The sequence below is a fragment of the Nicotiana sylvestris genome, chromosome 6 (genome assembly GCF_000393655.2).
Source record: "Nicotiana sylvestris chromosome 6, ASM39365v2, whole genome shotgun sequence".
Taxonomy (NCBI): Eukaryota; Viridiplantae; Streptophyta; class Magnoliopsida; order Solanales; family Solanaceae; genus Nicotiana; species Nicotiana sylvestris.
The window spans coordinates 20,856,866-20,928,954 of NC_091062.1; the positions used below are offsets into that span (position 1 = coordinate 20,856,866).

General features: G+C 37.1%; 5 protein-coding genes across 5 annotated transcripts; 3 read left to right on the plus strand and 2 right to left on the minus strand.

The window, feature by feature from the left end:
• Nucleotides 1–11,252: 11,252 nt before the first annotated feature.
• LOC138870350 (uncharacterized) lies at nt 11,253–11,696 on the plus strand. The gene has a single exon (XM_070148147.1). The coding sequence runs from the start codon at nt 11,253–11,255 to the stop codon at nt 11,694–11,696; it is 444 nt and encodes a 147-aa protein (XP_070004248.1).
• Nucleotides 11,697–31,613: 19,917 nt separating this feature from the next.
• On the minus strand, nt 31,614–33,167 carry LOC104243230 (peroxidase 27-like). Its single transcript, XM_009798388.2, has 4 exons — nt 32,890–33,167; nt 32,606–32,794; nt 32,350–32,515; nt 31,614–32,231 (listed from the first exon to the last, which is right to left on the minus strand). The coding sequence occupies exons 1-4, from the start codon at nt 33,100–33,102 to the stop codon at nt 31,825–31,827; spliced, it is 975 nt and encodes a 324-aa protein (XP_009796690.1). The 5' UTR covers nt 33,103–33,167; the 3' UTR covers nt 31,614–31,824.
• Nucleotides 33,168–37,638: 4,471 nt separating this feature from the next.
• LOC104243231 (peroxidase 3-like) lies at nt 37,639–39,258 on the minus strand. The gene is made up of 4 exons (XM_009798389.2): nt 38,997–39,258; nt 38,674–38,871; nt 38,428–38,590; nt 37,639–38,247 (listed from the first exon to the last, which is right to left on the minus strand). The coding sequence occupies exons 1-4, from the start codon at nt 39,204–39,206 to the stop codon at nt 37,832–37,834; spliced, it is 987 nt and encodes a 328-aa protein (XP_009796691.1). The 5' UTR covers nt 39,207–39,258; the 3' UTR covers nt 37,639–37,831.
• Nucleotides 39,259–49,022: 9,764 nt separating this feature from the next.
• Nucleotides 49,023–50,553, plus strand: LOC138872043 (peroxidase 27-like). The gene is made up of 4 exons (XM_070149994.1): nt 49,023–49,277; nt 49,373–49,561; nt 49,652–49,817; nt 49,936–50,553. Exons 1-4 carry the CDS (start codon nt 49,065–49,067, stop codon nt 50,340–50,342), a joined length of 975 nt encoding a protein of 324 aa, XP_070006095.1. The 5' UTR covers nt 49,023–49,064; the 3' UTR covers nt 50,343–50,553.
• Nucleotides 50,554–63,405: 12,852 nt separating this feature from the next.
• Nucleotides 63,406–64,963, plus strand: LOC104232975 (peroxidase 27-like). The gene is made up of 4 exons (XM_009786255.2): nt 63,406–63,685; nt 63,781–63,969; nt 64,060–64,225; nt 64,344–64,963. Exons 1-4 carry the CDS (start codon nt 63,473–63,475, stop codon nt 64,748–64,750), a joined length of 975 nt encoding a protein of 324 aa, XP_009784557.2. The 5' UTR covers nt 63,406–63,472; the 3' UTR covers nt 64,751–64,963.
• The last annotated feature ends 7,126 nt before the right edge of the window (nt 64,964–72,089 follow it).

The window sequence follows — 72,089 nt, forward strand, 5'->3', positions numbered from 1 at the left end:
CAAATAAAACAAACTATTTTTGAAAACAAGACTCTTTTTTTTTATTATTTCATTGGCAAATAAAACTATTTTTTTGAAAACTTGTTTTTTTTCCCCTCAAAAATTCGGCAGAGTTTCGACACTATTTGGACATTGGTTTTTTTTTCTTTTCAGAACAGGCGATTAACTCTCATACTGCTATTTCTCTTACCTCAACTTTTCTCAATATTCATAAGCCGGTCAGCATGCAAGTCCGAAGCAAATAAATGCACAAGTAGCAAGTAAGATGCATCAGGATGGTCTTTTTATTTCGGGTGCACCTGTCCTAGACAGACCCAACCCCTGTATCGAGTCTCCAAAGTCAAAATGCACATGATGCAAACAAACGTTCCTATTAGGGATCCGGCATGAGGTCTTGTTATACTAGGTTTAAATCCTGGGGTTTATTGTTCTAGACCTGGCTTACCCGAGCGGACAGCTCGAGCCGAGGGGGGGGGGGGGCAGCGTACCGAGAATACAGAAGCTTCACCGGCTTTGCAACTTGTACGAACCTCGTTCTAAATTTGGAATATGACTCTAACAGAAAAGAAGTCACACGGAGTGCACACTTATTCATGATTTAGAAGACTTAGAGAGAGGAGGGATTTCGCAACAATTTATATACAGTTCACGGAATATCAAAATGGTAAAAACAGTCAATTAGCATATTAGGCCCAAGTCATGTAACAAAATCAGATAATGGATAAAGCCAACTATAATAATTATTCTAAGCTCGAATTCTTGAACCCTGAACCAGATATTCTGGGTTCGATTCCCAGCAGAGTCGCCAGAGCTGTCACACCTCCTTTTTCTACCTACACCCCCGAGAAGAAAGTATAGAGGAGTTCTTCCACTTTAAGTGACAATTGAAACAGGATTTATTTATTTAAAGATTCAGAGTCACCACTTGGGAGATTTATGGTGTCCCAAGTCACCGATTCAAATCCCGAATCGAGGAAAAGGTTGACTCTGTTCAACAGTCCGCGAACCAGAAATCCGGGTAAGGAATTTTGTTAACCCGGGAGAAGGTGTTAGGCATTTCTGAGTTTTGTGGTTCTAGAACGGTCACTTAACTGTTATATATTTGGCTTAATTACCTGATTAATCACATGTTTGAGCCTATGGTGCATTGTTAATGTATTAACCGCTTTTAATTGTTTTAAGGAAGATTGAACATCATTTAAAACACGTCTTTGGATTGCGCCACATGAAATGCACGCAATCCTAAACCTATTTTATTCAACGTTTTAAGATTTGATTTGGGTCACATGAAATGCACACCCGAGTTTAGGAAGGTAAGTTATTAAAATAGCGCTCCTAAAGCAACTACGCGCTAGCAACTTTGTGAGGGCCATGGAAATTTGCTAAATGGCGTGCCTCGATTTCTAGGGATTTAAAAGAAATAGTTAAATGATGACAACGTATTTGAAAATTTTATTTGGCGCGGCTCACCTCAATTATTTTTAAAAGGGAAATCGCACAAAACTCCGGAGATCCGTGAACCATCCATGTTACATAATACGGCTTGCCTTGATTATTAAAGGGCTTGGCTAATTGGCTAGAAGGCGTAAGAAATTAATTATCGTGTCAAATTCGCAAAACCAGCTTAAACTAATTTGACGATGAGGAATTGGGCCAGCTATCAGAACAAGTTGGCCCAGCCTACCATTTCTTATCTTTTTAATGCTTTACAGATTCTGGGCCCTAATCAGGCGAGATAAGGACAGCCCAGAACGCATAACACACAAACCAAATATGATCTTTTAACTCCATAACTGGGCTAGTTTTTTTAGGCCCAATCCTCAGACTTTAAAATTTATGCAAAATCAATTAAGCAACAATTAACCAAAACCATATGAAAATATGAAGTTACACAAAGCATTTAATTCAATCAAACTCCCAGGCTTAAGGGACAAGCCCAAATAGCCATGGCGTTCTACCTTACTTTATCAAGGACCTCAAAGTTGGGACTTGGGAGCCCAAATATCACTGAGGCTCGATCAAAGGATCAGACTCGAGTTCGAGTCCATACCAACTGCAAAATGCTAATTACATTCAACTTGCTAATTTTTCCATTCCCAGCAATTGGCACGTACAGAAATTTCAAATGCCTACTCAACCTTAACAATACTATGTAATTACTGAAATGCCTGTGTACTCTGGACTTACAAGCACATCCTAGAACTTAACATTAATCGCTCTCCTAGCAATGGTAAACTCTGGGGAATCAAAACAAATGGGAATCATCACATATTGGATAACAGTCCTATTGCAATTCAACGTATATTTCAACACGTGCAGCATAGCTTTACTTTAGATATGTTAATACAAGAAAATTGAACCAACAAGTTAAGTGAGAAAATAAATAAGAAGGAAACATCTGATTAAAAAACAATGTCAGTCTTCCTTTTCCTCAAAACACCACATGAGCTAGTCCTTATGTGTTCAAAGTCAGGGATATGTACCTGGTAACAAATGGCAAGACAATAAAAAGGAAAGCTGAATTGAGATAAAAAAAGCAACAACAACAGCAGCAGACTCAAAATAGAGGAATAAAATCCAGCAACATCAGATTCAATGGCACAACAGACCCAAAACTAGACGGCCTTCAAAATAAGCTTGGAATCTCAGAAAACTCAGACCGTTTTTACTCGGATACAGGAGCTTTGGTTTTCAAAGGCTCTAGCTAAGGGGCAGACCAGAAACCCAGCTAAACAAACCCAACTTTTAACAATTTTTAACCAAAAGTGCAGGGCATTCAGTATTATTTTTTGGAATTAATCTTTTCAAATTTCCACAAAATTTCTTCAATCTTTTTTCTCTGCCTTGAAAGGCAAGAAATGATTCCTTTATAGGCAAGAAAGTAGGGCAACCTTCAGATATTAGTCTCTGCACATTTGCCCCTTTTTTAATTTCTGTTTTTGCTAGTTAGTCCCTTATTTTCTGATTTGGTATCCAAGCAAGGCTATTTTCAGCTTTCTAGGAAGCTTCTTGGGTGGTTACTTGAGAGATTCTCTCAGTGTATTGCCCCAATTACCCCTAAGTGCCCTGAAATTTACCTTGGACCAAATAAGGTCAAATGAACAAAGACCTAGACCCAAACTTGTCCAACGGGCAGGCTTCCAAATTTGGGCCTTCACTCAGTGAGCTGAAACTGACCAAACCCCAAACCCAATCCGAAACAAACTTAAAGAGAAGGAAGCCCAAATCGAAACTGAGATGGACCAATTAGCAATTATCTGACTACCAAATAACACAGAACAATTAAACTTCAGACTAAATGGTTTACTAACTAAACTTAACCAAACTAACAATTTGACAACTAACCTAACAAGACTCCGACTACTCATGCATGAATGAATAGATTCCGAAACAAATGAAAAATAATTCGAGAAGAGGAGAAGAAACTGAAAATTTGAAAACAAACGAGGGACAGACTAAACCAAAAGAAAAAAAGAAAAAAAAATACCTGAGAAAAGTTCGAAAAATAAAGGGAAGCCTGGGTCTTCAGATCCTCTGATTTTTCGGCCAAATCTGAGGTTAATCGTGTGCTCTTACGAAGAACACACGAATAAACTCAGATTCGGCACGAAATTTTGCCAAAACATGACTTGGGCTTTCTGGGGTTTATTTCTGATCTGAGATTCGAGGAGCTGGGGCAACATTCGAGGGAGACGGAGTGGGGATTCGGAACGAGGGGGTCAGGGTGGTTCGGTGGTGTGATTTTGGTGGAGTTTGGAGGTGGCGACGCCACCGGAGGCCTGGGATTTGGGGGCGGCTCAGCTAGGGTTCCGGGTGTTTCTGGTGGGGTGTTGAGCAGAAGGGGTTCTGAGGGGAGGGACAGATTTTGGACACTTGAATACTCCCAAGGTTTTAGTTCTGAGCTATTCGATCAAGGGAAGATCAACGGCTCAGATCAATACTGATCGAAACGACGTCGTTTCATTTGGGGGGGATCCGGACCGGGTCAGGCATGGGTTGGGCCGGGTATTGGGTGGTTTCCGTTTGGGCTGGGACGGTTGGATTGGGTTTGAGCCCAGATTTAGGTCTTCTTTATTTCTTTCTTTTTCTTTTCCAATTCCACAATTCTTTTCCTATTTCCAAAATTAAAATAAACCCTAAATTAATTAATAATAATTTTTAAACTAAATTATCCTACCCAATTAGATTAATCACTCATCATGGTATTTACAATAACTAACTAAATCCTAAATTTAAAGAAATATTATACAATTCAAAATTAAAAAGTAAAATGCAAAATGAATTATTTTTGTGATTTTCATTTTTTATAAAACAAATTAATTTGCTAATTAATCTAAAAATATAAAATTAAATCCTAAATGCAGATTCAACATATATTTTTGTATTTTTCATGAATTAAATAACATAAACGTGCACAGACAAATGCAAATAATTAACAGAAAATGCTACGAAATCCAACAAAATTGCAAACACTGAAAGAAATTATTTTGTTTTGAATTTGTTGGAGTAATACATATAGGGAAAAAATCACGTGCTCACAATACTTCTCTCTTGAAGCTTCTGAAGTTTCACCATGGGAGCTCAAGGTTATCTGTGCCTTCTTCCTCTTTACACTATTCATGCAATTTATCTGTTCTAGTGGCTATATCATCTGGTACTGATTTGAACATTGGTTAATTGTGTTTTAGTTCTGCATTTTAAACCAACATATGGTAGTAGGTTTTAGTTGTCATTGTAGTCCAGAGATCTATTATTAACAAGTTCAAATTCTTTGAGTTTTCAAATGCCGAGGTTGCAAAATGAGTTTTTGAGTTTTTTGTTGTATTGGGAAAAATCAAGTTAATGTAACGAATTTTGTGGTGACATGTCATGACACGTAGACTAGTAAAAGAATGACAGTTGGCGAAGAATAGTTGAAGAGGCAGGAGCTTTAGCAGGAACGTGTAAAGATCCAAGAAAGCTAGAAGGGACAGGTGCTCGAACCTCTTCATATTCTAAAGAGGCATCGGAAGAATGAACCTAAATAGCAAAAGGGGTATAGATACGTATTATTGGTAATTAATAGGCCTTAATTACGGAAAACGTTATAGAATCTGTGTTAAAACACTTACGATTGCCAATTATAACGTTATAAAATGCCATTAATTGTACATAATGACACCATTATGAAAGGAGAAAAACGTATTACTTAGAAATAGCTATAAAAGTGAGGAATGAACATTTGTAAGGGCACAAAATACTATTGGAATATATTGATTTACTTTTCTTTCTATTCAGCTATTATTTACACCAATTATTTCTATTTCTACTTTTTTTTGGCAATCCGCGAGGCAAGCACCTAGGGCTAGTTTTTATTAATAAAAGAAAAGAAAAATACAACAATTGGGAAAGTACAAATAAGGGGGACAATAGCACCGGTCTTGTTACCCATATACCTTGGCTATATAATCACTCCTCTGAGCCTCACATTGCCTTATGATGGCAGCCTCATGTAGAAGATTCATGGTGTAGCTGCCGACAAAGTCTCATGAGGGCATATAATCTCATAGCCGAGTGGATATTTTTCCAGAGGCATCGAACCAAGGCAACACAAACCGGGCAACACAGCCTCGTGTGGATATTTCTACTTGATTATCAGTAACACAAGTTCTTCTAGAAACAAGCTTTGACCGAAATTCTAATTCTTGGTTAAACAAATTGATTCCGTTACCGCGAATCTGATAATCGTATGCTTTCCAAATCAATTCTTTTATCAAAATCAATCATGTCGAATGTCAACGATAATAACTAACACAATTTACCACTCCAAGATCATAGTATCAAATGAACGAACAAGATGATATAACCCCATCTCCTTCACCACAACATTCTCAGCGGAAATCACGAGAGGGGACTCCAAACAAATTTGAATCGTATGAAAATGACAAAGTTGCAAACGAACAAGCTATCGATGAAGCTCTCAAAAAATTAATTGCTCAACAGGTCAATCACGCTCTCCAGAATTTTACCAGCCAGTTGCTGGTTGTGCCGCCAATACCAACTCCAAATAACAACACATTGGAAAACCCTCATTCTGGACTCGTTAATTCAGGAAATGGTGGAACTCCCAGCGAGTCTCGTGATGGAGAACCAAGTAAGACAGTTAATTCTGATTTACAAAATTTAGTATTAACTTTGCAAAAACAGATCAAGGAGCAAAGTGACCGCATAGAGCAAATACCTGGAGTACCACCTGTGATCAAGGGAATAGATATGGACAAATATTCACAACAACCTTAGAAGCTAAGTGCTGCTCCTCTACCAATTCCGAAGAAGTTCAAGATGCCCGATATTCCAAAATACGATGGAACAACTTATCCTCGAGACCACGTAACTACATTCACAACCGGTTTAAAGGGCAACGACTTGACTAAACAAGAAATTGAATCAGTATTGGTCAAAAATTTTGGTGAAACACTTACTAAGGGAGAATTAACATGGTATTCTCTTTTACCCGAAAATTCTATAAATTCTTTTGTTGAGCTTGCAGATTCATTTATTAAAGCACTCTCGGGAGCTCAAAAAATCGAAAAAAGAATGGAGGATATTTTCAAAATAAAGCAAGGAGATTCAGAGTTACTCAAAGAATTCGTAGACAGATTCCAGCGTGAAAGGATGGCGTTGCCACGCTTACCTGATAACTGGGCGGCTATGGCGTTTTGCCAGTAATCTAAATGAGAAAAGTTCAGAAGCCACGAGATGACTCAAGGAAACTCTACGTGAATTTCCAGCAACAACTTGGAATGATGTTTACAACAGATACAACACGAAGTTGCGGATAGAAGAAGATACCATCACTCGGTCTCAAAAAGAGGAGAGGGTAAGTTCAAGATGTACTGAAACTGAAAAAAGGTCTGGTAAAAATAGGCACGAGCCATACATGGGACCAACAGGAAGAGACTCGCGTTCAAAGCAGGATAACTCAAGGTACGATCATAGATCGAGAGATAGATAATCAGGTTCATCGTCAAGGTTTGGAAAAGAGTGAAATACGTGACAGACACGAGATGATGATAGAGGCTCGAAGGCGAAGTTTGGCGGGTACAATTTCAATGGTAGCACTTCAGAGTTAGTAGCAATATTAAGAAGCATGAGAGATAAGGTGCGACGGCCAAAGGAAATGAGATCAAATCCGAACAGGCAAAATCCTGATTTTTGGTGCGAGTTTCATAATGATCATGGTCACAAAATGGCGGATTGTAGACTGCTACAAGGTGAAGCTGCCCATTTGTTAAAGCAAGGATATCTAACCAAATTGTTTAGTGAAAAAGGTAAGCAATCGTATATGAAAAATAGGCAGGATCCCCCTATATCTCCTTCACCAAAAAGGACTGTTAATGTTATAAGCAGAGGAGAAGAAATTAATGGCGTGACATATACGGTAGCCAAGAAAGTTTCAAAAATTACAGTCACACACGGGAAGCGAGTTCGACATGTTTTGGAAGAATAAGGTATTACATTTGATGATGCAGATGCAAATGGCGTACTAATCCCACACAATGACGCACTGGTAATATCTTTACTTGTACATGACACTAATGTGAAATGAGTTTTGATTGATCCAGGTAGCTCCGTGAACATCATTTTGCCAAAAGTGGTAAACGAAATGCAAGCTGAAGATAAGCTAATACCCAAGGCGCATACCTTATTTTGTTTTGACAACTCGAGCAACGTAACAAAATGGGAGATAATACTCACCACTTTCATAGAAGGAGTTGTCAAAGACACGAAATTTCAAGTGGTAGAGATGGACATGGCTTACAATATGATTCTCGGTAGACCATGGATTCACGAAATGGATGTTGTGCCATCTACCCTACATCAAGTTATTAAATTCCCTTCATAATGGGAGATACGACAAATCCTTGGTGATCAACAAATGTCTAGGAGCATCAACTCCGTAGCAGGTTCAAGCGCAAAAACGAAGAAAATAACAATTACAGAATCCAGTTGAGGATGCTGCAACACAAGCCTCAACTGAACACGGGAGAACAGATGTAGACTCGAGGCCCGATTCCATCTAAGAACCATAGGAAAATGAAAACATCAAAATGACGATTGATGAATTGGAAGCTGTAGAACTATTCGCACCTTGGCCTAAAAGGAAAGTCTACATTGGGGCCAACCTAAGCCACGAAATGAAAGGTAAGTTGACTGAATTTTTGAAAACTAACGTGGATTATTTTGCTTAGTCCCATTTTGATATGACAGGAATACCTCCGGAAGTAATGACTCACAAGTTAAATGAAGATCCATTATATCCGAAAGTCAAACAAAAGAGAAAAAAATAGCGAGGATCTTTAAAAAATCAGGCGATTCAAGATGAGGTACAAAAACTTTTAAAATTGGGTCTATCTGCGAGGTAAAATATCCAAATTGGTTAGCTAATACTATAATAGTACCTAAAAAGAATGGTAAGTGGCGAGTTTGTGTAGATTATACTAACCTAAACAAATCTTGTCCTAAAGATTCTTTTCCATTATCGCATATAGATCAACTAATTGATGCTACTGTAGGACATGAATTGTTAAGTTTTTTAGATGCATATTCAGGGTATAACCAAATCAAAATGAATCCTATAGATGAGGAAAAAACTTCATTTATAACAGACAATGGGACTTACTGTTACAAAGTAATGCCATTTGGTCTCAAAAACGTTGGAGCCACTTATCAAAGGTTGGTGACCAAAATGTTTCAAGAACATTTAGGGAAAACCATGGAAATTTATATAGATGATATACTGGTCAAGTCACAACAAGCAGGGGATCATATCCAACACTTGTCTGATACATTTCAGATTCTTCGTAAATTTAACAGGAAGCAAAACCCCGAGAAATGTGCATTTGGCGTTTCGTCAGGTAAGTTTTTGGGATTTCTTATTTCTAATCGTGGCATTGAAGTAAATCCCGTGCATATTAAAGCTATTGAGGAAATTCTTGTTACACTTACAAGTAAAAAAGAGGTACAGAGACTGACGGGAAGAATAACATCCTTGGGAAGATTTATTTCCAAATCATCAGAAAAATGATTTAGGTTCTTTTCAACTCTAAAAAAGCAGGATCAGTTCGAATGGTCTGAGGAATGTCAACAAGCGCTTAAAAATTTGAAAGAATACTTGTCAAATCCACCGATGCTTGCGAAACCAAAAGATGGGGAGAAACTACTCATCTACCTTGTTGTTTTAGAAGTAGCGGTGAGTGCTATTTTAGTTCGTGAAGACCAAGGTAAACAATCTCCAATTTATTATGTTAGCAAGTCATTATTAGATGCTGAGACTCGGTATCAACAATAACAACAACAAAGACCCAGTATAATCCCACAAGTGGGGTCTTGGGAGGGTAATATGTACGCAGACCTTACCCCTACCCCGAAGGGTAGAGAGGCTGTTTCCAGGAGACCTTCGGCTAAAAAAAAGCAACAGGAGCCGATATATTAGTACCATAAAAATTCATAATACAATAACAGCAATATAAGAGATATGAAATACCGAATACGAAATACGAAATAAATGGTTGGTATAGTAAAACTAGCAGGTAAATCCCTGCATCAATAGACGACCAATTATATTCTTAGTCTAACTCCTAACTAGCTAGTCTCACTCTATTGTGCTATAGAAATATTCACAACTTTCCCTTAACCTACAACCTTAATGCTCGACCTCCATAATTCCCTGTCAAGGGCCATGTCCTCAGTAATCCTAAGTCGCGCCATGTCCTGTCTGATCACCTCTCCCCAATACTTCTTAGGTCGCCCTCTACCTCTACGCTGAGACTCGGTATCCTCATCTAGAAAAACTTGCACTTGCATTAATTATGGCATCTAGGAAATTAAGACCTTATTTTCAATGTCATCCCATCTATATAGTAACTGTCTATCCCCTACGTAATATATTACATAAACACGAGTCATCAGGCAGGTTAGCCAAGTGGGCCATAGAGCTGAGTGAATATGACATTACGTATCAACCTAGAACTGCAATAAAGTCACAGGTGTTGGCAGATTTTGTGGCAGATTTTAGCCAATGGATGCAACTAGAAGCAGAAAAAGAATTACAGGTATTTAATGGGTCTAATCCAGGAACTTGGACTTTATTTACTGATGGTTCATCGAATGTGAAAGGGGCAGGTCTAGGAATTATTTTGGTACCACCTACGGGAGAAACCATACGACAAGCCATAAAATGTTACCCTATTACTAACAATAAGGCAAAGTATGAAGTTGTGATTGCAGGTTTAGAACTGGCATGCGAGTTTGGCATAGAACAGGTCGTAATCAAAAGCGATTCACAGCTCGTAGTTAACCAAATGCTGGAGATTTATACTACCAGAGAGGGAAAAATGCAGCAATACCTGGAAAAGGTACGTGATCTGGTTAGGCAATTCCAAACCTGGAAAGTCGTGCAGATACCAAGAGAAGAAAATGCTGAGGCAGATGCCCTAGCTAATCTTGCATCTGCGGCAGAAGTGACAAATGATAAAAATGCTTCTGTAATTCATTTATTTCATTCAATACTTGATCAAGACAAAAACGAGGTAAATTTCAATAATTTAACTTGGGATTGGAGGAACGAGATTGTCACTTTTTTGTAATATTGAATTGTCCCTAAATATAAGAAAAGGGCTCAAGCACTTTGCCAAAAAGCTGTGCGGTACTCTTTAAAGCAAGGAAATATTTATCGTAAAATGTTCGGTGGTCCCCTATCAAGATGCCTCGGACCTTCTCAAAAAGAGTATGTAATGAGATAAATACACGATGGGCATTGTGGAAATCACGCGGGAGGAATATCCTTAGTGAAAACCATGATTAGAGCCGGTTATTATTGGCACAAAATGGAAGAAGACATGGAAAATTTTGTGGCTAAATGTGATAAGTACCAAAGATACGGTAACGACATTCATAGACCTGTTGAATTATTACATCCGGTCATTGCACCGTGGCCTTTTATGAAGTGGAGGATGGATATCGTGGGACTACTACTACAAGCCAAAGTCAAGGTAAGATTTTTGCTAGTACTCACTGATTACTTTACTAAGTGGGTAGAAGCAGGAGCTTTTAAACATGTATGAGAAAAAGAGCTCAAAGATTTCATTTGGCAAAACATCATATGCTGATTCGGTGTACCAAAGAAAATTGTATGTGATAATGGCCCGCAATTTATAGGCACGCAAATCACAGAATTTTTTCAGAGTTGGCAAATTAAAAGGAATACTTAAATGCCTTACCATCCGGTGGGTAATGGACAAGCTGAATCAATGAATAAAGTCATTATCAAGAATCTGAAGAAAAGGTTGGAGGAATCCAAAGGCAATTGGCCAAAGGTGTTACCTGGAGTCTTGTGGGCTTATCGAATAACCACTAAAATAAGTACGGGGGAAATACCATTCTCACTTATATATGGAGCTGAAGCCGTAATCACAGTCGAGATAGGGGAGCCAAGCATGAGATATACACAAACAACCGAGGAGTCAAATGAAGAAGAAATGCGAATAAACCTAGATTTACTTGAAGAGAGGAGGGAAGCTGCATTAATAAGGATGGCAGCGCAAAAACAAGTTATGGATCGATACTATAACCGGAAAGCTCGTCTCAGATACTTCAAGATTAGGGACTTCGTACTCAAGAAAGTTTTCCAATCAATGAGGGCAGCTAATGCATGAAAGTTAAGACCAACTTGGGAAGGACCTTATAAGATTCACGGTATCGCAGGAAAATGAGCATACGAACTAGAAACAATGGATGGCAAGATTCTACCTTCACATTAGAATGTTGTTCATCTAAAGAGATACTATTTCTAAGAAAAGGAAATACCCACGGGCAAGTACCCTCATTTTAAACTTTTTGAATTGTTAAAATTTTACTAACAATTTTAGATGATAGGCAAAAAGCTAGCCCGCACTAAATGATGAATTACGACCTGCAAGACACATGAAAAAAATATTATTCCCGGTCTAGGGTTACAACTATTCTGATATAAATTTAAATGGGTTAAGCAGTCATCATCTAAAATCGTACCTCCGAGTCCCGTATTTTTTCTTTTTAGGAAAAGGACCACATGGAAGGAATAATCAAGTGCTCGAGATTTCATACTTCAAAGCTCAAACACTTGGGGGACTATATAATATACATTTGATATATGTATAAAGAAGGCAAAGAATACTGAATTCAAGTTAAATTCAAGTCAAGCCCAAAAGTTTACTCATCAAATGTATCAAGTTCAGAGCAAAGTCATGAGCTAATAACACAAGCCAGTCAAAAAACCTTCGTATAGATTTCAAAATCTTATGATGTCTATGTTAAAGGCAATGTTTGGCCATGGGTTATAAAACCCTTAGATTTTATTTCCTTTTTTGGCAAATTTGTCGTAAACAAAACAATCACGAAAAAGTTATAGAAGATATTTAAATACCTGTAAGATGTTATTTAAACTTGACAAAATTCAAATGAAAACTTTATCAAAGTTATTTTGAGAAACATATGTGTTCCTATTTCTTTTTTCGTATATTTACACCGTTATGAAGTTGAGACGTCTTCTTTATTAAGTGTCGATTATAAAAGGGCCCTCTTTTATAAATTCATGTTTGATTTAGATATCCATGAAGATTAACAAAGCATTTTTTTAAAAAGAAAAGAAAAAGAAAAATGCAAAAAGGGTAAGACAAAAACCTTCAAATTAACAAATAAGACCTTGAGTATAAAGGCAAAGGAGAGCAAAACAGAAGCTCAAGACAATTAAGTTAAACAAAAAACTTCATAATATTAAGTTTAGACTTAGTATGAACTTAGTTATAAAATGATTGTCATTTTTATAAAATTCCCCGAAAAGATTTGGGGACTTGTCATTTCCAAAAAAACTAAACCCCCAAATGGGACCAGGGGTAAAACTACCAAGAAAGGAAAAAAAAGAGTTACACTTCATAAATTTTCACTAAGGGGCAGAAGAAGAATCTAAAGTGGTATCATTAACAGCAGAAGGTTCGAGTTGACTTAAAGGAGCTGGGGCATTCACCATACCTATATCATCTTCGACATGATCGGGAGTATCAGCCATGAGAGAATGAAAATCTTGGCATTGCAGAGTTTTTTCAATGGTCTACTTTATTTTGGCTAACTCAGTATCCAAGTTAAAACCATCTTGGTTAGCCTCAACAAGGGTATCATGACGTGTGTTTAAAATAGCCCAACTCACTTCAATAGCAGTCTTGTCCTCAAGAATCTCATAATCTCTCTCTCATTGGTCAATCTTGTTTTTAAGCTTTTCTTTCTCAGCCAAAGCAGCATCATAGGAAGATTGTTGTGATGACCCGACCAGTCGTCTCGTGAGTTACCACTTCATTTTTCCCTATTTTAGCTTCTTTACGCTTCATTATCCGTTTTTTATGTGATCTGGTTGATTAGTTCGAGTTCGGAGAGGATTTGGTAAGAAATGAGACACTTAGTCTCTTTTAAGAAGGCTTAAGTTGGAAAAGTCAACCGGACATTGACTTATGTGTTAGAAGGATCGGATGTGAGTTCTAATGGTTCGGTTAGCTTCGGGAAGTGATTTGTGACTTAGGAGCACGACCGGAATGGGTTATGGAGTTGTAGAGAAGATTTAGGCTCGAATTGGCGAAGTTGATAGTTTGGCGATTTCCGATTGATAGGAGAGATTTTGATATAGGGGTCGGAAAGGAATTCCGAGAGTTGCAGTAGCTTCGTGGTGTCATTTGGGATGTGTGTACAAAATTTCAGGTCATTCGGGTGAGATTTGATAGATTTTTGATCGAAAGCCTAATTTAAGAGTTCTTGGAGTTCTTAGGCTTGAATCCCCTGTTAAATTGGTGATTTGATGTTGTTGTGAGCATCCCGAGGTTTTGAACAAGTTTAAATGATGTGATGGGATGTGTTGGTGCAATTGGTTTGGAATTCTAGGAGTTCCGGGTAGGTTCCGGGATGTTTTAGGCCAAAATCATAGCTGTAGCAGGTCCAGAAGGGTTGCAGGCCTCGAAACCCACCCGCGCGGACCGCACAAAAGGAAGTGCGGCTGCAGTATGTGCTGTGAGGACCGCACAAAATGAAGTGCGGCCGCGGTGGTTTTGTGCGGACCGTGGTGCTTTTGTGCGGACCGCGGTGGTTCTGTGCGGACCGCGGAGGCTGAAATCTGAGGGGTACTCTATAAATACGAGATTTTGGGTTTTATTTAATATTTTGACCTAGAGAGCTCGGATTTTGGCGATTTTTCGAAGGTTTTTTATGAAATTCATCGGGGTAAGTGATTCTAACTCAGATTTGGCTAGAGTACATGAATCTATTATTGAATTCATCATTTAATTCATGATTTGGGATGGAATTTGGGAAGAAAATTGTGAAACCTTTCAAAAATATAAAATGATGATTTGAAGGACCAAATGGTATCGGAACTGAATAATTTTGGTATGGTTAAACTCGTGAGGGTATGAGGATTCTGAAAATGTAAATTTTACCCGATTCTAAGACGTGGGCCCAGGGCTCAGGTTTTGCTAATTTTGGGATTTTTGATATTTTTTGAATGTTTTCGCTTGGGATTTGTTCCCTTAGCTTATTGTGATGTATTCGTTTTGATTTTGGATAGATTTGACGCGCGTGGAGGCCAATTCGAGGGGCAAAGGCGTCGCGAGCTAGAGAATTAGTCGGTTCGAGGTGAGTAATGATTGTAAGTGATGTCCTGAGGGTTTGAGACCCTGGATTGCACATCGTAGTTCTATATTGAGGTGAGACACGCGCTGGATGATGAGCGTGGGGTCTTTTACTACTGGGTATTGTGCCTTGGTCCATCTCGGTTGATGATTTTTACCGTGTATTTGACTGAAATATTATTTGTTATCATCATGATTTGGGTTGATTGCCATATTTGGTCTTTGTGCCAACTATCTGAACCCTTCGGGGATTTTGACTGATATTCCTCGCTATACTTGTTAAAATAATATCTTTAGTCATGTTTCTATCTGTTTTAAATGATTCGAGCTGGTTTTATCATACTATTCCTAAATGAGAGGAATTTGTGGGTTGAGATCCCTATCTCCTGTTATTGTTCCCGAGAGGCTGTAAGGTTAATGACTGAGACGGGTTGAGAACCCAATGGTGAGGATATTATATATGTTATGGATAGGGCTGCACGCCGCAACAATACTTATATGGATCAGGCTGCACGTCGCAGCAATATAGCGCTTGGGCTGTAGGAGCCCCTCCGGAGTTTGCACACCCCCAATGAGCGCAGTCGACTATCTATATAGATCGGCCTGCACGCCGCAGCGATGTATGGATCGGGCTGCATGCCGCAGCAGTTATTCTGATTGTTGTTATTATGAGAGATACATGGGTCGAGAGCTGAGAATGAGCACTAGTGATGAGAGTGAGCCCGAGGAGATGATACTGTTCTGAGTGATTGATACTGTGACCGAGGGGGATTTCTACTCGTTATTTACCTACCAAATTACCTGTTTTACCTGATTTAAAGAGATTTCACTTGACTTCCTCACTGATTTATTGCTTTACGTGATTTTTACTGTTTTGATATAGAGTTGCTTTGTGTCGTACGTGTTTTCATGCTTTCAGCCATTATTTATAATTATTACTAACTGAGTCAGAGTACTTACATTACTCTCTACACCCTGTGTGCAGATTCAGGAATCGCAGAGTTCGCTCCTGAGTGCTGATCCTCCTAGTCCAGGCAGTGATTCGGAGACTACGAGGTAGCTGTTGGCTTCCGCAGCCCCGTGCCTCCCTTATCTTATCATTTTCATGTTCTTAGAACTATTGTATCGGATTTAGTGTTCAGTAGACTTGTATCCAGATTTCTTAGTTGATCGTGACTTGTGACACCCTGGTTTGGGCTGTGTCGGGATGGGTTTCACTGTTGTTATCGTTACTTCCGCAAATTATGGTCATTATATCATGTTTTTAGAACTATTTATGGTATTTAACTGTTTAAATAAGGTGTTCTACTTTGTCCTGGTTGGCCTTGTCTTCACGAAAGGCGCCATCACGACCGAGTTCGGGGTTAGGGTCATGACAATTGCAGAGGAGCAAGTGAACTTTCTAAAAACCTGACCTTATCAGAAGGCTCACAAATATATTCTTGGGTTTGGGTAAGTGTTTGCACAAGTTCATCGATGTAAACCTTTTTCTCGTTTAGAAATGCCTTCAACCCTCTAATCTCTTCACTGGCTTTGGAGAGTTGCTCAGAAAATGATATCTCGAGGAGATTTTTGTCCTTGTCAGCTTGATTCGAGGAAGCCTTCTCAACTGCTAACTCTGAAGTCAAAACCTTCAACTGTTGCTCTAAGGTGCACTTGTTTTCTTCTAACACTTCCATATCAAGTTGAAGGCTTTCATATTATTCTTTCCAGTTGTCTGCTTTAATCTGATAATCATACATTAACTGCTCCTTATGAGAAACGCTCTTCATCATCTCTATGCCAGTTGATTGATCTAAAAAAGAAGAAAGGGGTAAGAACCTTAATAAAAGAATGATGGAATAAAGTGCAAAAAGAAGCAAATACCTTTAATGATGATTACACTATGTCATTCATCCAAGTCAAAGAGCTATGAATCTCGAGCATGGATTTCTCAACTGGACCGATCAGAGGTTTCAACCATACGTCAGCCCGAGCTGACTTTTTCAAAAGATTACCATCGCATGGACCGCAATGGTAATATGTTTCATCGTTCCACTTCCACTCAAAGAACCAACCTCATTACGAGGAACGATAGTAGGGGAACTATAGAGGAAGACATAACAATTTGGGGCGGAGCAACAAAAGTAGCAGTCACAACTGGTAAAGAACGTGCCACAGGGACAGGCATGGTAAAAGAGGTAAGGGGTACTTCATCGAAAACAAAATCCAAATTTTCGCTATCAAACCCACGAGAAAAAAACCGATCATCAGAGTCACGAGCTGCCGCAGGAGTATCATCATCAGAGCTCCACAAGGTGACTTCAACAGCCTCGGTTATGGGAACAGAACGGGGAGGAGTCGCTTCATTATCTGAGAAAATGCATCTTCTGACCCATGGCCTTTTAATCAAGGAACCTCCATCATGTTCCTCCTCTTCTTCAGAATCCTGGTTTGTATCAGCCTTCATTTTCGATGAATAACTCAAGATTATCTCTTCAGCTCTTTCCAAAGAGACCCTGGAAGCCATGACTACATCAACACTTACACCACGAATGGGAAATACTGATAAAAAGAAGGGTCAAAACAAATTCTAAGGGAAAGGGTGAATGAAAATATGAAAAGGAGATGAGTAAAACATTTACCATGAGTTTTAACTTTCCAACCAAACCTATGTGAAAGATTTTTCCAAGATCTACCTTCCATTGGAGCAACTTTCAATAACTTTTCTACCCAACCACAGAAATTGGGAATCTCATCAACAGTTCCCATGGTTGCTGGAAAAAAAAAGAGAAAAAGTTAAACAGTAGCCGGAAAAATAAAGGGAAAAGATAGAGAAAATTATAAAAGGAACTTAGGTGTAAAATTCCACTTTTCAGGAAATGGAACATTTTCTTCGCCCACTAATGTCATGATCCTGGTTCACCCTCCGTGAACCATTGTGACGGCACCTAGTCCTGTACAACTAGGTAAGCCTAAATTGCGGAAGATAAACAAAATGCGGAATATAAAAAATTAAAACAGAATGAGGAGTGATAAAAACAGTGTTAAAAAGTGTCGCTCGGCATACACAACACAACATTTCTCAGAACCAAGTGTACTATCCCAAAACCCGGAAACTCACGGAAATACAAGCCTTTAGAATATCTAACAGTCTAACTCCAGAATATCTAACAAGAAAGAAAATACAGAAGGGCAAGGTTTAACAGCTGGAATAGAAAAGGGACTTCTCGGTCTACAGACGCTGCAGATGTAGCTCGAAGTCTCTAGAGCAGTCGCCTCCCTCAAGGATGGTAGACCGAGTAGCGGTACCTGGATTTGCACATAAAAAACATGCGCAGGAGAGGCATGAGTACACTACAGCGGTACTCAGTAAGTGCCAAGCCTAACCTCGGTTGGGTAGTGACGAGAAAGGTCAGGGCCCTACTGAGGTTGAATAAAATATAAAGATCAACAGCATAGAATAGAACAGTAATAATAAGTACGGCAGTAAAATAACACAGGATGTACAAAACAACAACAACTATGCAGAACGAGGTAAACATGGAAAGGACATACGACTCAACACCAATAATAACAATCGGGGATCTCCCAGGATACCGTCCTGTAGTCCCACATGTACATATCCAATGGATCTCCCGTGATCTCGTTCCGTAGTCCAACTCATAGTGCGTGGGGATCTACCGAAATCTCGTTCCGTAGTAACATATGCAAATACCCATTACTGGGGGAATCTATCGGGTGCATTCCCATAGTTCCATATAATTGTGCAGGGGGATCTACCGGAATCCCACATCCGTAGTCCCAAAATAAACAGACAAAGGGGAGCTACCGGAATCCCACATCCATAGTCCCAAAATAAACAGACAAGGGGAAGCTACCGGAATCCAACATTCGTAGTCCCAAAATAAATACACATCAACAATAGGAAAATATACAGAAATGGCAAGACTTTGTATTAAGACAACAAGTGATTCTAGCCTAGCATGCTGCATATAATTCAAGTAAGGCAGGTTGAACAAATAAAGCAATTAAGTCACTTATACATGCTTTCCTAAGCTAACAACAGGCTTGACAGTGCAAGTAATAGAAACAGGAAAGGAAACATACTAGTAATTACATAAAGGAAACCGGATTTCCAACAATTAGAACAAGTACGCACTCGTCACCTCGCATACAAGGCATTTCAATTACCAAATATATCAATCCTAAGGGGAAGGTCCCCCACACAAGGTTAGACAAGCCACTTACCTCGAACCGGCTCAAAATTCAATCTGAAACCACGCTCTTGCCACGAGTACTCGACTCCAAATGGCCAAAATCTATTCAATTCAATTTCATAATGTAAATAACACTTCAAGTAACTGATTCTACAATTAAAGTCTAAGCTAATACGCGAAATTATGTAAAATGACCAAAACACCCCTCGGCCCCACGTCTCGGAATCATGTAAAATTTATATTTTCAAAAACCTCATACTCTCACGAGCTCATGCATACCAAAAGTACCAAAATCGAACACCAAATGGTCCCTCAAATCACCACTCAAAGGTTCCTAATTAGTCAAGCCCTAAACCTTAACTTGCCAATGATTTTTCCTTAAATTTCATGCTTAGGATGATAAAAATCACTATAATAACGAGTTTAGGGACCAAAGACCTTACCCCAATGAACTCCTCTGAAAATCTCTCTTGAAAAGTGCTCCCCAAGCTTCTTCCCGTTTTGAAAAAGATGAAAAATGGTTAAAATTCTTGATGGCAAGAATTTATATGTTCTGCCTAGCAATTTCCGCATTTGCGGCCCTGGGACCGCATCTTCTGTCCCGCTTTTGCGGAAAACAAGTCGCATCTGCGACAACTCATTAAAATCCCCAAATTCCGCACCTGCGACCTTCTCACCGCATCTGCAGTTAAGCAAATGCGTAAATACTTTCTCATCTGCGACCTCTGCTACTCCTCCTTATTTTCTCTTCTATGGTGACAACGCCGCTTCTGCGGCTCCGCACCTGCGGAACCCAAATCGCAGGTGCGGTTATGACAGATACCAGCTGAACCTGCAACCTCTTAACTTCAAAAATCCTTCTGTCAACTATCCGAAATCATCCCGAGGCCCCTGGGACCTCAACCAAAGGTACCAACAAGTCACAAACCACTATCCAAACTTGTATCAATCCTTAAAACACCTAAAACAACATCGAAACCTCGAATTAACCAAGTATTTAAGCCTAAGAACTCCAAATTTCTCAAAATACGCTTTCAATCAAAAAGTCTATCAAACCTCGTCCGAATGACCTGAAATTTTGCACACACGCCACATTCAGCCCTACGGAGCTACTCTAACTTCCAGAATTCCATTTCGACCCTTGGATCAAAATCTCACTATCGGACCGAAAACTCCAAAAAATCAACATTCGGCATTTCAAGCCTAAATTAGCTACGGACCTCCAAAACACAATCCGAACACACCTCTAAGCCCGAAATAAGCCAACGAAGCTAACAGAACCATCGGATTTCCATTCTGAGGCCGTCTTCACACTGTTCCGACTATGGTCAACTTTCCAACACTTAAGCTCTCATTTAGGGACTATGTGTCCCAAAACTCTCCGAAACTCAAAATCAAACATCCCGGCAAATCAAATTAGCAGATATAAACTTGGGGAAAGCAGTTATTAGGGTATATGGGCGTAAATTCTTAAGACGACCGACCAGGTCGTCACATCTTCCTACACTTAAACATTCGTTCATCCTCGAATGAGCATAAAGACATACCTGAACTAGTGAAAAGATGAGGGTGACGGCTGCGCATATCCTGCTCGGTCTCCCAGGTCGCCTCCTTGACTGGCTGGCCCCGCCACTGAACCTTTACTGAAGCAATGTTCTTTGACCTCAGCTTTCTAACCTGCCTGTCCAATATTGCCACTAGCTCCTCTACATAGGATAGATCCTTGTCCAACTGGACTAAAATGAAATCCAACACGTGCGACGGATCACCGTGATACCTTCGGAGCATCGAAATATGAAATACCGGGTGAACTCCTGCCAAGCTGGGAGGTAAAGCAAGCTCATAAGCAACCTCCCCAACACGCCTCAATATCTCAAAAGGACCAATAAACCTCGGACTCAACTTCCCTTTCTTCCCAAATCTCATAACGCCCTTTATAGGCGAAACTCGAAGCAGAACCCGCTCTCCAACCATATAAGAAACATCATGAACCTTCCGGTCCGCGTAACTCTTCTGTCTGGACTAGGCTGTACGGAGTCTATCAAGAATCACCTTAACCTTCTCCAAAGCATCCTAAACCAAGTTTGTGCCCAATAATCTGGCCTCACCCGGCTCAAACCAACCCACCGGAGATCTACACCGCCTGCCATATAAAGCCTCATACGGTGCCATCTGAATGCTGGACTGATAACTGTTGTTGTAAGCAAACTCCGCCAATGGCAAGAACTGATCCCAAGACCCTCCAAACTCAATCACACACACACGGAGCATATCCTCAAGAATCTGAATAGTGCGTTCGGACTATCCATCCATCTGAGGGTGAAATGTTATACTCAACTCCACCCGAGTACCCAACTCATGCTGAATGGCCTTACAGAACCATGATGTAAACTGAGTACCCCTATCTGAGATGATGGACACTGGAATACCATGCAGACGAACAATCTCCCGGATATAAATCTCAGCCAACCGCTCCGAAGAATAAGAAGTACACACAAGAATAAAATGAGCGGACTTGGTTAGTCGATCCACAATCACCCAAATAGCATCGAACTTTCTCAAGGTCCGTGGGAGCCCAACTACAAAGTCCATGGTGATTCGCTCCCACTTCCATTATGGAATCTCTATCTACTGAAGCAACCCACCCAGTCTCTGGTGCTCATACTTCACCTGCTGAGAGTTGAGGCACCGAGCTACAAATCCAACTATATCCTTCTTCATCCGCCTCCACCAGTAGTGCTGCGTCAAATCCTGATACATCTTCGCGGCACCTAGATGAATGGAATACCGCGAGCTATGGGCCTCCTCTAGAATCAACTCTCGAAGCCCATAAGCATTGGGTACATAAATACGATCCTACATCCTCAATACCCCATCATCACTAATAGTCACATCACTAGCATCACTGTGCTGAACCTTGGCCTTGAGGACAAGCAAATGAAGGTCATCATACTGCCGCTCCCTAATACGATCAAATAAGGAAGATCGAGAAACCACGCAAGCTAGAACCTGACTGGGCTCTGAAAGGTCCAATCTCACAAACTAGCTGGCTAAGGCCTGAATATCCATCGCCATAGGCCTCTTCGATGCTGGTAAATAGGCCAAACTCCCCAAACTCTCTGCCCGGCGACTCAAAGCATCCGCCACCACATTGGCCTTGCCCGGGTGATACAAAATAATGATATCATAGTCCTTTAGCAACTCTAACCACCTCCTCTGATGCAAATTTAGATCCTTTTTCTTGAACAGGTGTTGCAAGCTCCGATGGTCAGTATAAATCTCACAGGGAACCCCGTATAAATAATGGCGCCAAATCATTAGGGCGTGAACAATGGCAGCTAACTCAAGGTCATGAACATGGTAGTTCTTCTCAAGTATCTTCAATTGTCTGGACACGTAGGCAATCACCCTACCGTCCTGCATCAACACCGCTTCGAGGCCAACCCTCGAGGCATTATAATAGACCGTATAAGACCCCAAACCTGTAGGCAATATCAAAATTGGGGCTATGGTCAGAGCTGTCTTGAGCTTCTGAAAGCTCGCCTCACACTCCTCCGTCCACTGGAACGAAGCACCTTTTTGGGTCAACCTGGTCATGGGGGCTGCAATTGAGGATGGTCTCTATAGCTGAGGATGGTCTAGGCCAACTCTACACGACCTCTATCTTCTTTGGATCCACCTGAATACCCTCACTCGATACCACATAGCCTAAGAATGCCACTGAATCCAACCAAAACTCACATTTTGAGAAATTAGCATATAACTTCTTCTCTCTCAAAGTCTGAAGCACAATCATCAGGTGCTACACATGATCTTCCCGACTCCAGGAATACACCAGAATATCATCGATAAAGACAATGGCAAATGAGTCAAGATATGGCCGGAACACACTGTGCGTCAAATGCATAAAAGCTACTAGGGAATTGGTCAGCCCAAATGACATAACAAGGAACTCGTAATGATCATACCGAGTCCTGAAAGTAGTCTTCAGGATATTTGGCTCCTGAATCTTCAACCGATGGTAACCTAAGCGCAAATCAATCTTAGAAAACACTCGTGCGCCTTGAAGCTGGTCAAACAGATCATCAATGCGAGGCAAAGGATAATGGTTCTTCACTATAATCTTGTTCAGCTGGCGATAATCGATACACATACGCATAGAACCATCACTTTTCTTCACAAACAAGACAGGACCACCAAAGGCGATACACTGGGCCGAATAAACCCCTTATCAAGCAATTCCTGTAACAAATCCTTCAACTCCTTTAAGAGGAGCCATACGATACGGAGGAATAGAAATAGGCTGAGTGCCCGGCAACAGATCAATGCCAAAATCAATATCTCTATCAGGCGGCATACCTGGGAGATCAGCTGGAAACACATCAGGAAAATCTTGTACTACTGGAACTGAATTAACTAAAGGGGTATCAATACTGACAACTCTCACTTAAGCTAAATACGCGTCACACCCCTTCTCAACCATACGCCGAGCTTTAAGAAAAGAAATAACTCTACTGGGAGTGTGATCTAAAGTACCTCTCCACTCAACATGTGGTACATCTAGCATAGCCAACGTCACGATTTTGGCGTGACAATCAAGAATAGCATAATGGGGCGACAACCAGTCCATGCCCAAGATAATATCAAAGTCAACTATGCTGAGTAACAATAAATTGGCTCTAGTCTCAAAACCACTAAGAGCAACCAAACACGACCATAGATGCGGTCCACAACAAGAAAATCTCCCATATGAGTAGAAACATAAATAGGAGAACTCAAAGAATCCTGAGATACACCCAAATGTGGAGTAAAATAAGAAGACACATAAGAATTAGTAGAGCCTGGATCGAATAGAACTGATGCATCTCTACGACAAACCAATATAATACATGTGATGACAAAATCGGAAGCAACAACCTCGGTACGGGCAGGAATGGCATAGTATCTGGCCTTTCCTCCCCCTTTAGGGCGACCTCTATCTCCCCAACCTCCACCTTTAGCTGGCTGAGCAGGTGGGGTAGCAACTAGAGCTGTAACCATAGCATGAGAACTCTGCGGGGCACGTTGTGGTTAAGAAGTATGTGGAGGTGCACCCCTCCCAAGTCTGGGGCAATCCCTCACCATATGACATGTGTTACCACACTCAAAACAATTTCTGGGAGGGCATGGTAGCTGTGACTGGCTTGAGCCAAGTCTGCTGGACTGACCTCTGAAAGTACCCCGCGCAGGAGGCGCGCTAGAAACCAGAGGTGCATAATAAGGCTCCTGAGGCCTAGGAGGAGCTGGAGAACTACTTACTGCTAGAAGAGCTAAATGAATATGGAGACTCATATAACCCCTACCGTGATGACCTGCAGCTGGGGTACGAGCACCAAAATAGTGGCCCGACTCTCGAGACCTCTTGGATGGTAGGCTTGAGTAGCGGTACCTGGATCTTCACATGAAAAACATGCGTAGGAGATGCATGAGTACACCACAGTAGTACTCAATAAGTGCCAAGCCTAACCTCGGTTGGGTAGTGACGAGGAAGGTCAGGGCCCTACTGAGGTTAAATAAAATATAAAGATCAACAGTATAGAACAGAACAGTAATAATAAGTACGACAGTAAAATAACACAGGATGTACAAGATAGCAACAACTATGTAGAACGAGGTAAACATGGAAAGGAAATACAACTTAGCACCAATAATAACAATCGGGGATCTCTCAGGATACTGTCCTGTAGTCCCATATGTACATATCTAGTGGATCTCCCAGGATCCCGTCCCGTAGTCCAAATCATAGTGCGAGGGGGATCTACCGGAATCCCGTTCCGTAGTAACAAATGTAAATACCCAGTACTGGGGGAATCTACTGGGTGCATTCATGTAGTTCCATATAACTGTGCAGGAGGATTTACCGGAATCCCACATCCGTAGTCCCAAAATTAATAGACAAGGGGGAGCTACCGGAATCCCACATCTGTAGTCCCAAAATAAACAGACAAGGGGGAGCTACCGGAATCCCACATCCGTAGTTCCAAAATAATTACACAACAGCAACAGGAAAATATACAGAAATGGAGAGACTTCGTATTAAGGCAACAAGTGATTCTAGCCTAGCATGATGCACATAATTCAAGTAAGGCAGGTTGAACAAATAAAGCAATTAAGTCACTTAGACATGCTTTCCTAAGCTAACAACAGGCTTAACAATGCAAGTAATAGAAACAGGAAAAGAAACATACTAGTAATTACTTAAAGAAAATCGGATTTCTAACAATTAGCACAAGTACGCACTCGTCACCTCGCATACAAGGCATTTCAATTACCAAATATACCAATCCTAAGGGGAAGGTCCCCACACAAGGTTAGACAAGCCACTTACCTTGAACTGGCTCAAAAATCAATCTGAAACCACGCTCTTGCCACGAGTACTCGACTCCAAATGGCCCAAATCTATTCAATTCAATTTCATAATGTAAATAACACTTCAAGTAACTAATTCTACAAATATATTTGTCACGAACCCAACCCCGATCATGATGGCGCCCAACACACTGCTAGGCAAGCCCGACCATTCAACAACATTATCCCAAATTCTTTTTCAGATTATAGATAAATATCACAGAGAATTTACTAAGTCATTTCATCAAGTGTATAATTAATAATAAAATCTGCGGAAGTTCAATTAAAATACCACACCATAGCCCAATAGAATCTGGTGTCATGAATATGAGCCTCTAATACAGAATATCCACCTATTACAAGTCTGTCTAGGAAAAATACAGAATAAAAGATAGAGATAGATGGGAGAGATCAAGGCTGCGAACGCCATGCAGCTATCTCGATACTCCCGGATACTACTGCTCAGCTAAACAAATCCTCACTCAGCCTGTAGTGTACCTGGATCTGCACACAAGATGCAGGGAGTAATGTGAGTACTCCGACCCAGTGAGTAATAAACATAAATAAAGGCTGAGTAAGAAATTATGGAAAAATACAAAGTAAACTATAACTGGCAGTTTAGAACAACAAATAGTGAAACAACAAGTCAATTAAGTCAGAGTACCAAATACTGAGACATGTATAACAGATAAAAACAAATGCATAAGTGCAATGCAATGCATATGATGGTATACTCTAATACCCACTGCGGCGTGCAGCCTGAGCCATCCATTTATTTATCGTCGACGGCGCTCACTGGGGGTGTGTACAGACTCCGGAGGGGCTCCTACAGCCCAAGCGCAATATCAAGCCATCTCGTGGCATCAAATCTAGGCCCTCGGCCTCATATCAATATCAGTATAATCACCCAGGCTCTCGGCCTCAATATCAATGTAATCAACCAGGCTCTCGGCATCAATATCAATGTAACACTGCTGCAGCACGCAGCCCAATCCACGCTCAGTCCAGAAATCATCATATGCCCCTTGGGCATTCGTAAAACAGTAGTTCTCAGCCCGAAATATCATTTAGAAATATCATTTAAGTTTTCAAATCTTAGAAAGATGGCGGAGTTTGCAAAAAAGTATTTAAAACCTTGGACTGAGATAAAATGATATGCAAAATATGCGAAAACAGTGATATCAATCCCTAAAGGATTCAAATAATTGGCAAGAAGCCCAAATGTAACAATCAAATCCAAGTAAGGATGATTCTCAATTTAGTTCAAGTAGAAAACACGGTAAAACATCTCTCGGGACGGACCAAGTCACAATCCCCAATGGTGCTCTACCCCACGCCCATTATCCAGCGTGCAAGTCATCTCAATATAGCGTTACGATGTGAAATTCCGGGGTTTCAAACCCTTAGGACATCATTTACATCAATTACTCACCTCGATCCGGTCCAAAATCTAGCCCGCGATGCCTCACCCGCACGAATCGACCTCCGGATGCTCCAAATCTAGCCACAATCAGTATATAATCATTAAAATATGCTAAGGGAGCGAAGCCCACTCGAAAATATCCAATTTAACATCAAAATCCTGAAATTGCTCAAACCCGGCCCCCGGGCCCACGTTTCGAAATTCGACGAAACTCACAAAATCCGACAATCCATTCAACCACGAGTCCAACCATACCAAAATTACTAAATTCCGATAACAATTCGGCCTCCAAATCTAGAATTTTTGTTTTTGAAAAGTTTACAATTTTTCTCCAATTTCTTCCATTTGATTCACTAATTCTTGATGAAAATAACCATGAAATCATTAAATATAATCACTTTTGGATATAGAACACTTACCCCAATCCATATGGTGAAAATCGCTTCGAAAATCGCTTTAATCCGAGCTCCATAGCTCCAAAAATGAGAAAACTCTCGGACTGCCCGAATCATACACTGTCCAGAAATTTTTGCAGTTACTGTTCACGCATTTTACTGTTCATGGGTACTGTTCACGGTACTGTCATGGGGTACGATATACGAGGTATTGTTCATATGTACTGTACACAGGACTGTACACGGATACTGTTCATGTTTTCTGTACACGGTACTGTACACGGTATTGTACACGGATATTGTTCACGTCGGTGCGGTTACTGTTCACACGTGAGAAAAATGCAGAAACTGCCCAGAAAATTGCAGCAGCTTTTCGTTTCACTAAAAAGGCTCTAACTCCATCATACGAACTCGGAATTCGATGATTCTTGTTCCTATGAGTCACAAATAATAATAAAAAGCATAGACCTTCAATCGAAACTCAATTCGGAGCTCTAGTTCAATACCCATTTCGCTCGTTAAACAATTAACTCATGTTTCGTGTCAAAAACCCAATCGCGACTTGATGAAATTAGACCAAACTTTCCAGATCACTCCTATAATTCATTATTTAAATTCTGGAAATCTCGAAATAAAATTTCGATCTCTAGAACTAAAAATGGAACCTTTGGATCATTACATGCTTATGCTCAAACGACAAAAATCTTCCAAAAACTCTTCCAAAACTTATCCGAGCCTCATGGGACCCCGACCAAACATGCCAACATAATTCATAACATTATTCAAACCTCTTCCAATCATCAAAACACCTCAATCAACATCAAATTACCCAAAGCTCATCGAATTCAAGCCTAATTTTCTAAAAACTTCTGAAATACACTTTCGATCAAAAACCCAACCAAATGATGTCCGAATAACCTGAAATTTTGCACACACATCAGAAATGACATAGCGAAGCTACAACAACTCTCGTAATTCCATTCCGACTCTCGGATCAAAATCTCACCTATCAACCGGAATTCGCCAAAATACTAACTTCGCCAATTCAAGCCTAATTCTACATCGGACCTCCAAAATTACTTCGGATCACACTCTTAAGTCAAAAATCATCCCCCGAAGCTAACCGAATCATCGGGATTCAAATTCGAGCCCTCTAACACATAAGTCAACGTCCGGTTGATATTTCCAAAACAAACCTTCCTTAAAGAGACTAAGTGTCTCATTTCCTACTAAAACCAATCCAAATCAACTCGTTCACACCCAACACTGATAATGAAGCATAAAGAAATAAGAAATGGGGAAAACGGAGCGGTAACCTATGAGACGACGGGTTGGGTCGTCACAATATTCTAAGCTAATACACGAAATTATGTAAAATTACCAAAACGCCCCTCGAGCCCACATCTCGGAATCAGGTAAAATTTATATTTTCAAAAACCTCATACTCTCAAAAGCTCATGAATACCAAAAGTACCAAAATCGGACCCAAATGGTCCCTCAAATCACTACTCACAGGTTCCTAATTAGTCAAGCCCTAAACCTCAACTTGCCACTGATTTTTCCTTAATTTTCATGCTTAGGATGATAAAAATCACTATAATAACGAGTTTAGGGAGCAAAGACCTTACCCCAATGAACTGCTCTGAAAATCTCTTCTGAAAAGTGCTCCCCAAGCTTCTTCCCGTTTTAAAAAAGATGAAAAATGGCTAAAATCGCGAAGGCAAGAATTTATATGTTTTGCCTAGCGATTTCCGCATTTGCGGCCTTGGGACAGAATCTGCGGTCCCCCTTTTGCGCAAAACAAGTCGCATCTGCGACAACTCATTAAAAGCCCCAAATTCCGCACCTGCGACCTTCTCACCGCATTTGCGGTTACGCAGGTGCGTAAATACTTACGCATTTGCGGCCTCTGCTGCTCCTCCTTATTTTTGCTTCTGCGGTGACAACGCCGCTTCTGTGGCTCCGCACCTGCAGAACCTAAACCACAGGTGCGGTTATGATAGATACCAGCTGAACCTGTAACTTGTTAACTTCAAAAATCCTTCCGTCAACTATCTGAAATCATCCCGAGGCCCCCGGGACCTCAACCAAATATACCAACAAGTCACAAACCACTATCCAAACTTGTACCAATCCTTAAAATACCTAAAACAATATCGAAACCTTGAATTAACCAAAGATTTAAGCCTAAGAACTCCAAATTTCTCAAAATACGCTTTCGATCAAAAAGTCTATCAAACCTCGTCCAAATGACCTGAAATTTTGCACACACGCCACATTCAACCCTACGAAGCTACTACAACTTCTGGAATTCCATTCTGACCCTCAAACCAAAATCTCACTATCTGATTGAAAACTCCAAAAATTCAACCTTCAGCATTTCAAGCCTAAATTAGCTACGTACCTCCAAAACACATCCGAACACGCCTCTAAGCCCAAAATCACCCAACGAAGCTAACGGAACCATCGGGTTTCCATTCCAAGGCCGTCTTCACACTGTTCCAACTACAGTCAACTTTCCAACACTTAAGCTCTCATTTAGGGACTAAGTGTCCTAAAACTCTCCGAAACTCAAAACCGAATATCCCAGCAAATCAAATTAGCAGAAATAAACTTTTTGGAAAGCAGTTATTAGGGGATTGGGGCGTAAATTCTTAAGACGACCGGCCGGGTCGTCACAACTAAACCAACAGTGGGGCGATAACAAACCTGGAATACCAGCCACAGTTTTTATCATCCTCTGGGCTAACTAACACTCTCTTACTTCTCCCCACTAAAGTGAAAATCCCATGACAGAAAAGCTTAGGGGAGTAGAGATGAATCAAATGGAAATGTAAAAGGCAAATTAGCCAACCTTGCTAAATGCCTTAAACAAGCAACAACCCTCCACACAATGGGGCAAATCTGTCCTAAACAAACGTCGAAAAAATGACAGAATTCAATGATAACAGGATCAATGGGGGGGTTAAAATTCAGCGTAAAAGGATATGTATACACAAAAGTAAACCCGGTCAAGTAAGATGTAATTCTTTGGTTTGCATTAGGAATTATAATAGGGAAATCAGGTCTCCACAATCCCTACGAACAACATAGATCAGACCTTCGGTGATTTGAGAAAGATAAATATCAGCACAATCTAAAGAAGAAATAGAAGAAAATTGGTTTCAAATCGATTCTCTATCAGTGTAAAAAGATAGTTCATCAGGGACAATTTCATCTACTAAAGGCTCATGAACGGGTTCATTAGAATCTTTACTTCTAGATGAAGGTCTATGGGAAAGAGAACTCCTAGTTCTAGAAGGAGGCGTAGAACTCACTGGAGGTAAAGAAGTGCCCCGTATAGATGAAGACCCTAAACTACGTAGTCTTCCTCCTCTTCTGCTTCTAATAGGAGCAAGAGGAAGATCATCAACAATGGGGACTCTTCGAGGATTAGGGTTTGAAGAAGACATGGCAATACGAGGAAGAAGAAAACAAGAGCGAATATTCTAAGATGTGAAACTTTTTATGAGAAAGACAAAGACAAAAACTATATTTATACTTAGAAGCAACCGTCAAAGAAAAAGGTGTAATGATGGAAACTGTCGCTTCGTAATTGATGAAGCCGCAAAAAAGCCCTAAAAGACGATGAAAAGTTGCAGAACCAATTAGAAGATGCCACGCGTCACGACCATTAAATGGAAGTGACATATGAAGCGTCAGTTCCAGAGAAGGTATAATGGCGGCAAAAATACCCACTTTAATAAAATCACTTCCCAAATATTCTATTGATGAATAAATGGTAAGTGGGGGAACTATCTGTATTGGGAAAAATCAAGTTAATGTATCGAATTAATTATGTGGTGACATGTCATGACACGTGGAGTGGTAAAAGAATGATAGTTGGTGAAGAATAGTTGAAGAGGCACGAGCTTTAGCAGGCACAAGCAAAGATCCAAGAAATCCAAAAGGGATAGGTGCTCGAACCTCTTGATATTCTGAAGAGGCATCGGAAGAATGAACCTAAATAGCAAAAGGGGTATAGATACGTATTATTGGTAATTAATAGGCATTAATTACGGAAAATATTATAGAATCTGTATCGAAACAGTTACGATTGACAATTATAACGTTACATTAAATGTCATTAATTGTCCATAATGACACCATTATGAAAGGAGAAAAACGTATTACTTAGAAATAACTATAAAAGTGAGGAATGGACATTTGTAAGGGCACAAAATACTATTGGAATATACTGATTTACTTTGCTTTCCATTCAGCTATTATTTACACCAGTTATTTCTATTTCTACTTCATTATCAGTAACCCGAGTTCTTCTTAAAACAAGCTTTGACCGAAATTCAAATTTTTGGTTAAACATTTGTGTCATACAATCTACACGCGGTCTCTTCTATTTTATACTTATGTGAAAACATCTTACTAGGAATGTTATGAATAAATTTTAATTTGTGATAAAGCTCATCGTCCTAATAGCTTAACAGTAAAACAAAATGGGAATTCTAATCACGCATGCTAGTAAAAGCAAATTAAAGCAACATTTTTATTAGCTTCATGCTTAATGAACTGAATTACAAACTTACAACACAATAAGTTTACCACCAAAAAGATACACCTTACATATGAGCTATTCAAAATAGAAAAATGAGTACTCACAACAGAAACTCCGTTAAGGATAACAGTACGAAATGACTAGAATTTTGCAAGGGAAATAGCTTATAAAAATTCCTTTAGTTTCTAAAGGCGCAGTGTTTTCTGATTTCGCCTGCTTTCCCAGTAAGGACGCCAATTTTGCCCATCTTTATCATTGATTCTCCAAAATCCTTGAAGAAAGTGGATGCATAGGGATTTAGCTGGGACAAGACATAAGCTTTTGTTTGACTATCAGTAAGAAGGGCTGCATCAGATGCGAACAACCCTCTTCTTTTGCTAACCATGGTGTAATAGTCAGTGTCGAAACTCTTAAAACTTCCAGGGTCCATTTCGACGATGGTGGTCACATCTCCTGGCTTGCATTTGATCTTCAAACGACCTATGTAGTTCTGATCCATCTTTGGGTCTGTATCACCTTTGCCAGTGAAATTGTACATACGACTTGAGAAGGAAAAACAATGTGACATTCCAATAGTGTGTCCTCCTACGAATAAACAAGGAGAAAATAAGAGAATATAAATATATGTTATAGATTTTTGAGATTCTTGAATTAATGTAACTCTTCCACATGGAGTTGTTTCACAATAAAATATCAATTTTACCTGATAAAACAGCAAGGTCTTTTACATTTAAGCCCAAGGAGCCAAATGTTGTTTTAAGAGTAGTGAAGTTATCAAAAGGAGTTGGCAAATTCTTTAAGGCATCTAAGAGAATTGAAACTCTCCCATCTCTTCTTCCCAAGGGAACTGCCCAAGTTGGTCCATTAATCTGAAACAACCCATAATATATAATGTTCAAAGAAAAATTATATTTGAAATGCTAACAAATAGGACCAAATGTACTATAGTAATTAGTTACCAGTTCAACAGCATCACGGGCTGCTAAGGCTAAAATATCAGAGCAAGACACAATGCCAGGACACTCTTGCTCTAAAGCAGATTTAGCAGCATCAATTACTTGGAATCCCCTTAGGCTTTGGTTTGGAATTGCATCTTTCTCAGCTTGGTTACCTTTTGTTGAATTCAGTAGCACTGAACCATCACATCCCTGCATGATTAAATGATTTTTTTAGTGCATTACGTGAAAAATGTTTAAAAAAACATAGGAATATGATAAATAAGGCATAAAAACATGGTGATTACCCTAACAAAACAATCATGAAAATGCATTCTCAACAAAGGAGCAGCTAGGGTTGGAGCACGAGAAATGTAGTGAGCTGTTGTCTGTTTGACAATTGCTTCCACATTTGGACATGTTTTCTTGTAGAACCCTACTTCCACTCCTTGTGAATTAGCACCCTTCAAGATGCAAAAAATCTGAAGAATAAGAAATGTAAGAAACTTAAATGTTGCCATTATCTTTTTTGGACAAAGGATGATGAAAATCTCAATGTACTTTCTTGCTTGAAGGGATGATTGGGACACACAAATGCATGCCCTTTAAATAGGATGCAAATGGTGATCATATCAATCCTTTGATTTGTATAAATGGTAGAGCTGGTATTGGAAAGTTTATTTTAATATTTACTAGCAGTTAGCACCTTCTAAACTAAGCAATTTTTAATGTCATTATTGTTGCTAATATATGCAAAATGGACTCGCCAGAAAATAAAATGTAATTAAAAAACAAAAAGGAAAAGACAACGAAGAGCTTTAATAATTTATCATGCTACTGTTGTGTGGTTGATTTGTTAAATATTTTTTTTAAAGAATCTATCAACCATATCAAGTGTCATCGACGCAAGAATACATTAAGTGCAGAAGTCAGATTTAAGGCTAGTTGAACGTAGATTACTCCCAGATGAATTTGGAATATTTGAAATTTCGGATAGGATCGAGCCTTTACAATCGCACTGTATATAATTCAAACCCTTTTTCGAACTATTTAATTTTCATTTTCTTGCTTCCACCCATTTAAAAGGATAATTAATTTTGCTACTTTGCGTATATTTGATTTATATTACATGACAAAAGACTTCCTTTATTTCTAGAGTTGGGGAGTAAACGTTATTATATCTGAATGAACAAAGTGTCTAGCTTAAAATGAGCTCAGTTGAGGTGTCCAACTGGTCATTGAGGACAACTTAAAGGAGACGTTTATGTATTTTGTCTTTTAAAACTCAGCATCTAAAAACGGCGCGTATTATTTTCTTTCTCTCACACACATATCACCTTTTAGTTGGTATGAAATTCTTTTCTTTTCTCTTTTTATCTTTCTTATAAAGAAAAAAAGTGTAACTTTTTATGATAACAAATATTTCTGAAATACTGGTGATAACAGTGGGAGACAATTTACTTGAAACAGGTAGAAAAAATAGTTAATAAACAAATGTCTGACATGTTTTATAAGCTTGATATTAAGTAATTCGAATATCAAGTTTAGTAGCATTGACCTTTTTATAAATTATTTGCTTTCAAATGCAGCAGGAGAATATACAACCCACCCCCTCGGCCCCTTGGAAATTAGTATGGTTCTAATCATATATGCTACCATTTGGAGGCGATAGCGTCTAAGATTTAAAGTTTATAGATTCTGAATTTAAAGTTCATAAGTTCTGAAATTTATTATATATACATATTTAGTGATTTCTCAGTACATATATAGAGTTTGGAGTCATATCATATACACGCAGAAATGCACAATATAAGCCACATTAATTATCACACAGTATTAAGTTGAAAGATGGACAGTTAATGTGCCTCCAAATAAATACACGTGTAAAATTATTGGATTCACGTAAACACATAATTAATACTAATATAAATTCACCATTGCCAGACCCCGTAAACTTTGATAGAAATTTTATATATTTATATATGTATACCTTGAAAATGATTAATTTAAATAACTTGACATCTTGAATACTAAAACCTTTAGGGTCACCGATTGAGCAGAATACTAGTGTCCCGGTTGAGTTAAAATCCTAGGTCCACATCTAATCCAACGTTCATTTTTTTTTACACGATTGCACATCCGAATTGAATTGGTAAAGCGAGATGAAAACCACCATTGATTATTATTTCAATCCTTCAAATCCAAGAGCATGGTTGAATAAGAGGGCATGTTGGACCATACTAATTGTGTAGTGGGTACTAATCCTAATTCAATGCTCTCTTCTTCTTTTTTTTCAATTTGATTTATTTTTCAACATTGCTTAGCCCATTAAAACTGGTAAAATATGCTGATATACATGGACGAAATAAGAAGACAAATAAACTCAGGATTGAAACCAGAAAGTGACTAATATAATACAGATTCAAGTTAGTAACCCTTGAAGTGTTGAGTCCTATAATTAAGTCTTGCTTAGCTATAAAATAAATAGTATATTTGAAGATTAATATAATAAAGCTGTTGATACAAAGAACGCGCTGTTTAGGTAGTGCGTATGGATAGAGTAGAGCCGGTGTATTATTCCTTTAGTTGTCAGTTAGTTATATATGCTAATTATTTCTTTTGGCTATAAACAATTTAGTTTGTAAGCGTAGACATCGAAATTTTAATGAATTAAGCTCATACGATATTTGGACTAAATTCAAGATACTACAAAGCGAATCTTGTACTAGGAGTATATTAGGGCTGCTTGGAGGCTACTACTTTTACCTAACTCTAGATAACTCATATAAAACAGGTTACATATTTCCTTAAAAAAGAATCTTAAAAATTGAGATCATCTCGAAATTCCGTAAATTCATGGAATATTCACAAAGATCAAAGACATCAAATATTGTCTTTCACAAAGCTGCAGACGTGATTTTCTTCATTTTCATGGAGATCAAACATTCCTGGAAAACAATTTAAATCTAGGAAGAATCAAGGGAACAAACAGAATTGTACCCACAAAGATTCATCAATAAAAATTATTTCTTTTCATATATTTTTGTGATTGCAGTTAATTTTTAGCACTTAAAAATTTATTGCCAATAATAAATTTTGTTAAGTTTCAAAGATTAACACATGCGTTTTTACTAACTCTCTCAGATGCGGATTCAGAATATGAACATTATGAGTTTGAGTTCGGAACTCTACCACAGTCATTTGATTTATTGGATTCAAAATTGTTATTTATATTTACTTAGTAAATTTTTTAGCATAAATACAAAATTTAAGTCTATTAAAGTTATTGAATTTGGATGAACTTATATATAAAGCACTACATCCGTCTCTGTTCTTTCTCACGCACACATCACCTTTGGCTGATAGGAGAAAAATGAAAATCTCAAATTTTTCTGTCAAATACATTAGGGGAATCTGCAAATCACTCCCTTGGTCCCGTGTAAACAAGTTTCTCCACTCGAGCTAGTTTTTTTGGTTGAGTTAGGTCCTAAATCATAATTAAAAAGAGGGCTTGTTAGACCATAATAATTGTGTATTAAACCAATTTAATTAGATGATGTTGGATAGAGTTGAGGAAAAAATTATTCACTAACTTCCTATTCTTCAATTGGGTGGTTACGGATGTTAGGCCTGATTCTCGTTATTCTTATATCGTCCAAAACTAGCTAGTTTGTTCTCCAATTGAGTAGTTACTGATAGAAAATTGTAAAAATAGTAACCATGCTATCACTTATAGGGTGGTTGTATACAATATAATCAGCGTTTGTAAAAGTATTAAAAAAAATAATCACCACTTAAAAACACGGCAAATTAGGAAAAAAGTCACATGAACTCTAAGAAAATTTGATTTGATGTATGTACTGTCATAAAGTTTTAAACTTATACAAGTAAAATACATTCATTGTGTTCTGATCACAAGCATGTGAAAAAATATCTTCGCCGTATGATACTTACTAGGCGTTTGGACATATTTTTTTTAAAAAAAAAATAGTTTTTGAAAAAACTCATCTTCAAAAAATCTCAAAAAACTTACAATTTTCATGGACAAACACATTTTTAAAACAAAAAATCGGAAAAAAAAATATTATGGACAAACGTGTAGATATTCGAAATGTCATTTTTGAATTACTCGAGACCAATCATACTAATGTATCTAACACTTGCACCTTTTTATTTTTTCCACTTTTTCCCCTGTCTTATTCTTCGTTCTCAAAAGTATAGTCACCTATCAAACAAAAACTCTCCAATACAATTATTTTTCTATCGCTTCTTTAAGTTATAATTATGTTTCAATTACTTTATAAATGCTGATTATATTTCAATCGACAACTTTAAAAATTGATATCTGAAAAATCATCCAAGAAAATTCCAAGGGGTTGCTTTTGGAGTTTTGGATTTAAAAGATTATGCTGCTTATATTCTCGCTTCTAGCACATGTTTCTACCTTTCCAAATCTCCTTTATATAATTTACTAAGTCATCATCACGAAGATTGAATGAAAGTGACAAAGACAAAGATACTTAACATGACAAAATTACAAAAGTCAACTTTCTTACTTTTATCAATATATAATAATTCAATAGAAACTATATTTATACTATGTTTCAATTTTTTTGAACATTTTCCGAGGTCAAATTGACAAATTTTTTATGGGAATTCAGATATAGATTCTTTAGTTTTTTAAAATAAAAATTTATAAGTACTATATATAAGTTACAATAGTTAACAATTCAAAATATTTAAAAATTATTTACAAAAAATATACTCAAAGAAAACTTATATAGGTTTATTCTTACTGAAATAGAGGGAGTAAGTATTTTATGCCAATAGCTCTCGTTAATCGTTTAACAATAACAGAGAGTATTGTTCACTTTGGAACTTCTTAATTACTTGATTATTCTTTAAAAAAAAAGAGGATAAAACCCATGGAAATTTTTTAATGTTCGAAAACTTTAAGAAGAAAAGATCAACTTTTCAGGAATCATTTTGTTTTTCTGTTTCTTTTTTTCTTCTTCTTCTTTAATTTTAATGTAAACAACTTGAAATTAAGCAGTAGGTTATTGAGACAGTACCATCTTTGTTTTATTATCAAGAAAAACCATACAGTTACAAAAATAGTAAAAAATAGATACAAAAGAAAACAAGATACATGTACCTCAAATCATTCACGCTGTCACACAACACACATAAATACAAAATACAAAATGATTGAAACTTGGTACCAAAGAAATTATAGAGAATTTTACCCTATTAATTCACAAATGCACATTGCTTTCTAATTTCACCATTAGAACCTGTCTTCACTTCAATTCTTCCCATTTTTTCCATGGCTTGAGCAAATTCAGCATAGAACTCTTTGAGTGATCCTTTTACAAGTTGGTTGATGTATGATTTTGTCGTAGAACTTGTTGTTAAGGCTGCATCAGATTGGAATAAACCTCTCCTCTTGAGTAAAAGCTTGAAGTAACTAAGATCAAATGTCCTGAAACTACCAGGGTCCATCTCAACTATTGTTGTATTGTCATTAATGGATTTGCATTTCTTGGCCTTAAGATTGGCCGCGTATTCACTGTCCAGAGATGGATCTTGAGTATCAAAAGTTCCAGTGAAATTGTACAGACGTGAGGAAAATGATGGGCAATGAGAAACTCCAATAGTGTGAGCACCTGAAACATGTTAAAATATAGTAAATAAAAGCCGGCTAACTTTTCAATGAGATGGCCACACAATTCAGCATGACAGCATAGACAGAGATCCTAAGATCAAGTCTCACCGCCATCTATTAATACAGCCTATATATATACATGTGGACTAGAAAAATTAAAAGAGTATGTATTTTGACTTACCAGACAATAGGACTAAGTCTTTTAGATCAAGACCCTTCTTGGCAAAAGATGACTGAAGTCTGGTGAAGTTACTAGTTGGAGCTGGAATGTCTGCTAAGGCTTCTGATGCATTTGATATTCTTCCATCTCTTCTACCCGTTGGCACGTTCCAGTATGGACCTCCCTATTAATATGCGAAGAAAAGGATTAATCAGAACAGAAAATGGTGCTAGAATTTGAGAATTATTTATTCAATATTTTGCTTACTGTGACAACTACAGAGTCTCTGGCAACCAAGGCAACAATATCAGCACAAGAGACAACTCCGGGGCATTCTGCTTCCACTATTTTCTTCACACCATCAATGAAGGAGAATCCTCTCAGTGTTTGATTTGGGATTGCCACTTTTTCGGTCTGATTTCCTGTACTCTTTGTGGAATTCAGCAGCACAGAAGCATCACAACCCTGCCAATACAACAATAACAATTACGTGTCAATCAGTAAAAATTTGGGTCAGTTATATAAATCATCATTCATGTCACGCTACTTAAGTCCGTCTCAATTCAATTACGATAAATGTATATACTTACCCTGACAAAGCAATCATGAAATTGCATTCTGAGTAAGGCAGCTGCAAGAGACGGAGCGTTAGGAATGTGCTTCTGGACATAGTCTTGAATAATCTTCTCTGCTTTTGGGCAACTCTTGCTATAGAAGTTGAGTTGTAACTGGCCATGGCTAGACCCTAGGATTCCTACAAAAATCAATACTAGAAAACCCACAGAACTATATGTAGCCATTTTGGAATATAATGCTACTTAGTTTTCAAAGAGATCTCTTGTTTTGTTGTGTTTCTGTACTCAAACAGCATGCATTAGAGCTAATTTATAGGCACTTTGTTTGTTTGATCTAACTAACATGTGTTTATTTTACTACCATTTATCTTTTTCTTCTTTCTTTCTTAAATTTTTTAATGCAATAGAAAATTCATTAGTTATAGTCTATCTCTATTGCACTTGCTCAGTCACATCGATCATATATATCATAATCACGTTGACCAATCAACCTTCCCAATAATGAAGCAACCAATTATTTGGGCTTATAATCATCTTTCCTGTCTTTTCTTTTTCAAAAAATTTGCCATGACATGCATCAACGTTGAATAGTACTAACTCAATAGGTATATAACATTACATGTAGCAGAGACAGATCTATGATTTAAGCTCCATGAATTCAATCTTTAAAGTTTTTAACATTGAATCCGTTGTACGTATTTTTAAAATTATGGATTCATATCTACTATGCAGTTTTTTTGAATTTTTATACGTAGCTTTATGTTTTGCGTCGAAAACACTGGGTTCAGATGAAACCGCTTGTAACGCGATATCCACCTCTACCTGCTCCTGGAGTATATCTATCATGTATGTTCGTAATGGTGCATGTGAAGTCCAAGTACTTTTAACAAACAGGAACAAATACCTGCTACTTTAGCAGCCAGGACAGCTCAAATATATAGATGCTCATGGCATATCCTAGTTTATTAATCAAGTCTCCAACCTGTTTTGCTACTTGTTCTATTTCATATATATTCAGTGAGATGCAGTCTTCGATATAGATAGAAGAAAGGAGGAACCAAGTAAGAACAAATTTTCTTTATATAAATTTTTGAGATATTAATTGTATACTTGGAAATGCAATACTTGCCCATGAAAATAAACATGTTGAGAAACAAAATGTGTTTGTGAAAAATAATTTGTAGCACTCATAGCTACAGTCCTAACTCGATTATTTCCTAATAATTTTTGTACCTCACAAGCCACATTAATTAGTTGGCCAACACTCACTCGACCTTGAACCACCGGAGCATTACAAATATTCGGTATATTGCCCCGGGGAAAGGCTACATTTAGTGCCGGACCGATGATTAATTTGTCAACGCGCCCAGGTTTCTTTTTTCAAGCACGGAAACCCCAGAACCAGAAGTAGTAGGATTGATTCTATAATAATAAAATAAATAAATATACCGAAATATTTTTGCAAAAATTATCGAATCAAAATAAATATCCGCTAGCACGTCGATTGCTTAATTCAATAAAATGAGAATTAACACTCGATTTCGTTGGCACCATGCAATTGAACCAATTCAATTGTTTGCCCTTTGAAGATCTGGTTAGCTGCATTCTTCTTCACTATTTGACTTGGGATATATAAATAACAGACAACTAAAGGAATAACCACTACTAGAAATTCGGTCAAAAGCGACCACAAAAAGCGACCAAAGTTGGTCGCTTATAGGCCTAAAAGCGACCAAAAAGCGACCAAACATGCCTGGTCGCAATATTGTTGGTCCCTTTATTTTAGGGACCAGAGTTGGTCGCTAATTAGTGACCAACTTTGGTCTCTAAGGTAAAAGGACCAAATATTCTGATTTTGACTTTAGTGACCAACTTTGGTCGCTATATTAATTTAATAATATAAATTTGGCGACCAAAGTTGGTCTCTACATATGAAATACGTTGTTTTTAATTTATCATTAATCATTAGAAAGCGACCAACTTTGGTCTCTAATCCAAATATTATATTTTAAAATCTGGACAATAAAGACCAAAGTTGGTCGCTAAATTCAAGAATTTAATTTTTTTTTAAAGATAAGCGACCAACATTGGTCGCTATATTTCCAGAAATTGTATTTTTTTAATAGAAATCTGGGCAGGTAGCGACCAAGGTTGGTCGCTATTGCCCAGAAAATTATTTTTTTATAGTGAAATGCGACCAAATAGAGACCAAAGTTGGTCGCTTTTCTTGGTATATTTTTGGCAGAAACTGCCTGTTTTGGCAGCTACACCACCTGCCAGCTTACCAAACATCCTAAACAGGCATTTTATGCCAGCAACAACAACAACAACAATTAAAAGCAACAATCAATAGAACTAACACATTAAGCTAACAAAACTAAGTTAACGCTTATTACAAGCCCATTCGAACTAAAAAGAACTAACACAATAGAACTAAATTTTTTTGTCTAGTTCAAAGTATATAAAGTACTCAAGGAGTGTTCTTTCAGCATCCTCGTCCGAAAGTTGGATTGCCTCGCCCGATTCATTAGGTGGTTGACTGCGTATGAATTCTCCCACGTCAGCTGCATGTGAAGCGAACCTATATGAAAAATTATATATATTGAATTAGTATTTCAAAATTTATATAAAAGTAAATCAAAATACTTAATGAAAAGTAAAAAACTTACATGTATATAGTCGAGGCTCGACCCTCCTTTCTGAATCAGTCTCTTTCTTCTTCTTTACAATACGAGTTTCATTGAATAGCTCATTTTGCTTCATTGGCATCATAAAGCTGTCTGGTGGCTTTGGTGATTATCCTCGTGGTACTATTACTCGGGATGAACTTGGATACAGAGAATAACTTGGATACAGTACCTGACAGGGTGTGTCTTTGATCAATTGTTGATCTCTATAGCTACAATGATAATGAGAAGGCAACGACATGTGTTTCAAAATAGTGATGGTATAGGTAGGATTTAACATTTCCTAAGTAGATAAAAGAGGTTATAGAGGAATTCTCTACTTCACTTTCCAAGAGGAAAAGAAGTTTGATTGATAGTGACAACGTTGATGAAGACGGAATGTTTTTCGTTGGTCATGACAGTTCCCATAAAGCGGGGATCATAAGACTCTATGATGACAAAGATTATAGGAAGTTTTGTTCTAAACTTTCTTCCAAGTCTGATCCGTACAAGCTTAATATGATATTGGTGATATTTCTTCGGATTCAGACAATGATTTGACCGACAAAAGTATGGAAATGCTCTTAAAAAGAATTAAAGGTAAAATGTTTTTCTTGGTAGAGAAGGATGCTGAAAAGATTTTACCTTTAATTCTTTTGAAGAGCATTTCCATACTTTTGTCGGTCAAATCATTGTCTGAATCCGAAGAAATATCACTAATATCACATTAAGCTTGTACGGATCAGACTTGAAAGAAAATTTAGAACAAAACTTCCTATAATCTCTGTCATCATAGAGTCTTATGATCCCCATTCTATGGGAACTGCCATGACCAACGGAACACATTCCGTCTTCATCAACCTTGTCACTCTCAATTAAACTTCTTTTCCTCATGGAAAATGAAGTACAAAATTACTCTATAAGCTATTCTTTTATCTACTTAGAAAATACTAAATTCCTACCTACACCATCACTATTTGAAACACATGCCATTGCCTTCTCATCATCATTGTCGCTAATGAGAAGAACAATTAAAGGCACACTTTGCCAGGTACTGTGTCTTAGTTATTCTTGGTGGAAGTTCTATTGCTTGTCTAATAACGTCATCAACCTCTTCTAATAATCCTCTGGCAATCTAAAATTCCAAAACATAAACTAAAAGTTCAATTCATATCCTAAACCTTCAATTCATATCCACAAAAGTTCAAGTCATATCCTAAAGGTTCAACTCATATCGTAAAAAGTTCAAGTCATATCGTAAAATTTCAATTTATATCGTACAAGTTCAATTCACAAGAACAAAACCTAAAAACTAAAAGTTCATCAATTCTTATCCTACGAGTTTAAACATAAACTAAAAGTTCAATTTATATCCTAAAGGTTCAATTCATATCCACAAAAGTTCAAGTCATATCCTAAAATTTCTATTTATATCCTAAAAATTCAACTCATATCCTAAAAGTTTCAATTTATATCCTACAAGTTCAATTCACAAGAACAAAACCTAAAAACTAAAAGTTATATTCATATCCTACGAGTTTAAACATAAACTAAAAGTTCAAGTCATATCCTAAAGGTTCAATACATATGCTAAAGGTTCAATTTATTTCCTAAAAGTTCAACTCATATCCTAAAAGTTTCAATTCATATCCTAAAAAGTTCAAGTCATACATAAAAGCTTCAATTTATATCCTACAAGTTCAATTCACAAGAACAAAACCTAAAAACTAAAAGTTATATTCATATCTTACGAGTTTAAACATAAACTAAAACTTCAAGTCATATCCTAAAGGTTCAATACATATCCCAAAGGTTCAATTTATTTCCTAAAAGTTCAACTCATATCCTAAAAGTTTCAACTCATATCGTAAAAAGCTCAAGTCATACATAAAAACTTCAATTTATATCGTACAAGTTCAATTCACAAGAACAAAACCTAAAAATTAAAAGTTCATCAATTCTTATCCTAAAAGTGGGCGACTCGTTGTACTCAAACAAGAGCCACACAACGATTCGCTTAAGGCCTTAAACATTAACATTGTCTTGAACTTTAAGAGAAAATCCAAATATACTATCATGTGTCTATATTAAATATCTACCTATAAACTAATCAAGATTAAACTAAAAGTTCAATTTATACCCTAATATATATCTACCTATGAATCAAGTCTTTGACGTTAAATTAGTATCTATTGCTTACTAAAATATTGAAGGAGAAATACTCAATAAAGCCTAGCCTAAATATTCAACCCATACCCTAAACCCTAGATTTCTATAAAATGTTAAATAATGATAAATACAATCTAAACCCTAGGTTTCTATAAAATACAATGTTAAATAATCAATTGAAACACTAATTCTAGGTTGAAACAATAAACAATTGAAACACTAATTGAAACCCTAGGTTTGTAATTCTAACCTTGAATTTTTAGGAGGTGGAGAAGGAGAGACGCAACAGCGGCAGAGGCGACGGCGACGACAACGACGGCAGCTGAGCGGTGGTCGTTGGTGGCGTAGGTGGGGCCTGGTGGTGGGAGTTGGAAGGGGGGGTGGGGTTTGAGTGTGAGAGAGAAAAGAGGGATTTTAGGAATTTTTAGAAAGAATGGGAGGGGATCCCGGTTTTGAGAGTTATGTAATTAAAATAGCGACCAACGTTGGTCGCTATTTTGGTGGGTAAAACAGTTTTGAATTTTTAGACATAGCGACCAACTTTGGTCGCTATATTCTGACCGTTTGACCAAAATAGCGACCAAAGTTGGTCGCTATTTCAAAAAAATATATATATATATATATAAGCTATATTCGATACGGTATTACCTCATACACTTATACTTAGTGCATAGTATAGCGTAAGTACATATATATATATATATATATATATATATATATATATATATATATATATATATATATATATATATATATATAAGCTATATTTGATACGGTATTACCTCATACACTTATACTTAGTGCATAGTATAGCGTAAGTACATATATTATATATATATAAGCTGTATTCGATATAGTATTACCTAATACACTTATACTTAGTGCATAGTATAGCGTAAGTACATATATTATATATATATATATATATATATATATATATATATATTATATAATATATATATATAAGCTATATTCGATACGGTATTACCTCATACACTTATACTTAGTGCATAGTATAGCGTAAGTACATATATTATATATATAAGCTATATTCGATACGGTATTACCTCATACACTTATACTTAGTGCATAGTATAGCGTAAGTACATATATTATATATATATAAGTTGTATTCGATACGGTATTACCTAGTACACTTATACTTAGTGCATATTATAGCGTAAGTATATATATTGTATATATAAGCTATATTCGATACGGTATTACCTCATACACTTATACTTAGTGCATAGTATAGCGTAAGTACATATATTATATATATATAAGCTGTATTCGATACGGTATTACCTAGTACACTTATACTTAGTGCATAATATAGCGTAAGTATATATATTGTATATATATAAGCTGTATTCGATACGGTATTACCTCATACATTTATAGTTAGTGCATAGTATAGCGTAAGTACATATATATTATATATATATAAGCTATATTCGATACGGTATTACCTAATACACTTATACTTAGTGCATAGTATAGCGTAAGTATATATATATTGTATATATATAAGCTGTATTCGATACGGTATTACCTAATACACTTATAGTTAGTGCATAGTATAGCGTAAGTACATATTATATATATATATATATATATATATATATATATATATATATATATATATATAAGCTGTATTCGATATGGTATTACCTCATACACTTATACTTAGTGCATAGTATAGCGTGTGTACATATATTATATATATATATAAGCTATATTCGATACGGTATTACCTCATACACTTATACTTAGTGCATATTATAACGTAAGTACATATATTATATATATAAGCTGTATTCGATACGGTATCACCTCATACACTTATACTTAGTGCATATTATAGCGTAAGTACATACATACATATATATATATATATATATATATATATATATATATAAGCTGTATTCGATACGGTATTACCTAATACACTTATAGTTAGTGCATAGTATAGCGTAAGTACATATATTATATATATATATAAGCTGTATTAGATATTATATATATATATATATAAGTTGTATTCGATACGGTATTACCTCATACACTTATACTTAGTGTATAGTATAGCGTAAGTACATATATTATATATATAAGCTGTATTCGATACGTTATTACCTCATACACTTATACTTAGTGCATAGTATAGCGTAAGTACATATATTGTATATGTAGACACACACGCCCGCTTCGTAGTATTATTCATCCCTTGTATTACAAAATTATTAACGACTTACATTTATATTATTTACATAGTAAACACAAAAGTAATTTTTAAATTTGACCATATAGAGACCAACTTTGGTCGTTAACTTTAAATGAATTTAATTTAGCGACCAAAGTTGGTCACTAAATGTACATGAATTTAAATTAGAGACCAAATTTGGTCACTAAAATTTAATCAGATTTATTTATATTTTATATAATATTTAAATTAATAATAAAAATTGTTAAACGTTAGAACTGGGTCCCACATTGGCGACCAACTTTGGTCGCTAAATTTTGAATTATATTTATTTATATTTTATAAAATTTTTACATAAATATATATTTATTAAAATATTATAACTGGGTCCCACTTTAGTCGCTATCTTCTTATCCTTCCGTTAGCGACCAACTTTGGTCGCAAGTTTTAAATTATATATATTTATATTTTATAAGTTTTATAAAATAATAATAAAATTATTAAAAAAAATTGTGTGGGTCCCACTTTTGCGACCAACATTGGTCGCTAAACTCTGTATCTTTGACCAAGCAAGTCTGACCAGTCCAGTCAACAGTTTGACTAAATTTGCGTCCAAATAGCGACCAACTATGGTCGCTAAATTATTTCAAATATTTTTTTTTATTATTTTCGGTAGTTTGGCGACCAACTTTGGTCGCAAAAGACCAAATTTGGTCGCCAATATTTGGTCGCTTTTTGGCCGAATTCTAGTAGTGAACATACCAACTCAGCTCTATCCGTATATACTACCTAAACAGCGCGTTCTTTATATTACAGCGCTATCTTCAAATATTTAAGTTGTACTTAAACCAAGAACTTTATCATAGAACTCTACAGTACTTAAGCTGCATATTGTTTCTTAACTTCAGTATGTATTATAGTCGATCACAGTTTTATTTTTCCAAATTTTAACTTGATAGAGTTGTAATTCTAGAACTCCTCTACTATGCTCCCTTTTTCGGTGTGAGATCTTTTGGAGAAACTCACGCAGATTTGGCTCAAACGAATAATAATACACTTTTGGTTGCCGTGATTATGAAAATATTTCCGGTACAAAAGTCGGTATCATCATTTTATTTTGGGAAAATGCATAAGTACCCCCTCAACGTATGACCGAAGTTGCAACTACACATATTTTCTTTACGGGAATCCTATTACCCCTCCAATCTATTCTAAAATGGAATAAATATCTCCTTGAAATGTCATAACCAGATGTTTCTTGGGAGGTGAAACATGCTCGCATGCCATATATATATTTTGTTACTCTTTTTTTTTCCCTCTCATTATGTTTCTTATTTTGATCTATTATTCTATCCTTTTATGACTAGTAGCAACATGACAACAATGAAATCCAAAATTTTAATTCTCCAATATTGATTTCGGTCAAAAAAATATTCACGTAATGATAATTTCTTTGGTCGTCGTTGCTGCCGAATTTTTAAGAAAAGTATTGTATATTTTCGAAAAGAAAGGAAAAAAATATTTGTTTAAGTTAGTCATAATTAATTAAGTGTAATAAAAAGATAATACGTGTACATATAATCAAAATTTAAATTTATTTTCTTGCTAATGCAAAGATAAGAATAAATTCATAAAAGTTTAAGGAAAAAATACAAATCTAAAATTAATTTTTTTTTAAAGGAATAGTGTTGTAAATGGAGCTCGATGCCTTTTAATGGTGGTTGTCATCTTGGAAAGAAGGAAAAAAAGTGTAAAAGACAAAAAGATTAAGAAAAAGACAAGAAAAAGAAAAAGACCAGCAAGTAAATTGTGGGTTTCTCACTCTCTTTGAGAGAGTGAAACACACACTTTGCCACGTCATCATTTAAGGTGGCAATAATTTCATTTTATAATAATTTATGGGGTAATAGGATCCTCAAAAAGAAAAGGTGTGTAGTTGGAACTTCTGTCATAGATTGAAGAGATATTTATGCATTTTTCCTTTTATTTTCTATATAAGTAAACATATAACTAATACTAATAATATGATTTTATACTGGAATCTTGGTACCGTTGTGAGATAACAATCCAACGATTAGTTATACCTGGATACAAACAAGTAAAATGGATCGCAATAAATTTCCCTTATTCAACAAAAGTTATTTAAGGTGGGCAAGTTTAAAATTGAAAATAAAAGTTTATCCAGCTAAGCTTATTTACTTTAAAATTAAACACAAGTTTTAGATTATCCATGTTGGGATCGAATCCAGGCGAAATGCGGAAGCAAACCTTGGTAACAATAAATTAGACGACGCAATAAAGTATATTAAAGAGGCATAATGTTTTAATATGGTTTGTCAATTGACCTACTATATCAACCTACTAATAATTAAAAAAAAAATTATTTACGAGTTACAAGAGAATGAATTCTCACACTAAACAAGACTCTTTGAAAGACTACATTGTGAATGCTATTATATTCTTATGCATGAAGGAGAGATTCCCAGTTTATATAGGACACGATCTTTTCCTATAAGTAAGGATCTGTTAAATATGGGAAATATCTATATTTTCCTTTAACGAAAAACAAAAATCAATTATAGGAAACTCTTTTCCCTATCTTCGCGGAAAGGTAAAATCCAATATGGTAAGAAAATCACGGTAAACCCTAACATGAATGGTTGACATGGTTGATAGTCTGCTGAATCTTCTTTCAGAATAGTAACAAATCAACCATACAACAGTGGCAAGAAAAATTATAGAAGTTTGTCGTTCTCTTTCTCCTTTCTGTTCTCTGGTTGTTTTGTTTTCTGGTAATCAGTCCATTTCGCATACATTAGCAATAATAACATTAAAAAATGCTTCACTTAGAAGGTGCTAACTACTAAATTTTAAAATCAACTTTCCATTACTACAGCTCGGCCAACTTTAACAAATCAAATTAAAGGATTTTTATATCGCAATCATCTTCCTATTTAAAGGACATGTATTTGAGTGTCCCAATCATCACTTCAAGCAAGAAAGTACATTGAGATATTCATCATCCTTTGTCCAAAAAAGATAATGGCAACATTAAAGTTTCTTTCATTTCTCATTCTTCAAATTTTTTGCATAATAGAGGTTGCTAATTCCCAAGGTGTAGAAGTAGGGTTCTACAAGAAAACATGTCCAAATGTGGAAGCAATTGTCAAACAGACAACAGCTCACTACATTTCTCGTGCTCCAACCCTAGCTGCTCCTTTGTTGAGAATGCATTTTCATGATTGTTTTGTTAGGGTAATCACCATGTTTTTATGCCTTATTTATCATATTCCTATGTTTTTTTAAACATTTTTCACGTAATGCACTAAAAAAATCATTTAATCATGCAGGGATGTGATGGTTCAGTGCTACTGAATTCAACAAAAGGTAACCAAGCTGAGAAAGATGCAATTCCAAACCAAAGCCTAAGGGGATTCCAAGTAATTGATGCTGCTAAATCTGCTTTAGAGCAAGAGTGTCCTGGCATTGTGTCTTGCTCTGATATTTTAGCCTTAGCAGCCCGTGATGCTGTTGAACTGGTAACTAATTACTATAGTACATTTGGTCCTATTTGTTAGCATTTCAAATATAATTTTTCTTTGAACATTATATATTATGGGTTGTTTCAGATTAATGGACCAACTTGGGCAGTTCCCTTGGGAAGAAGAGATGGGAGAGTTTCAATTCTCTTAGATGCCTTAAAGAATTTGCCAACTCCTTTTGATAACTTCACTACTCTTAAAACAACATTTGGCTCCTTGGGCTTAAATGTAAAAGACCTTGCTGTTTTATCAGGTAAAATTGATATTTTATTGTGAAACAACTCCATGTGGAAGAGTTACATTAATTCAAGAATCTCAAAAATCTATAACATATATTTATATTCTCTTATTTTCTCCTTGTTTATTCGTAGGAGGACACACTATTGGAATGTCACATTGTTTTTCCTTCTCAAGTCGTATGTACAATATCACTGGCAAAGGTGATACAGACCCAAAGATGGATCAGAACTACATAGGTCGTTTGAAGATCAAATGCAAGCCAGGAGATGTGACCACCATCGTCGAAATGGACCCTGGAAGTTTTAAGAGTTTCGACACTGACTATTACACCATGGTTAGCAAAAGAAGAGGGTTGTTCGCATCTGATGCAGCCCTTCTTACTGATAGTCAAACAAAAGCTTATGTCTTGTCCCAGCTAAATCCCTATGCATCCACTTTCTTCAAGGATTTTGGAGAATCAATGATAAAGATGGGCAAAATTGGCGTCCTTACTGGGAAAGCAGGCGAAATCAGAAAACACTGCGCCTTTAGAAACTAAAGGAATTTTTATAAGCTATTTCCCTTGCAAAATTCTAGTCATTTCGTACTGTTATCCTTAACGGAGTTTCTGTTGTGAGTACTCATTTTTCTATTTTGAATAGCTCATATGTAAGGTGTATCTTTTTGGTGGTAAACTTATTGTGTTGTAAGTTTGTAATTCAGTTCATTAAGCATGAAGCTAATAAAAATGTTGCTTTAATTTGCTTTTACTAGCATGCGTGATTAGAATTCCCATTTTGTTTTACTGTTAAGCTATTAGGACGATGAGCTTTATCACAAATTAAAATTTATTCATAACATTCCTAGTAAGATGTTTTCACATAAGTATAAAATAGAAGAGACCGCGTGTAGATTGTATGACACAAATGTTTAACCAAAAATTTGAATTTCGGTCAAAGCTTGTTTTAAGAAGAACTCGGGTTACTGATAATGAAGTAGAAATAGAAATAACTGGTGTAAATAATAGCTGAATGGAAAGCAAAGTAAATCAGTATATTCCAATAGTATTTTGTGCCCTTACAAATGTCCATTCCTCACTTTTATAGTTATTTCTAAGTAATACGTTTTTCTCCTTTCATAATGGTGTCATTATGGACAATTAATGACATTTAATGTAACGTTATAATTGTCAATCGTAACTGTTTCGATACAGATTCTATAATATTTTCCGTAATTAATGACTATTAATTACCAATAATACGTATCTATACCCCTTTTGCTATTTAGGTTCATTCTTCCGATGCCTCTTCAGAATATTAAGAGGTTCGAGCACCTATCCCTTTTGGATTTCTTGGATCTTTGCTTGTGCCTGCTAAAGCTCGTGCCTCTTCAACTATTCTTCACCAACTATCATTCTTTTACCACTCCACGTGTCATGACATGTCACCACATAATTAATTCGATACATTAACTTGATTTTTCCCAATACAGATAGTTCCCCCACTTACCATTTATTCATCAATAGAATATTTGGGAAGTGATTTTATTAAAGTGGGTATTTTTGCCGCCATTATACCTTCTCTGGAACTGACGCTTCATATGTCACTTCCATTTAATGGTCGTGACGCGTGGCATCTTCTAATTGGTTCTGCAACTTTTCATCGTCTTTTAGGGCTTTTTTGCGGCTTCATCAATTACGAAGCGACAGTTTCCATCATGACGTTTCCATCATTACACCTTTTTCTTTGACAGTTGCTTCTGAGTATAAATATAGCTTTTGTCTTTGTCTTTCTCATAAAAAGTTTCATATCTTAGAATATTCGCTCTTGTTTTCTTCTTCCTCGTACTGCCATGTCTTCTTCAAACCTTAATCCTCGAAGAGTCCCCATTGTTGATGATCTTCCTCTTGCTCTTGTTAGAAGCAGAAGAGGAGGAAGACTACATAGTTTAGGGTCTTCATCTATACGGGGTACTTCTTTACCTCTAGTGAGTTCTACTCCTCCTTCTAGAACTAGGGGTTCTCTTTCCCATAGACCTTCATCTAGAAGTAAAGATTCTAATGAACCCGTTCATGAGCCTTTAGTAGATGAAATTGTCCCTGCTGAACTATCTTTTTACACTAATAGAGAATCGATTATAAACCAATTTTCTTCTATGTCTTCTTTAGGTCGTGCTGATATTTATCCTTCTTAAATCACCGAAGGTCTGATCTCTGTTGTTCGTAGGGATTGCGGAGACCTGATTTCCTTATTATAATTCCTAATGTGAACCAAAGAATTACATCTTACTTGGCCGGGTTTTCTTTTGTGTATACATATCCCTTTACGCTGAATTTTAAACCCCCTCATTGATCCTGTTATCATTGAATTCTGTCGTTTTTTCGACGTTTGTTTAGGACAGATTTTCCCCATTGTGTGGAGGGTTATTGCTTGTTTAAGGCATTTAACAAGGTTGGCTAATTTGCCTTTTGCTTTCTTCCATTTGATTCATCTCTACTCCCCTAAGCTTTTCTGTCATAGGATTTTCATTTTAGTGGCGAGAAGTAAGAGAGTGTTAGTTAGCTCAGAGGATGATAAAGACCGTGGCTGGTATGCCAGGTTTGTTGCTGCCCCCACTGTTGGTTTAGTTATGACGACCCGGCCGGTCGTCTTAAGAATTTACGCCCCAATCCCCTAATAACTGCTTTCCCCAAGTTTATTTCTGCTAATTTGATTTGGCGGAATGTTCAGTTTTGAGTTTTGGAGAGTTTTGGGACACTTAGTCCCTAAATGAGAGCTTAAGTGTTGGAAAGTTGACCGTAGTTGGAATAGTGCGAAGACGGACTCGGAATGGAAACCCGATGGTTCTGTTAGCTTCGTTGGGTGATTTGGGGCTTAGAGGCGTGTTCGGATGTGTTTTGGAGGTCCGTAGTTAATTTAGGCTTGAAATGCCTAAAGTTGAATTTTTGGAGTTTTCGGTCCGATAGTGAGATTTGGTTCGAGGGTCAGAATGGAATTCCGGAAGTTGGAGTAGCTTTGTAGGGTTGAATGTGGCGTGTGTGCAAAATTTCAGGTCATTCGGACGAAGTTTGATAGACTTTTTGATCGAAAGCGTATTTTCAAAAATTTAGAGTTCTTAGGCTTAAATCCTTGGTTAATTCGAGGTTTCGATGTTGTTTTAGGTGTTTTAAGGATTAGTACAAGTTTGGATAGTGGTTTGTGACTTGTTGGTTTCTTTGGTTGAGGTCCCGGGGGCCTCGGGATGATTTCGGATAGTTGACGGAAGGATTTTTGAAGTTAAGAAATACTTACTCCCTCTATTTTAGAAAGAATAAACCTATATAGGTTTTCTTTGAGTATATTTTTTAAAATAATTTTTAAATATTTTGAATTGTTAACTATTGTAACTTATATATAATACTTGTAAATTTTTATTTTAAAAAAACTAAAGAATCTATATCTGAATTCCCATCAAAATTTTGTCAATTTGACCTCCGAAAATGTTCAAATAAATTGAAACATAGTATATAATATAGTTTCTATTGAATTATTATATATTGATAAAAGTAAGAAAGTTGACTTTTGTAATTTTGTCATGTTAAGTATCTTTGTCTTTGTCACTTTCATTCAATCTTCGCGATGATGACTTAGTAAATTATATAAAGGAGATTTGGAAGGTAGAAACATGTGCTAGAAGCGAGAATATAAGCAGCATAATCTTTTAAATCCAAAACTCCAAAAGCAACCCCTTAGAATTTTCTTGGATGATTTTTCAGATATTAATTTTTAAAGTTGTCGATTGAAATATAATCAGCATTTATAAAGTAATTGAAACATAATTATAACTTAAAGAAGCGATAAAAAAATAATTGTATTGGAGAGTTTTTGTTTGATAGGTGACTATACTTTTGAGAATGAAGAATAAAACGGGGGAAAAAGTAGAAAAAACAAAAAGGTGCAAGTGTTAGATACATTAGTATGATTGGTCTCGAGTAATTCAAAAATGACATTTCGAATATCTACACGTTTGTCCATAACATTTTTTTTTCCGATTTTTTGTTTTAAAAATGTGTTTGTCCATGAAAATTGTAAGTTTTTTGAGATTTTTTGAAGATGAGTTTTTTCAAAAACTATTTTTTTTTTAAAAAAAATATGTCCAAACGCCTAGTAAGTATCATACGGCGAAGATATTTTTTCACATGCTTGTGATCAGAACACAATGAATGTATTTTACTTGTATAAGTTTAAAACTTTATGACAGTACATACATCAAATCAAATTTTCTTAGAGTTCATGTGACTTTTTTCCTAATTTGTCGTGTTTTTAAGTGGTGATTATTTTTTTTAATACTTTTACAAACGCTGATTATATTGTATACAACCACCCTGTAAGTGATAGCATGGTTACTATTTTTACAATTTTCTATCAGTAACTACTCAATTGGAGAACAAACTAGCTAGTTTTGGACGATATAAGAATAACGAGAATCAGGCCTAACATCCGTAACCACCCAATTGAAGAATAGGAAGTTAGTGAATAATTTTTTCCTCAACTCTATCCAACATCATCTAATTAAATTGGTTTAATACACAATTATTATGGTCTAACAAGCCCTCTTTTTAATTATGATTTAGGACCTAACTCAACCAAAAAAACTAGCTCGAGTGGAGAAACTTGTTTACACGGGACCAAGGGAGTGATTTGCAGATTCCCCTAATGTATTTGACAGAAAAATTTGAGATTTTCATTTTTCTCCTATCAGCCAAAGGTGATGTGTGCGTGAGAAAGAACAGAGGCGGATGTAGTTCTTTATATATAAGTTCATCCAAATTCAATAACTTTAATAGACTTAAATTTTGTATTGATGCTAAAAAATTTACTAAGTAAATATAAATAACAATTTTGAATCCAATAAATCAAATGACTGTGGCAGAGTTCCGAACTCAAACTCATAATGTTCATATTCTGAATCCGCATCTGAGAGAGTTAGTAAAAACGCATGTGTTAATCTTTGAAACTTAACAAAATTTATTATTGGCAATAAATTTTTAAGTGCTAAAAATTAACTGCAATCACAAAAATATATGAAAAGAAATAATTTTTATTGATGAATCTTTGTGGGTACAATTCTGTTTGTTCCCTTGATTCTTCCTAGATTTAAATTATTTTCCAGGAATGTTTGATCTCCATGAAAATGAAGAAAATCACATCTGCGGCTTTGTGAAAGACAATATTTGATGTCTTTAATCTTTGTGAATATTCCATGTATTTACGGAATTTCGAGATGATCTCAATTTTTAAGATTCTTTTTTAAGGAAATATGTAACCTGTTTTATATGAGTTATCTAGAGTTAGGTAGAAGTAGTAGCCTCCAAGCAGCCCTAATATACTCCTAGTACAAGATTCGTCTTGTAGTATCTTGAATTTAGTCCAAATATCGTATGAGCTTAATTCATTAAAATTTCGATGTCTACGCTTACAAACTAAATTGTTTATAGCAAAAAGAAATAATTAGCATATATAACTAACTGACAACTAAAGGAATAATACACCGGCTCTACTCTATCCATACGCACTACCTAAACAGCCCGTTCTTTGTATCAACAGCTTTATTATATTAATCTTCAAATATACTATTTATTTTATAGCTAAGCAAGACTTAATTATAGGACTCAACACTTCAAGGGTTGCTAACTTGAATCTGTATTATATTAGTCACTTTCTGGTTTCAATCCTGAGTTTATTTGTCTTCTTATTTCGTCCATGTATATCAGCATATTTTACCAGTTTTAATGGGCTAAGCAATGTTGAAAAATAAATCAAATTGAAAAAAAAGAAGAAGAGAGCATTGAATTAGGATTAGTACCCACTACACAATTAGTATGGTCCAACATGCCCTCTTATTCAACCATGCTCTTGGATTTGAAGGATTGAAATAATAATCAATGGTGGTTTTCATCTCGCTTTACCAATTCAATTCGGATGTGCAATCGTGTAAAAAAAAAATTAACGTTGGATTAGATGTGGACCTAGGATTTTAACTCAACCGGGATACTAGTATTCTGCTCAATCGGTGACCCTAAAGGTTTTAGTATTCAAGATGTCAAGTTATTTAAATTAATCATTTTTAAGGTATACATATATAAATATATAAAATTTCTATCAAAGTTTACGGGGTCTGGCAATGGTGAATTTATATTAGTATTAATTATGTGTTTACGTGAATCCAATAATTTTACACGTGTATTTTATTTGGAGGCACATTAACTGTCCATCTTTCAACTTAATACTGTGTGATAATTAATGTGGCTTATATTGTGCATTTCTGCGTGTATATGATATGACTCCAAACTCTATATATGTACTGAGAAATCACTAAATATGTATATATAATAAATATCAGAACTTATGAACTTTAAATTCAGAATCTATAAACTTTAAATCTTAGACGCGATCGCCTCCAAATGGTAGCATATATGATTAGAACCATACTAATTTCCAAGGGGCCGAGGGAGTGGGTTGTATATTCTCCTGCTGCATTTGAAAGCAAATAATTTATAAAAAGGTCAATGCTACTAAACTTGATATTCGGATTACTTAATATCAAGCTTATAAAACATGTCAGACATTTGTTTATTAACTATTTTTCTACCTGTTTCAAGTAAATTGTCTCCCACTGTTATCACCAGTATTTCAGAAATATTTGTTAACATAAAAAGTTACACTTTTTTCTCTATAAGAAAGATAAAAAGATAAAAGAAAAGAATTTCATACCAACTAAGAGGTGTTATGTGTGTGAGAGAAAGAAAATAATACGCGCCGTTTTTAGGTGCAGAGTTTTTAAAAGACAAAATACATAAACGTCTTTGTCCTCAATGACCAGTTGGACACCTCAACTGAGCTCATTTTAAGTTAGACACTTTGTTCATTCAGATATAATAACGTTTACTACCCAACTCTAGAAATAAAGGAAGCCTTTTGTCATGTAATATAAATCAAATATACGCAAAGTAGCAAAATTAATTATCGTTTTAAATGGGTGGAAGCAAGTGATGATGGACTATAATTACGTGTTTTAGTTGATTATTACACTCTAATTTACTGCACTTTAGTTGAGTTTGCGCTTTAATCGCTAGTGTTTTGCACTAATTATGTGTTTTATGCCTTGTAGGTGTGATTCCGAGCTATATAGATGTTATAGAATGAATTTAAGTGATTTGAAGCTTTGAAGTCTGAGTAAAAGCTCAAGGAATTAAGCCGGGATCTGTGTTCGGGGGTCAAATTTGATAGTTGAGAACAAACGAAGACTCGATGAGGCATATTGCGCACTGTCTAGTAAAATGCACATAACTCTTTACTCAGAACTCCAATTTAGCTCCATAATATATGGTTGGAAACATAACCCAAAGGGCTACAACTTTCATGTTTTGCGTTTGTCTAAATTCCAAACGAAACAGGATGAATAACCGCGGTTTCACCGCAACCGCGGCAGAACCGCGGCAGAGTGCAGACGCAGACAATTGAAGAATCAGAGGCCATGTTTGGCCGCGGTTTGACCGCGACCGTGGTAGAACCGTGGCAGGAGGCGGAAATTTCAGGGACTAAAGTGCAAAATACGGGATTTTTAGCCCAAAACCCTATTTTAAAACTAGACTTCGCCCAAGAGAGGCATGTATTGTTTTGGAGAGTATTTTTGGAAGAAGAACAAGTGTGAGAAATCACCCAAAACATCTTGGTTTCTTCTTCTCTTTATTTTTCTTGCAAGTTTTATGATGAATATTGTCTTAGTTTATTTACCCATAGTTATGAGTAGCTAAATCTTTTGTCTAAGGTTTTGATGGAACCTATTTGGGGATGAACTTCTTGTTTATGTGAATATAAATTGTTAGTCTCAATCTTTATTTGTTCAACTTTGTGAATGTTGTAGTTAATTGACAGGATCCTCAATTAGCTGTGCCTATTTAGTGTGCATAAATCGGGAGAGAGTGCATATTTAGGTTATTGTTGAACAACACTACTCCCAAAGTATAAGAGGGATCTATAACTGCCGGTTTAAAGGCGGGATTAGGGATAACGAAGTCTTGGGTGCAATCTTAAGTGAACTGTGTTAATTAAAGCTAGCTAGTGTATCTCGGGAGAGTGCAATAGTATATTACTGTGATTACTCGGGAGAGATTTACGGTAAGAAAAGTGTTCATGATTGATAGAGGTGTGTTGGAAAATTTGTATGAAGCATAAACAGAAAGGATTCCATCAATAGGGGAAGTCATTACCTTAGCATTTTCTTATCATTATTTACAACCTTAGCATCCTTAGTTTACAACTGTTTATTTACGTGCAATTTTAGTTATTGAAGACACCATCAACTGTGATTCAAACGTTTGGGGAAATTGGTTCTCAAGAGTTTAGTAGTTCTAAAGATAGTTATTGATAGGTTAATTCTCTGTGGATTCGACCCTGGGCGTAATACTCGGGTTATATTTGCAACGTCCGCATTGTCCTTTTTATAAGGCATAGTTGGGCGTGATCAAATTTTGACGCCGTTACCGGGGAGTTGACGGAATTATCAATTACCATTGATAGAAATTCAAAAATTCTTAGTATGGTCAGTTTTCTCTATACCCAACTTGTGAATATTTGTGTAATTAATTTTTCTTACCTTAGTCTATTTTTATTGTTTGGGTCTTGTTTATTTTCTTAGTTTTGAAAAATGGCATCATATAATAAAAATTGGTGGGATGGTAGTTGTTCATACTGTGATGACCCTTGTCTTTATTATGGAGGACCACACTCGTGGCAAAATTGTTTAAATTTTCCCGGGGGTGTATTGTGCGCACAATCTCAAACCCATGAGTGGAGTATTCGTGATAAGTGTGGTTTTCAAAATGGTCATTGGGATGATTGTGTTGATTGGTCCTTCCCTTCCCCAAGCCCCCGCTATGATGATTCTATTGTTTTTGATGAAAATGATAGGGCTAACGAATTGGAAGAAGTTGAGCATGGCCGAAAGGTAGAGTTCAAGCTCATGTTGGAGTGCTTACTTGAAGGAGGACACAAAGAACAAAGTGCTTTGGAGGAGCTTTTGGAAAATAGTCTCCAAAATTCCTTGGCACTTAATCAAAACCAAGAACTCTCAAATGCCCAAAATGAGAAAATAATGCTCATGTTGGAGACCATTCTTGAAAATGAGGAAGAATGTGAGCTAAAATTTGAAGAGTCAAGAATTGAACCTCCGCCAACCGACCCCATGAGTACCAATGATGCCGAGAAAAACATGGACTTAGAATCAACCGGCGTAAATAAAAATCTGGTTGAGAATGACTCTAGTCCGGGAGAAGAAGAGGATGTCAGAATAGAAAAATTACAAAATGAAGGTTTGAAGTCACATTCCAAGCATTTTTCAACATTAGAATTATATAGTGATATAAAAATTGAACTACATGAGTCCGTGAGGGACTGCGAGGAGGAAAGGCAACAACCATACATTTTACAATTTGAGGAAACAAAAAACCAAAATGGCATTCCTCACATGAGAGCCAAGAAGTGCAAAATGAAGAATTTAAGGCTCGGCTCGATAATCAACTTACCACCCCCTATCGCTCGTGGTCACAAGCTTGATTCCAAGCTAGGTGCACAGTTCATATCGTTCAAGTAGCGAAAAAAGTGGTAAAATTATTTGCGTCGTGCCGCGACTTTAAATCAAGCGCTTGTTGGGAGGCAACCTTATTTTATTTTATTTTTATTTATTATTGTATTATTCTTGTAGTGTAGATTTTTTATTTTTATGAACATGGAACACAAAGCCATTGGAAGGATGTAACAACAAACCATTGGTTGGAACTAAGTGTGAGGTACCCGCACGAAGGACCAAGATTGGGAGAAGTCTGAGTACCCCATGAGCTTCTAGTGCTTCGGCCTTTGGCCTACCAGGGAATTTCTTTTACCCTCTTATTAGTATGATGTGCATTGGGGACAATGCACAATTTTAAGTGTGGGGTGGGAGACTTGCCTTGATACTGTATTGTAGCGTACATAGACATGAAACATGTTGTAATATTGTATATGTGTTGTTGCGTATAGTTGACTGTACTCATATTAGGAGTAACTGACTTGGCCCAACGACGGACGCTTGTCGACGGGTCTCTTGAGGGTCAAAGTCGGATCTAAAAAAAAACAAAGGTACAGGACTCTTCTTGAGGACGGACCACTTGGACAGTACTCTTGAGGGAAGTAGTCCATGTAGCTTCTTTTTATTTTATTTTATTGTTCTTTTCTAGGTAGTGTAGTAATTCCCCCTTGGTTTTTCTTTAAACCACGGTTCTTTTCTAAGGGTTTTATTTAAACCGGGTGTAGTTAGTTTTTTGTGGGAGTAGGAGCCATTGTGTTGTGTTTTGAAGTGAAGCAATATCTCTTGACTTTGTTATGCCTTGAGAATAGTGAGTATTTTGGTTGTGACGCTTAGGCTCAGTTTTTGACTCTTGTAGAAGTACCTTAAATTGTATTATCTTAACTTTGCTCAACTGCTTTGACTAGAATGTCTTGATGAATCCAATCCTGAGTGAGTTATGTGCCATGTGTGTGTGAGGTTTGTTGTATTCTGTGCATTGCATTTGATGTCTAGAACTTGCCCTGTGTGTTTGCAAAGCGAAATAGTAGTTTTGTTCAGTCTTGGAAGTGATATAGGCGTTTCTTTGTTGAGCCAGATATGTATATTTTACCAGCCTAATTGTTATGTATCGTAGTTAACCCCTTTAAGCCTGTAATCTAGTTTCTTTGGCAACCACATTACAAGCCTTACCTATTTGTTTGAATTAACCATCTATTTGAACCATTGTAACCTCTCATGAGCACTTGAATTGTTATGAACTTTCTAAAAGTTAAAGTGTGGGGTGGTTGGTTTGGCTTTTGAGTGGAACCAATGAAATAAGGAGAAAGGTGCACTGATTTGAAAAAGCAAGAGCCACTTGAATTGGAAAAAAAAGGAAAAAAAATATTCTTTGATAGTGGTGACTCTTGATATAATTGTGCTTAAATAATTTGGGAGTTGATGTATATTGATGTGAAGGTGGAGTTTGGTTTGACATATGTATGGGGTTTGAATGTTAAATTATATGTATTAAAGTGCTTAGGGAGGTGGAGTCACTCTTATATCTAAATGTATCCTACCCGTCCCGTAGCCTACATTACAACCAAATAAAGTCCTAATTGATCCTAGATTGAATGAGCTCAATTAGTGGAGTAGTACACTACGGGCAAGCTTATGGTGCATCTTTTGTGGCATATGAATATTATTTTTGAGAGTGAGTGAATTCTTTCTATCTTGAGTTCCCAAGTGTTCTTAAATTTTATTGTGTGGAACCACTCTTTTTTTTTCTTTTTTTTTGCGTAAGGGAATTTGATTCATGAAGGAAATGTAATGTCAGTGACCTCTATATTAGAGTAAGTGGGTGAGTTGTGAATAATGCGTGGTACTTGTAAGTCAAATCTTGAGGTGAAGATGTTACGCTTTTGTGCTTAGTCTATTTTAAATATTTTTGGTGTGATGAGTTAGGAAAATTGCTTTAAAAAGGTCGTGTCTATATAAAGTGTAGTTTGATTACTCGAGGAAGAGCAATGGTTTAAGTGTGGGGTGTTGATGATGGGCTATAATTGCGTGTTTTAGTTGATTATTACACTCTAATTTACTGCACTTTAGTTGAGTTTGCGCTTTAATCGCTAGTGTTTTGCACTAATTATGTGTTTTATGCCTTGTAGGTGTGATTCCGAGCTATATAGATGTTATGGAATGAATTTAAGTGATTTGAAGCTTTGAAGTCTGAGTAAAAGCTCAAGGAATTAAGCCGGGATCGTGTTCGGGGGTCAAATTTGATAGTTGAGAACAAACGAAGACTCGATGAAGCATATTGCGCACTGTCTAGTAAAATGCACATAACGTTTTACTCAGAACTCCATTTTGGCTTTATAATATATGGTTGGAAAGATAACGCAAAGGGCTACAACTTTCATGTTTTGCGTTTGTCCAAATTCCAAACGGAACAGGATGAAACACCGCGGTTTCACCGCGACCGCGGCAGAACCACGACAGAGTGCAGACGCAGACAATTGAAAAATCAGAGGCCATGTTTGGCCGCGGTTTGACCGCGACCGCGGTAGAACTGCGGCAGGAGGCGGAAATTTCAGGGACTAAAGTGAAAAATACGGGATTTTTAGCCCAAAACCCTATTTTAAATACTAGACTTCGCCCAAGAGAGGCATGTATTGTTTTGGAGAGTATTTTTGGAAGAAGAACAAGTGTGAGAGATCACCCAAAACATCTTGGTTTGTTCTTATCTTTATTTTTCTTGCAAGTTTTATGATGAATATTGTTTTAGTTTATTTACCCATAGTTATGAGTAGCTAAATCTTTTGTCTAAGGTTTTGATGGAACCTATTTGGGGATGAACTTCTTGTTTATGTGAACATAAATTGTTAGTCTCAATCTTTATTTGTTCAACTTTGTGAATGTTGTAGTTAATTGACAGGATCCTCAATTAGCTGTGCCTATTTAGTGTGCATAAATCGGGAGAGAGTGCATATTTAGGTTATTGTTGAACAACACTACTCCCAAAGTATAAGAGGGATCTATAACTGCCGGTTTAAAGGCGGGATTAGGGATAACGAAGTCTTGGGTGCAATCTTAAGTGAACTGTGTTAATTAAAGCTAGCTAGTGTATCTCGGGAGAGTGCAATAGTATATTACTGTGATTACTCGGGAGAGATTTACGGTAAGAAAAGTGTTCATGATTGATAGAGGTGTGTTGGGAAATTTGTATGAAGCATAAACAGAAGGGATTCCATCAATAAGGGAAGTCATTACCTTAGCATTTTCTTATCATTGTTTACAACCTTAGCATCCTTAGTTTACAGCTGTTTATTTACGTGCAATTTTAGTTATTGAAGACACCATCAACTGTGATTCAAACGTTTGGGGAAATTGGTTCTCAAGAGTTTAGTAGTTCTAAAAATAGTGATTGATAGGTTAATTCTCTGTGGATTTGACTCTGGGCAGAATGCTCAGGTTATATTTGCAACGTCTGCATTGTCCTTTTTATAAGACATAGTTGGACGTTATCAGCAAGAAAATGAAAATGCTCAGATTAAATAGTTCGAAAAAGGGTTTGAATTATATACAGTGCGATTGTAAAGACTTGATTACCTTGGGTGATTTCTTGTTTTCTAAAGGAAAAGGCTCGATCCTATCCGAAATTTCAAATATTCCAAATTCATCTGGGAGTAATCTACGTTCAACCAGCCTTAAATCTGACTTCTGCACTTAATGTATTCTTGCGTCGATGACACTTGATATGGTTGATAGATTCTTTAAAAAAAATATTTAACAAATCAACCACACAACAGTAGCATGATAAATTATTAAAGCTCTTCGTTGTCTTTTCCTTTTTGTTTTTTAATTACATTTTATTTTCTGGCGAGTCCATTTTGCATATATTAGCAACAATAATGACATTAAAAATTGCTTAGTTTAGAAGGTGCTAACTGCTAGTAAATATTAAAATAAACTTTCCAATACCAGCTCTACCATTTATACAAATCAAAGGATTGATATGATCACCATTTGCATCCTATTTAAAGGGCATGCATTTGTGTGTCCCAATCATCCCTTCAAGCAAGAAAGTACATTGAGATTTTCATCATCCTTTGTCCAAAAAAGATAATGGCAACATTTAAGTTTCTTACATTTCTTATTCTTCAGATTTTTTGCATCTTGAAGGGTGCTAATTCACAAGGAGTGGAAGTAGGGTTCTACAAGAAAACATGTCCAAATGTGGAAGCAATTGTCAAACAGACAACAGCTCACTACATTTCTCGTGCTCCAACCCTAGCTGCTCCTTTGTTGAGAATGCATTTTCATGATTGTTTTGTTAGGGTAATCACCATGTTTTTATGCCTTATTTATCATATTCCTATGTTTTTTTAAACATTTTTCACGTAATGCACTAAAAAAATCATTTAATCATGCAGGGATGTGATGGTTCAGTGCTACTGAATTCAACAAAAGGTAACCAAGCTGAGAAAGATGCAATTCCAAACCAAAGCCTAAGGGGATTCCAAGTAATTGATGCTGCTAAATCTGCTTTAGAGCAAGAGTGTCCTGGCATTGTGTCTTGCTCTGATATTTTAGCCTTAGCAGCCCGTGATGCTGTTGAACTGGTAACTAATTACTATAGTACATTTGGTCCTATTTGTTAGCATTTCAAATATAATTTTTCTTTGAACATTATATATTATGGGTTGTTTCAGATTAATGGACCAACTTGGGCAGTTCCCTTGGGAAGAAGAGATGGGAGAGTTTCAATTCTCTTAGATGCCTTAAAGAATTTGCCAACTCCTTTTGATAACTTCACTACTCTTAAAACAACATTTGGCTCCTTGGGCTTAAATGTAAAAGACCTTGCTGTTTTATCAGGTAAAATTGATATTTTATTGTGAAACAACTCCATGTGGAAGAGTTACATTAATTCAAGAATCTCAAAAATCTATAACATATATTTATATTCTCTTATTTTCTCCTTGTTTATTCGTAGGAGGACACACTATTGGAATGTCGCATTGCTTGTCCTTCGGAAGCCGTTTGTACAATTTCACTGGCAAAGGTGATACAGACCCAAACATGGATCAGAACTACATAGGCCGTTTGAAGATCAAGTGCAAGCCAGGAGATGTGACCACCATCGTCGAGATGGACCCTGGAAGTTTCAAGAGTTTTGACACTGACTATTACACCATGGTTAGCAAAAGAAGAGGGTTGTTCGCATCTGATGCAGCTCTTCTCACAGATAGTCAAACAAAATCTTATGTCTTGTCCCAGCTAAATCCCTATACATCCACATTCTTCAAGGATTTCGGAGAATCAATGATAAAGATGGGCAAAATTGGGGTTCTTACTGGAAAAGCAGGCGAAATCAGAAAACATTGTGCCCTCAGAAACTAAGAGAAACTATTATAAGCCATTTCCCTTGCCAAATTTTAATCCTTTTTGTATTGTTATGTTTAATAATGGGATCTCTGTTGTGGATATTCTTTTCTTTTCTGATTAGTTTGTGGAACGTGATTTTATGGTGGTAAACCTTCATTGTATTGTAATTTTGTAATTCAGTTCGTTAAGCATGTAATGTAATTAATAAAATTATTTGTTTTTCTTTTACTAGCACGTATGATCAATAGAATTTTCTTTTTGTTTTACTTTTTTCAAATATGAGGGGATAAACTTTATCGCAAATATTATTCATAATATTCCGAAAGGTTGAACTAATGACAAAAACATCTATATTAATTAAAGTTGTATTGTGGGCCGGGCGCGGGCCTAAATGGGCTAAACAGGACGGGCCAAACGGGCCCGGGCTCTGGCGGTCCCGGGCTTAGCGGTCCTGGAGGGTGGAACCGGCCCATTACGGGCCTAAGCCCACATGGTCCTGGGCTAAATGGTTCGGGCCCACGGGGCTAAACAGGCCTAGTGTTCCGGGCTTTTTTTTTTTTTTGAATTTTTTTATCTAAAGCAATTTCTTGTAAATTATATATATATATATATATGCTATATAAATTGCTTATATGTATATATATATATATATACTATATTGTCACGACCCGGATTTCCCACCCTCGGGAGTCGTGATGGCACCTACTAATGTGAGCTAGGCAAACCAATCATTTAACTACTTATTTCATTACTCAATTATTTCTTTAAAACAAATATAAGACGATAACATGAAAACAGCGGAACTTGAAATAATTAAGCGGAAGATAACAATTAAATATATAAAATCTGCATCTACTAAAACTCTTAAAACCTAAAGCACCCAAAATCTGGTGTCACAGTGTCACAGATGGTCTAAGATTTACTACATACGAAGTCTGAAGAAAATGACAATACACTATTTCTGAATAAAAGGAAAATGAAACAGGAAATAGGTATAGAGGGAGAAGTTAGGGCCTGCGGACGCCTGCAGGTTTACCTTGGATCTCCGCGAGAACTGAAGGTAGCCTCCACACTACGGTCCAAAAGCTGCTCCGGGATCTGCACATAGTGCAGAGTGTAGTATCAGCACAACCGACCCCATGTGATGATAAGTGTCTAGCCTAACCTCGGCGAAGTAGTGACGAGGCTAGGACCAGACTACCAAATAAACATGTGCAGTTCAAATATATATACAGCCGGAAAAGAAGTACAGAAATAACCAGACAAAATGGGAGGGGGAGCATGCTCTGGGGGAGATAACAGTTTCGAGTAGAAAGACATCAAATAAACGAAAGAAACAACATAACTCGGATATCAACAAAGAATCAGAAAACAATAAATGCACGACATCGATGTCCAAATCCCCAATTTTTAAAAAACCTAGGTTGTACCCAAAACACCCAATTTCCCCCATGAAAATCATTGATTTGAGTTGAAATCATGTTAAAAGATGTTAAGGAGTGAAGAAAATTAGTTAGAAATTACTTACCAACGTTTTGGAGAAGAAAGGTTGTTTGAAAAATCGCCTCTTATATTTTTGGAGTTTTGAAAAATGAAAAATAACTAAAAATTCCGTCTAAATATACTACTCTCAGATGCCCTGTGCGGTTGTAGTCCAAACGCGAGGCGATGAAAATTGTGCTCGGAGGGAAGGCTATATGCTCTACCCTTATGCACGCCTCCAACCACGTTCAACCACAATGGGAGAGTTTCTTCCTCCGATGGCATGATTGACTGGCCTTGCTCATCGGTCGGCTGACTCCTAGCGAGCTCTTCCACTGCTTCTCTATACCGATTTTACATTAAAAGTGAAATTTAGTATATAAACAATTATTATTCATTATAAAAGAATTTTAAGTTAATATTGATCTTACATAAGCCTCCTCAGCCTGTGGCTCAACCCAAGCTTCTTCCCCGATTGTGACGACCCAACCCGTCGTCTCATGAGAACCGCTTCGTTTTTCCCATTTTATGCTTCTTCATGTTTCGTTATCGGTATTCGGTGTGTTAGAGTTAAATCGGATTGGTTTTGATAGGAAATGAGACACTTAGTCTCTTTAAGGAAGGCTTATTTTGGAAAAGTTAACCGGATGTTGACTATTGAGTTAGAGGGCTCGGATGTAATTTTCGGTGATTCGGTTAGCTTCGGCGATGATTTGTGACTTAGGAGTGTGACCAAAAGTAATTTTGGAGGTCCGGTGTAGAATTAGGCTTGAATTGGCGAAGTAGTATTTTGGCGACTTCCGATTGATAGGTGAGATTTTGATCCGAGGGTCGGAATGGAATTCCGAGAGCTGTTGTAGCTCCGTTAAGTGATTTGGGATATGTGTGCAAAATTTCAGGTCATTCGGACGTGATTTGGTTGGGTTTTTCATCGAATGCGTGTTTTGGAAGTTTTAGAAGAACTTAGGCTCGAACTTGAGGTAATTTGATGGTTTTTGGTGTTGTTGAAGTGTTTTGATGATTGGAACGAGGTTGAAAAATGTTTTAGGATGCGTTGGTGCTTTTGGTTGAGGTCCCGGGGGCCTCGGGTGTGTTTCGCGTGAGTTTTGAGCGAGTACGGACATCCCGGAACTTAGAAAATGGATGGGGCAGTCATTGGTGCGTGGGGCGCGGCCCTTTTTGCGTTGGGCGCGGGGGCCTAGCGCGGGGGCGTGGTCAAGTGCGCGGTCCGCGCGAAATGAAGACCTGCAGGTCGGTCTAACTTCGGAAGCTCATATCTTTTGATCTACAAGGAATTTTGAGGTGATTCAAAAACGAAAGTTGTAGTCCTTCGTGTCGAGTTTACAGAAAGGTAAAGATATCGTAATTTGGACATCTGTAGCAAAGGTTATGGACAAAATACTAAAGTCTATCCTGCAGAGCAAGGCCTGCGCAGCCGCGGACATTTCTGCGCGGACCCTGCTGGTTTTGCGCGGACCGCGGTCATTTTTGTGCGGTCAGCGGTGTCAGAATCCGAAGGGTACTCTATAAATACGAGGTTTTGGGTTTTATTTAATATTTTGACCTAGAGAGCTCGGATTTTGGCGATTTTTTGAAGGGTTTTCAAGAAATTCATCGGGGTTAGTGATTTTAACTCAGATTTGGCTAGAATACATGAATCTATCACTGAATTCATCATTTAATTCGTGATTTGAGATGAAATTTGGGAAGAAAATTGTGGAACCTTTCAAAAATGTAAAATGATGATTTGAAGGACCAAATGGTATCGGAATTGGATAATTTTGGTATGGTTAGACTCGTGAGGGTATGAGGATTCTGAAAATGTAAATTTTACCCGATTTCGAGACGTGGGCCCGGGGCTCGGGTTTTTGCTAATTTCGAGATTTTTGATATTTTTCGAATATTTTCGCTTGGGCTTTGTTCCCTTAGCATATTGTGACGTATTCGTTCTGATTTTGGATAGATCCGACGCGTGTGGAGGCCAATTCAAGGGGCAAAGGCGTCGTGAGCTAGAGAATTAGCTAGTTCGAGGTGAGTAATGGTTTTAAATGATGTCCTGAGGGTTTGAAACCCCGGATTTGCACAACGTAGTGCTATACTAAGTTGAGATACACGCTGTGTGACGAGCGTGAGGTTCAATGCCATGGGGATTGGGACTTGGTCCATCCCGAATGATATTTTACTACCTTTTTGATTGAGACATATACTTTATTGTTGTGAATTGGGCTTGTTGCCATGCTTGGGGCCTTGTGCCGACCTGTAGATACCTTAGGGGATTTTTGACTGGTTTTCCTCACTTACTTTGTTAACGAATTTATATCCTCAGTCATGTTTCCAACTGCTTAAGAATGATATGAACCAGATTTTTTTGAAATGTTAAACACAAATAGAAAGAGATATGAGGGCTGAGATCCCGACCGTACATTATGCCCGAGAGGCTGTGATTTTAAATGACTGAGAGGGGTCGAGGACCCACTAGTGAGGGTATTTTATATGATATGGATCGGGATACGCGCCGCAGCAGATATATATATTATACATATTATGGATCGGGCTGCACGCCGTAACAATTACTTAGCGCTTGGGCTGAAGGAGCCCCTCCGGAGTCTGCACACCCCCAGTGAGCGCAGTCGACTATTATTATTATGGATCGGGCTGTACGCCACAACGATATACGGATCGGGCTACACGCCGCAGCGGTATATATATATATATATATTGATTCGGTTATCGTGAGAAGTATATGAATTGACAACTGAGGGTAAGAACGAATAAATGAACTGATATGCTTGAGGAGTTGATTTATACTGATTATATCTGTTTTACCTGGTTTAAAGAATTTCACATGATTTCCTTATCCACAGATGTTTAAATGATTTTACTGTTTTGATATAGAACTGCTTAGTGCCTTTACGTGATTTCATACTGTCAGCCATTATTTACTCACTGAGTCGGAGTACTCACATTACTCTCTGCACCATGTGTGCAGATCCAGGTATAGCAGAGTCCGCACCTGAGCGCTTATTCCTTCCAGGCTAGGCAGTGATTTGGAGTTGCGAGGTAGCTGTTGACGTCTGCAGCCCCTTGTCTCTCTTATCCTCTATCATTTATGTTTTCTTCAGACTGTTGTATCGGATTCCGTACTTTGTAGACCTATAGCAGATTCTGTAGTAGCTCATGACTTGTGACACCCCGGTTTGGGCTGTGTCGGGATGGTTCTTGCTGTTATTATCGTTAAATTCCGCAATTTATGAATATTATATTAGATGTTACTACTGTTTATGATGAATAACTGTTTAAATGAGGTGTTCCATTTTGGTCTGGCTGGCCTTGTCTTCACGAGAGGCGCCATCACGACTGGGTTTGGGGATTGGGTCGTGACAAGTTGGTATCAGAGCCTAGGTTACTTAGGTCTCACGAGTCATGAGCAGGTTTAGTAAAGTCTCGCGGATCGGTACGGAGATATCTGTTTTTATCCTCGAGAGGCTGCAGAACCTTTAGGAAAACTTCACATTCTTGGATTCTTATCGTGCGTCCCTGAGTCAGCTTGAAAAGAAACTCTCAAAATTCTTTCCACGTGTTGGTACGCGCGCATAAGCGCTCAGTATCAAATATGCCTTGATGGCTTGTGAATCCCCGATCGAGGGGCGAGATGTAATCCATGTGAGTTTATGTTGTGCCAGTCTGGAGGACTTGAGGCCGGATTTTTGCCTATGGCTTGAGCACCGAGGTGCTGATTGTGTGAGCAAGTGTTTTGAACTTATATGTTCAGTATTGTCCCTAATAGTGGTAATGACAGCTGGATAGCTATGTGATGAATATGCTAGTACTGCGTGATGTTTCTATATGACTTGGAAGTGTCGAGGAAGATTTTCTGAATGATAGAAGACCTCATGTGCCAGTAAATTGTAAGTGTTGAAGTTTGAAATTTTGGGGTCGCATAAGAGAGTGAGTTTAACTGTTGCGAGATCTGCCGAAGATTTAAAGGTACTAGATGATTTGTGTTTTCACAAGCTTACAAACGATTTGAGTTTAATCTCACTACGGTATTAAGGCAGCAGTGGAGTATATGCATTATGAGTATTGTGTGTTCTGATCTATGACTTCGAGCCAAGTTGGGGAGCTTGCTATTGGTCAGCTGATTGTACGGTGGCGTTGCTATGTTGGTTTTGAATTGAGGCATGCTGGCGAGTGGAAATTGAGCCGAAGATGGCACGAGTGAAGAAAAATTTTAATAAAGGTTATATGGTGCTTCGTAGATGTGTGAAAATAATAGGATGTCTTGAGCTGTTGTAAAGAATGCTCAACGTATAGAGAAGGAAGATGCTTGATTGTATTGGGATAAGATCGTATCCTGCGATGTCAGAGTGCTAATGAGGCACAGGTGGTTTTGTTAGTTGAGCAGGCTAAATGCAAGTTGAATAGAGTGAATGACTCTCGAAAATGGTCAGAATGTGTTCAAGATTCTACATGTAACAATGGGGTATCTTAAAGTAGCATATGTGATTAGGAACCGAGTCTCCATCGGAAGAGGTCAAGACTTGTGGTATTTTTATGTTAATTATGGGATTCTATGTATTAGTATCTAGAAAGTAAAGGTAACGGATTTAGATTCGCCGGAAGTTCTTCGGAGTGAAGTATGTTGGAATGTGGTGTATCTGGAAATAATTTAGAGAGGATTCAGTGGCTTATGGGTCTTAGACGGTGTGGTCTTGTGCTTGGGTCTCGTGTGGTAAGCCTGGGTTGAGGAATTGTGGTGCTACAGCAAGGAGAAATATCAAGTTGAATATGAATCAGAAGGAAATTTAGATAGATGGAGAAGGTTGATAGTAGACCGGATCGGCATGGTAAAGGTATGATTAATTCTTGGTATGTGTTCGAGGTAATGAGTTCGTACAAGTATTTTGCAGCAATGCTCTTGGGTTTTGTTGGCTTGCTTAGCTTGGTCGAGTTAGAAGGATTCCGTCCTGGCAGTTTAATTTATGCAAACGAAATTGAGAGAGTTCTTGTTGATTTCTACCGTGGTTGAAGAGGTACATTTTCTACGAATATGAGAGACATGGGATGTGTAATGATTTTTCTTCTAGATGGGATCGATGGAAGTTCTTGACTAGTGGAGTGCATAGATGTTTGTGGCCCGGAAGGGAGGTAAGGTTTTCATGTATCCTCGGATGGTATGTTATATGCGGTATGTTGTGGAGGACCGAGACTTGCGTGTGTTAGGTTACCGTTCAATTCAGAAAGGAAGCTCATAAAACACTTAGGCAGTGGGTAGCCTCAGATAATCAAGGAAAATGGTACTGCTATTTGAAAGTGATTTGACGAGAGTATATGTTTCAGAAAAAGGGCAATATGATTAAATGGATGGCACTTCGGTGGTATTGTGGCACTTTCTTGTTAGATCTACTGGTGATATTCGGGTTGGCTTGGTAGTACAGGGAAATTTTAGAGTCTATTGTGGAATTATTGGGTATTAAGGTGTGGTATGCTTTCGGACGGCGAAATTGGGATATGATATGATGATTCATGTGTCGCGTGGATTTGAAGACGGAAGTTCTAATATTCAGGCTATGTTGTGATTGTGGATCGTGTGTAACGGCTATCGGGATTTGGGGGCCTGAGTGGACCTTTCCTTGTCTGGTATATCAGATTTTGGATATGATATCGGGGTTTAGACTGGATTTCTTAGTGTTGGGTTATTATGGATTATTGCGCTATGGGTTATGCCGGAAATGCCACAAGGTGAGTGGCGAGGTGCGTCGGAGTATGCTCTAGTAGAGCGGTTTATGTTTTGAAGAACCAGCGGACGGCTGGGAAGGGTTGCTTTTCTTATTTGGGCCTCATGATGGATGTCAGTGCAGAGGTTGCCATC

Bases quoted from the DNA above. Each gene is read 5' to 3' on its own strand.
- LOC138872043 (XM_070149994.1), top strand. From the start codon at position 49,065: ATGGCAACATTAAAGTTTCTTTCATTTCTCATTCTTCAAATTTTTTGC. The intron at 49,278-49,372 runs GTAATCACCATG...TTAATCATGCAG, and splicing joins TTCATGATTGTTTTGTTAGG to GGATGTGATGGTTCAGTGCT. The intron at 49,818-49,935 runs GTAAAATTGATA...GTTTATTCGTAG, and splicing joins AGACCTTGCTGTTTTATCAG to GAGGACACACTATTGGAATG.
- LOC104243231 (XM_009798389.2), bottom strand. From the start codon at position 39,206: ATGGCTACATATAGTTCTGTGGGTTTTCTAGTATTGATTTTTGTAGGA. The intron at 38,591-38,673 runs GTAAGCAAAATA...GCATATTAATAG, and splicing joins GAGACTCTGTAGTTGTCACA to GGAGGTCCATACTGGAACGT. The intron at 38,248-38,427 runs GTAAGTCAAAAT...AACATGTTTCAG, and splicing joins AGACTTAGTCCTATTGTCTG to GTGCTCACACTATTGGAGTT.
- LOC138870350 (XM_070148147.1), top strand. From the start codon at position 11,253: ATGCCTTACCATCCGGTGGGTAATGGACAAGCTGAATCAATGAATAAA.
- LOC104243230 (XM_009798388.2), bottom strand. From the start codon at position 33,102: ATGGCAACATTTAAGTTTCTTACATTTCTTATTCTTCAGATTTTTTGC. The intron at 32,795-32,889 runs GTAATCACCATG...TTAATCATGCAG, and splicing joins TTCATGATTGTTTTGTTAGG to GGATGTGATGGTTCAGTGCT. The intron at 32,232-32,349 runs GTAAAATTGATA...GTTTATTCGTAG, and splicing joins AGACCTTGCTGTTTTATCAG to GAGGACACACTATTGGAATG.
- LOC104232975 (XM_009786255.2), top strand. From the start codon at position 63,473: ATGGCAACATTTAAGTTTCTTACATTTCTTATTCTTCAGATTTTTTGC. The intron at 63,686-63,780 runs GTAATCACCATG...TTAATCATGCAG, and splicing joins TTCATGATTGTTTTGTTAGG to GGATGTGATGGTTCAGTGCT. The intron at 63,970-64,059 runs GTAACTAATTAC...GGGTTGTTTCAG, and splicing joins CCCGTGATGCTGTTGAACTG to ATTAATGGACCAACTTGGGC.